A 71,381-nucleotide genomic window follows, 5' to 3' on the forward strand; every position below is an offset into this window, starting at 1 on the left:
TCCGTTTTTAGAGCGTTAAGTTTGAGATGATTCTCTGCCAGCCAAGTCTGTGTGTTCCTAAGCGTTGTGTTGAGTAGTTTGATGTCTTCAGGGGTGTGTATTTTAAGGTAGAGTTGGGTATCGTCTGCGTACATGTGAAATTGCACATTAGATGCTTGAAGTAGTGCGGTGAGTGGTTCCATGACTAGGTTGAACAATGTTTGGGATAGGGAGGATCCTTGTGGAACACCTAGTGTTACTGGAACGGGTGTGGACATAGTATTGTTAATCTTAAATTTCTGAGTCCGATTATGTAGAAAGAAGGTAAACTACTTGAGTACTGTCCCTGATAGACCCATTCAGAGACTCAGCAGATTGAGTAAGTTCTAGTGTTTGACCGTATCAAAGGCTGATGAGAGGTAGAGTAGGATGAGGAGGCAAGTACCGTTCTGATCAAGAATTTGAAGCGCGTCATCAATTATGTGTGTCATTGCTGATTCCGTACTGTGGCCTGATCGCAAGCCTGATTGGTGTGATTTGAGGAGGTCAAAGTGCTCGATGTGTTTTGTCAGTTGGATGTGTACACATTTTTCTAACAATTTGGCAAGGGTAGGGATATTGGAGATAGGGCGATAGTTGTTCAGATCTGTGGGGTCTGCTGTGGGTTTCTTTAGTATGGGCGATACTTGTCCCACTTTGAGGGAGTCCGGGATGCATCCTTGTTGAAGTGAGCTATTAATGATTTTGGTCCAGAGAGGGTGGAGCAGTGGGATGAAGTCTTTTACAGAGTTTGCGGGTAGAGGATCAGTAAGGTGATTGGAGGGCTTCAATGTGCTGAGAATCTTGCCTATATATTCTTCAGAGTAAGTTTCGAAGGAAGACCATGTAGCATTGTTTTTTAGATCGAGGGGCGTTTTGCTGTGTGGGCTAGAGTGTAGGCTTAGATCAGTGAGGAGGTCTTTCTTGATGTTGTCTGTCTTTAGACTAAAGAAAGTGGAGAATTCTTCATAGGTTGGTAGTGTGCAAGAATTGTTTTGTAGTCGTTGAGGTTCATCCTTGGATTGAGTTTTGATAAGCTCAAACAGTTTTTTTGGTCGGTTTCTCGCTTGGTCAAGCTGGTGGCTAAAGCAATCTGCTTTCGAGCATTTGATTTTTCTAAAGTAAGCGTTTCTTTTTTTCTTTAGTGTTTTGAGGTGCATAGCCGAAGGGACTGAAGAGACAATTGCGTTCCGCCAATCTCATAGCTCGTCTGTCTTCGTGAAGCAGCCCATCGTACCATGGTTTAGAGTTTTTAGAGGAAACTCTCTTTAATTGAAGGGGGTACCCTCGTTGATAATGGAGGTCATCGACTTGAGGTAGTGGTCGGTGAGAACCTGTACGTCAGAGGCGCAGGTAGGAGAAGATTGTGGCTGGGAGAAGGTAATGAGTTGAGATTGAGTTTCTTCAGGTCTCCCTTCCAGATCTTTGGTTTGGTGGGTTGGACCAGGTTAGATTTTACGCTTTCATTGATGAAGAATGTGATAATGTGGTGGTCAGACCAGTAACAGGGTTGGATTGACTCGAGCTGAATGGAGTCGTCTTTGGAAATGATTTGATCCAGGATAGAGCCTTTATCGTGAGTAGGGCTGTTGCAAATTTGGGTGAGGTCTAGAGCGCTGAGGAATTTTTTGAGACTAATGACCACAGAGTCGTTGTGATCGTTCCAGTGGAGGTTGAAATCGCCAAGGAATATTTGTGTGTGTTGCCGTCCAGAATTCGTTGTGATCACGTCCATGAGGTGTTCCGTAAAGGTGAGGTTGTCCCCTGGTGGGTGGTAGATAATATGTAGGGAGCATACAGGATTGCCAACGCTGTTGATGTCGAGGCAGAAGTGTTCACAGGAGGATAATATAGGGGCTATGGCTCTAATTACTGAGAGGTTGCTCCGGTGAATACATGCGATTCCACCCCCTGTCTTGCCACTCCTATCCAGTCTGATGATGTGGTAATTAGGGGGTACTAGAATGTCACTGAGTGGCGAGAAAGATTCTGTTAACCAGGTTTTGGTGAGTATGGTCAGGTCTAGGTCATGTGCGATAATGAGGTTGGCAATGTCTGATGCGTGTCTGTGGCCCGATCTACAGTTCAGGAGTGTGCATTTAAGCCGGGGAGTGACGAGGGAGGATGAGGGGTCTAGAGTGAGTGTGACTTTTTTAAGATTATTGGCAACGATACCTCTGTCGTTTTGTGTGGAGGATCTGTGAGGGTTGGGGTGGATAGTAGGGATGGGAAGGTGTGTGGGGGCTATGTGGGGGGTCATGAGAGTGGGATCGTAAGAGTGCAGGAGGGAGCGTATATCGTACGCCGAGAGTGGATTGATGCTTCGCAGAGGACGAGTGGCAGAATTACGGCAGGGAATTGAGGTCCAGTAAGGAGGATTATGTTTGTGTGGAAGTATAGGAAGGGTGGTGGGCTTGTTGGGTGAGAGGGTTTTGGGGGGTGTGGGGTGCCTGGGTTGATTCGAGATCAACTCTTTGAAGGTATGCAGTTCGTCTTTAATTTGGAGAAGAGTGTACATAATCTTGTCCAAAGTGGTGTTTAGGACGGTAGTTGGACCAAGGTGTGAGTTGAGGGGGTTTGGCTCTGTTCGGTGTGAGATCTGATGAAGGCGAGGGAGGAGACCTGGGGGGGGGGGGTGAGGAGTAGAGGGTTGGGCATATCGTAGGCATGTATGTATGGGTAGTTGGAGTGATTGGTGGTGGGAGAAGGGGTGTGGTGGAAGTGTCCAAGAGTGTAGTATGCTCTGGTGTATGAGTTGGTGGAAATGTATGAGAGGATGTAGCGTGTGTGATTAAGAGAGTTGTAGTTGCAGCTAACTGGGTAGTGGTTGCGTTTGGTAGGGGGGGTGGGAGGAGTAATAGGGGGTGGGATGTGTTCTAGAGGAGGGTTAGAGGGTGGTGGGACGATCATTGAGTGGTCGTGGTGGGGAGAGTTTTTATACACCACATGGCGAATACAAGGGTGTTGATTGGGATGGGAGGGTTCAGAGTTCGAGGTGACCAAGTGGAATAAGGAAGGAGTAGAGGAAGAGAGAGTTAAGGTGGGAGAGCTGTTAGAGGGGAAGAGATCTCTGATTGGAACCGGTGGGGGAACAACTTGTATAGTTGGTGAATGAGTGGGTTCAGTACTGGGTTGGGGGAGGAAGGTGTTGTTGTGAGGCAGGGCGGAGGTAGGGGGAAGGATGGTGATGGAGGAAGAGGGACTAGAGGTGGGGGGGCTATGGTCATTGCGGGGGATATAACAGATTGGGTAAGGGGTGAGTTTGTTGTTACGGTCGTGCAAGTTGGAAGTATGTGAGGGTTAGGTGAAGAGCGGAGATGTGTGTTGTAGGGTAGACTGGTTGAGGGAGGTGTAAGGCTCAGAGCTCTTTTGTGGCAGGAGGGTAAGGGGTGGGAGGGTGGAATAGGGGGTAGGAGTTGTGGTGTCTGGGGTGCTAGGTGTGAGGATCAGTTGAGTGGAAGTAGGTGGGTTAGATATATACTCTTTAATAATCAGGAAGATGTTATCAAATGGGTATAGACTGCGGTCCATGGACTGAATGAGAATAGTTCCATTGTTGTAAATGGTGATGGTTGCAGTCGCATGGAAGAGTTGTGATGGTGCAGTGTAGATCATTAGACCATGTGCGGATTTCCTAGTGGAGGAAATCGAGAATAAGACTAAGAAGGCTTTCCTCCATTGAGCTCTACGTTTAGTGTAGAAAATGATATCGGTGGTCGTGATCCCATTGTGTAGTGAGAAATATGGGTCAGCAAAGGGCGCTTCTGGTTGAGATTTGAAAAGGTTGTGCTTGAAGCGGTTGGCAGATTTTTTAGTGAGTTGGGGGGGGTAAATGATTTTGTAGGTGTGAGTGACTGTGAGTTCCATGCTGAGAGCTGTGGTGTAGGTGAGGGGAATGTGTTGTGGTGTGTGTTGTGGTGTAGGCTAGAGAGTCAAGGCTGGCTAGGGTAAGTGCTGAGTCGGGGCAAATGTAATAGGGATGTGGACGTGGTTGAGTCAGTCTATAATATGGGCATTCTTGAATTCCAACAGGGATAGGTCGAGCCAAAAGTGGGGGGATCTGGGGTCAGTGTTGAATAGGGGCTAATGTAATAGCGATATGGAAGTGGTTGAGTCCATCTAAAGTACGGGCATTCCTGAATACCAGCAGGGACAGGTTGAGCCAAAATAGGGGGGGGGGAATGCACGGAGGTTATGATCTAATATGTACAGGAGGTGAGGTCGGTAGCTGAAGAGGCTGAAGAAAGTATGATTTAGGGACTAGTTTAAGATGGCCGACTCCTTGGGAGAGATACAGAATGGCTGTGTAGTCCTCTGTGTTTGTTTCCATGAGATATGAGATAGAGTGTTGTCCTGTTTCGCTTTCTTTCCTGGGGGTGAGGAGATAAGTCCTATTTCAGTTTGGATGATAAGGTCAAGAAGAAGAGGAGTCCAGTCCTATTTCTGTTTTGGTGAGCACAGGTCAAAAACAAAGCTATTACCCTTCTTAGTACCGGTCAGTGGTAGGGGGAGGCAAATTGCAGTTGTAGTTTATGACCCCAGCCATTTTGTGCCACTGCCAACGTGGAAAATGCTTAGTTAAATGAAAGGGAGACATTCAAGAGAGGTAGTAAATAAACAAATCCAAAGGTACCTTTGTGCAGAGCGCTATGCCGTCTCTGGAGTTCGGTTGAAATAAAGACAAAGTTGCAGGTTACATCGTGTGACCCATTGGAAGTAGAGGGAGGTAGAGGGAAGTGCTGGTTCAGAACCTTGGCGCTGCGTGTATCATTCTTTGATTCACTAGCTCCGATGTGAGCGCTGAATGTGGAATCGACGCTTTTGTGCACAGCTACTCCCGAAGGGGCGGGGCCCCGCGGAGAGACCGTTCCCGTGCACACTCCCCGGTCTCGAAGTCCTCAGTCAGCCGAGGGCTCCACTCGCGAAGGCACCCCTGCTGCGGGGAGGGATCTCACCCCCCATGGTCCTTTCAGTGATCACGATCGGGGGCTGTATGGGGTACATCAGATTCTCCTCGTGCCTGGCCTGTGTTATTGCATTGTTTGCATCAGATTCTCCTCGTGCCTGGCCTGTGTTATTGCATTGTTTGTGTAATATTCTCCTAGTGCCTGGCCTGTGTTATTGCATTGTTTGCGTCAGATTCTCCTGGTGCCTGGCCTGTGCTATTAGCATTGTTTCCGTCAGATTCTCCCAACGCCTGGCCTTTGTTTTAGTTTTTTAAAATTTATTTATTGGCATTTCAGAAAATAAACAGGAACAGAAGACATTGGCATCAAATAGTGACATTGGATAATGCATACATCGTTTGAGTATCAAAGCAAACCTTCAACAGATAACACCCATTGCATAAACACAGTAAGAGTGTAGACCATCATAGCATGGCAATGAAAGACCCACAGAGGTCAGAGCATCTCGGTCGTTGGACCCTGCCCGGGGCCTGCACAGTCAATCCTCAAGTATGCAGCCTGTCCACATGGCGTATGGAGCGCTTGGTGTAGTTCCTCCTCGAAAGAAATTGTGTCCTCAGTTAAAACCTCCACCCGTGAATATGTGTCTGCGCCCTCCTCCTCTAAAGTGTCCTGTGTGGGCCTCTTGTCTAGAAACAGTGACCAAAAGTTCTTATGTCTGTTGCGTTGGGGCAACAGTTCGCTGTATTGTTCGGTTTGCGTGCTGCAATATATCATTTTGTTAGTCCATTGCAACAGTGTCAGTACAGGGCCTCGCATCCAAGAGAGCGCTACACACCTTCTGGCTAGGAGGAAGGCCATATCAACCAGCCTTCTACGATCCTTCTGGAGAGGTTTAGAGTAACCCAGAATAGCCAACAGAGGATCCGGAGACAGTTAAATCAGTGACCCTATTCACTTCCTCATATACCTTGCACCAAAAGGATGAGATCCCCGGGCAAGACCATGCCACATGTAGGAAATCCGCCACCCGCGCTCTACATCTATCACAGTGAGGGCTCTCTCGTAGACCGTATCTGTGAAATCTTTCCGGGGTATAGTAAACCCTGTTTAGGAATTTAAAATGTATCAACCTGTGACGGCCGTTGAGTGATATTCTCTTCGTGCTTGAGCAGCAGTATTGCCATTTCTCGTCTGTCAGGTATATAGCCAAGTCACTCTGCCATGCCAAGCGAGGTTTAGCATATTCCGCCGTCCTTTCTGAGAGGGCAATGCGATACAGATTGGTTACCAATTTAGCGGGGGACTTAGCGTTAATAATGTAAGCTAATGCCGTAACCACCCGGTGCTCCGTCATATCCTCCCCTAGAAGGGCCTTAAGCGCATGCCTCACCCTGTGGAACTGAAAACACGGCAACAGCGGATGGGGAACGTCCCCCGTCTCGAACTCTTCCCATGAGCGTGCGGTGCCTTACGAGAACAGATCCCCCATATTGTGTATATTCAATGAACCCATCGCATCCAGCACCCCCTTGTCCCTACATGGGGCCAGCCAAGAGCACCAGGCGAGGGGAGCCTTCGGGGCATACAACAGGCTGCAAGCCTGTACATCCATCATATGGTGCCAAGAGTGTCTGACCGTATTCAGCGAGTCTAGAATACCAGTACGGCGATCCCGAGGTCAGGACCGCAACGCAGGGGCCGCAACAATAGATTCCATGCGTATTTGCGCGATTTCCGCTGGGCCATGGATCCAGTGGTAGGCGTGCGCGCTTTGTGGAGCCCGATAATAAAGTTCCAGGTCCGGGGCATTCAGGCCGCCCTCCGCATACGGCCAAGTGAGAATTTTCCATGCCACCCTTGGCTGTGTCCCGGCCCAAGCCAGACGAATCATTAACAAGTGTAGTTGCTGGAAAAATGAATTGGACAGCACCATAGGAATATTGCTAAACAGGAACAGGAAGCGATGTAATACAATCATTTTCATGGGAGACCCGTCCCATCAGTGACAATGGCAGAGCGATCCACTTTTTAATATCATCCTCCAGTTTGGAGATGACCACGCTGTAGTTCTCCCTCAATACTACCGCCGAGTCCGTATGCAGACGAATCCCTAGGTATCGCACTGCTTCAGTAGCCCACTGAAGTGGGTATTCCGGAACCACCCTCCTCGTAGCCGGTGTTAGTGGGAACATAATAGATTTGTTCCAATTCATATGGATACCGAAAGAGATCTGAACAAGACCACCTCGCGTAGCATCGCAGAAAGGTGCGTCTCTGGGTCCCGAACATATAAGAAGGTATCGTCCGCATACGTGGACACAATCAGATTGTATGTGGGGAATCGTATGCCCCTGTGCCTGTGGTATTCCCGTAGGGCGCATGCAAGAGGCTCGGCCGTGAGTTCATAAAGTATAGGGGATATGGGGCATCCTTGTCTCGTGCCCCGGCTGATTTGTATAGGGTCTGTGGTCAACGTTCCAATCCGGATGCGGGCCTTGGGTGAAGTGTACAGTGTCGCTAAAAGCTGAAGGAACAGCGCACCCACCCATTCGACTTAAGACCTGTCTCATGAAAGGCCACACCACAGAGTCGAAGGCCTTTTCGCTATCTAAAAATACTGCTACGGGGCGCGTATGTTGGAGAGCTGCGAACTACGTCCTGAGATTATAAGTGAGGTTGCTACTGGGCATGAAGCCTGCCTGTTCAGGGGCAACCACCAAGTTAACCATGGGACTGAGACGGTTTGCTATCAACTTGGCAAATATCTTCACATCGACGTTCCGTAACGACAGTGGTCGGTACGAGGCGCAATCTCCCGGGGGTTTTCCCGGTTTAAGAATGGCAACTAGTATTGCCTCGCTCATAGTGGGCGGCATTGCTCCGGAGTCCGCTATGTCCTCAAACAGCGTGAGCAACCGAGGTATCAAAAGATCCGCAAATGCCTTATAGAAGGAGACAGTGCCTATACGACGTCCTCCCGCTCGATCAGACGCATCAAAAATTCCCAGTGTAGGTTAGACAGCCAAGGCAGTTCAATGTGGGAAAGATAATCTAGTATGCATTCCTATGGGGCAGGCCCTCGGAAGGCATACAGAGATGCGTAATACTCACGGAGCTTTTCTGCTACCTGATCCTCAGAGAGCGGGTCGTCTGTCGGTGAGGACCTCATGTCTGGTATCACTACTCTGTTCCTGCGTTGTTTGGCTAAGTGCACCGGAACCGACCCGGGGCGCTCCCCCCACCGTAGATTCTCGCAATGGCGTACTTTCCCAGGTGTTTTACTTCAGAGTCCACCTCTTCGTGATATTCGCGCAGTGTTCGGGCAAGTTCCTGCGTGAGGGCATCACTACAGTCTGTTAGGCGCCGAGCCGCCAGCTCTTTAAGCTTTTTCTCCAGGGTCTCCAGCCGACCCCGGATCGATTTGAGCACTCCCGCATGTTTGGAAATGGCGATCCCCCTGACATATGCCTTAAAGGCCTCCCAGATTGTCTGGAATGAGTCGACTGTACCCACGTTGGTGTCAAAAAACAGCTCGATGGACGCGGCCAGCTCCTCCTTAAAGGAGTCGTCCTGCAGGGAATAAGGAGGGAAGCGCCAAGCAAATGGTGTGAGGCGCTTCTAAGGTGTGGAAATTGTCAACAACAGAGGTGAATGGTCCAAATATATGCGTGGCAATATCGTGCAACCCTGCACATTGTGAGTTAAGTGAGTAGTGGCTAGCCAATAGTCAATCCTAGTGTGTATATTATGTGGTGCGGAGTAGTGAGTATAGCCTCCCTGAGTTGGGTGTCAGTATCTCCACACGTCTCTCAGGTCCAGTTGTGTCATTGATGCCGCTAGCGCCCTAGCAGAGGCCGAGGGGCGTCTATCAGATCTGTCTATATTGGGTTGTCTTGTTATATTAAAATCGCCCCCCCAAAGGACGTAGCCCCCCCGAGCGCTCCAGAACCTTATCTGTCAGATCTGAATAAAAGGCAGGGTGGTCGTAGTTAGGGCAGTAGGTATTAACTATACAGATCTCCATGCCTTTCCCACAGCATTTCGAGATAGTGTACCGTCCCTCCCTGTCCGTCTCCAGTGGTGTCAACATCAGTGGTGCTTTAGGGTTAATCCACGTCAGAACCTCCCTAACATGTGATGTGAATCCCGCCGTGTGTACATTACCCATTAAACCCCTGGATCACAATGTAGGACTGTCTGGGTGGAGGTACGTCTCCTGTAAGAGCGCAACGTCAACTCTATGTCTGGAGAGATATTGTAGGACCTTCCTGACCTTACGATAGTCATTGAGACCTCTGACATTCCAGATCATCAGCGTCAGTGTATCTGGGGGCTCCCCGATTGGTGTCATCTGTACGTAAGCGGCCGGTGTATGGGCCCCAGCGATGTGTCCTGGACGTATACAATCCCGCCATGCCTTGCCACATCTGTGCCAAAAAACACCAAAAACAGTACAGTGTCCCACCCCTGTTCAAGTGGCACTCGAAAGGGCCGCAACTCCCCCATCCATCGCCCTCCCACGCCTGCCCTACCCCAACTAGCCGGCTGAAATCCCCCACCCCTGCAAAACCACACACTCTCCCCTCCACATCACCCAATAACATCAAAGAAAAACTGTAGAAAAGTGTAATTCACGCGGGACGTAGGTAGCCAGCTGAAAAATCACAGTACAGTACTATGCCTAGTAACCACCCATCCCCCGTCTCATATCCAGTATAGTTCGCGTCTAACAGCATCTTGCATATGTGTACCCCTGAACCAAGTCTGCGCCATGCACACTCCTACGGGTCCATACATTCTGCGGTAGCTCTAACTCCTTCATCCGCAAGGCCCCTCCTCCTCCATTGACTCATAATTAATATACTTGCACATAGCCCCACCTCATTGTGCGACTGTTTATCATAACTTTGTGACACAATGTACTTCAGGACCGTAACCCATTGAGAATCAGATCAGGCTGAACTTCACCCCTCCCATCCCCTCAACCCTCCCCCCCCCCCCCCCCCCCCCCATCCCGCAACACAAATCCATTTAAGGGCAACCTCAGGAAAAGGGCACACAAGGGTCAGATCATTCCACCTACTCTTTGGCACCACCGCCCCGGGACGCCCAACAGTCAGAACACATACTCAGCCACCCGCAGCTGTGCATCTTAGTTAGTCCTGAACATCCAGGGGGCCTCCCGCTGCTTCGTCCTGTAGCTCTCTGTTCAGGGAGGACCGGCTGTCCTTGCGCCATTCTCTGAGGGCATTCTGGAGCGCCTTAGGGTCAGTGAAAATCATAGACTTCCCCTGTCTGTTGACCCGCAGCTTCGTGGGGTACAGCATTGCAGAGTCAGTTCCCAACTCACGCAGCTGTCGTTTCATCGGTACAAACTGCCTCCTTGCTTCCTGAACTTTTGCCGTAAAATCCGGGAATAATGAGATCACCGACCCCTCGTAATGTAGCGGCTGTTTCTCTCTGGCGAGCTTCAGCTCCACGTCACGGTCCCTGTAATTTAGCAACTTCGCAATTATAGGTCTATGAGGCACCCCAGGTTTCAGCCTCCAGCCCAGAGATTGCGGTCTCCAGTTGCAAGGGGGGCACCCGCTCCTCACTTTTCCTGCCGACCGCGGAATCGACCTCCGCCGCTATACAGCACACTCTGCCGCCCGCAGTCACGGTGTTGGCGCTCGCGGCCCTGGGCTCAGCCTCCGTGCCAGAGGCCGCTCTGAAGGCCTCACTGGTGCGCGCTCACCTCCCCGCCTGGTAGCGCCGCCTCCTGCACCGCTCCTCAGTCCACACACCACCCGGGCTGACTCATGATCTCAAGAGGCAGGGATATCGCTCCTCACGTTTCCCGCCAAACGCGGGATCAGCCGCCGCCGCTATACAGCAGCCAGGACAGCGGCCTAGTCAGAGCATCCGCCCCTTGCAGTTAATTCCGCCCTGCAGCTTCCGCCGCAGCCGGCGTACCAGGCCCACGCGGCTCGCTCAGCGTGAAGGGGGGGCGGGATCCGGACCCACGCCGTTCGTGGACCACAGAAGTCCTGGGGCTCGGTTTGTCTAGTCAGGGCAGCTGATAGTGGAATAGCACGCAGGATTGATGTAGGATAGTTACACAAGACGGGGAGCTCACAGCTCAAGCAGCCATCTTGGTTGTGAGCTAGCTCCGCCCCACCTGGCCTTTGTAATTGGATTGTTTACATCAGGTTCTCCTCGTGCCCGGCCTGTTATTGCATTGTTTGCGTCAGATTCTCCTCATGCCTGGCCTGTATTATTGCAATGTTTACATCAGATTCTCCTAGTGTCTTGCCCGTGTTATTGCATTGTTTGCGTCAGATTCTCCCGTGCCTGGCCTGTGTTATTGCATTGTTTACATCAGATTCTCCTCGTGCCTGGCCTGTGTTATTGCAGAGTTTACATCAGATTCTCCTCGTGCCTGGCCTGTGTTATTGCATTGTTTGCACCAGATTCTCCTAATGCCTGGCCTGTGTTATTGCATTGTTTGCGTCATGTTTTCCTAGTGCCTAGCCTGTGTTGTTGCATTGTTTGCGTCACGTTTTTCTAGTACCTCGTCTGTTATTGCATTATATGTGCTGCTTTTGGTATATTATTATTCTAATAGTTGCAGCTTTTCTAACAAACATGGTACCTTTTATCCCAATCAAGTGCATCTGACTGATAGGACACTGCACTCTCCCTGCAGTAACAATCTACTTCCTATTTATGTAGCAACAGACAGCACAGCATGTCAGCCAGAGATGTCGTAGGGTCAGAAACAGTACATAGGTAAGTAGGTATGATGCAAAACAAACTGAGTAAGATTTTAAACGAAGAAGCGGCTGTGATAGACGGCAAAACATCCATGTCAAAACAACAGCAGTAGCACAGTGGTACATGGAACGATAATATTAGATTTATTTACACTTCTGTGCAGAGCGTGTCACTTAATGTTCTTTTCGTCCACTTTCATGAGTTGGTTTTACAAGGCAACTCTGAGCTCACTGAGTGTGGAGCTTCCACGAATCCCAGAGACAGGCCGTTCCAAAGACGGTAACAGAGAAGGTTGAAAGATCTGAGTCTTGATCCTGGCAGATGGACTGGTGATCCCTGAGGGGGTGTAGTTAGTCTGTGTGTTGCCACGGCTGTCCAGGGGGTGTAAGAAATGTCAGCAATTTGTGGAGGGCCTTCTTATGGGTGATAACCACCCAGCTTCATGCAATACAGACTAGAGGATTTGTGTCTGCGCAGGATGAGTTACATTCTGATAGTAAAATGGAGGACCATGTCCAAAGGGGATTGATGTTACCAAGGTTTAACATCTTCAGTTACGACAGACAGAGAAAGTCAAGGTACCTCGATATTCTTGAAAAGCTTTCTGCACTCTGCTGGTGCAAGCAGGATGTTTATTCTCTAGTTGGCATTTGCCAGGGCATGTTCAGATACAGTGGTTGAATTATTCCTTGGAGCAGCACTTGTAGCGTTGACTCTTGGAGTCTTGTAGTATGTGCTGGATGCGGTAGAACTGTATTCATGTTCCACGGAGCTCAGAAAATCCAGACTCTCCGTCCTCTCAGAGCACGAGGTCTGTGGCTTGACCAATAGAACTGTAATAAAGAAGATGACCTAGACCAGTTCTACCTCTCCTGACCTTTGAACTGATCATTGAGGAAAGCAGATCTACGCAAGGTGCAGCTGACAGAAGCCCTACCTGGAAGGAAGATCTGAACGAGGCGCAGCTGACAGAGGTCCTGACTAAAATGAAGATCTGCACAAAACTCAGCTGACAGAAGTCCTGCCTCGAAGGAAGATCTGCACAGGGCACCTCTGACCGAATTACTGCCTGGAAGGAAAATCTGCACATGGCACAGCTGACAGAAGTCCTTCCTGGAAAGAAGATCAGCACAAGGCACAGCTGACAGAGGTCCAGTTGGGCAGGAAGATCTGCACAAGGTGCAGCTGAAAGAAACCCCTGCCTGGAAGTAAGATCTGCACAATGCACGGTGGGCAGAAGCCGCAGCCTGAAAGGAAGATCTGCACAAGGTGCAGCTAACTGAAGCCCCTGCCTGGAAGGAAGATCTGCACAAGGTGCAGCTGATGGAGGTCCTGCCTGGAAGGAAGATCTGCACAGGGCACAGCTGACAGAAGGTGTGCCTGGCGGTGACCTCAAAGCAGTGAGAGACCCAGAAACCACAACTCCACAAAGCGCCAGGGAAACTCCGCCGCACTCTGCAGACTTCCACAAGTGGCAGAGTTTGTTAAGTTGCACGGCACTCACTGATTTTTAGTGCCAGGAGTTTAACCCCCACTGTGAAATCAGCACGAACAGCACTACACGTCGTGTTAGAGGGTGATGCTGCTTTTTGCCGCTCTAATTGATATTCTAATCGAATGGTAGCTTCATCAACGAGAATGGCAGATTTTAACAATCGAGTGGTCGCGACCTGCTGTGACCTCCTGTATTGAGAAATCTCGCCAGTAGGAGGTCTAGCGCGTTATATTTTCTCGCAAGTGCTCGCCACTTTACCGTTGGCGAACCGCTGGAGAAAAAAACTCCGTTCTGCATGGAGTTCTTTGGACCAGAGTGGGCAAAACTTCACGAGCTACGCCGGCATAGCGGAATTCTTCACCCACCCCTAGTTTTGAGGCAAAAATCTGTTGGACAAACTCCTAACTAGGCCCTATGTCTGCAATAAGTGTTGTAGAAGAAGTGAGAGCCTTGGCCTTGTGAGCATGAGGCAGTTATCCGACTTCTGATGAACCCCACAGAGTGTGCAGCCAGAGGGCAGTAGGGGGGCCGAAGGCCATGAAATTAGGTACACTTGAATATGTGAAATATGGAAAGGTAGAAATGCCGCATCACCTTTGGATAACTGACACCTCCTCCCACTCTTCCAAATGCCCATCCAGTCACAAATGGCATCCTGGGCCCCAAAAGGACAACATCATGCCAGATGCCATGTAATATTGGAAAAGGGGGGAAAAAGAGTAATAGGTGCACATCTGCTGCAGGGATATGTCAGGTAAATTATTGGTTGTGGTGGATTCTCTATAAGTACTAAATGACTGATATCGTTGAATATTAAATTATATGAATCAATATTTGTTTACCTTATCTGCGCTTATAATGTAAAGGATGGGCCTTACAGTGAACCCCTTGCCCTACACAAAAGCTCTGGAAGGAGGTGCATCTTACAGAACTTTATCCACCTTAGGAAGAACTAAAGACTTGCTTTTTAAAGTTATCTTTCAGGGCCAGAACCGGGTGCTGTAAGCTGCACTAGTTTCAGGATGATAGACAGATGTTATGGCGATAGGAAACCCCCCTCAACCCACAATAATGTTCCAATCTACCAGGTTAGAATAAACCAGAAATGCTTGAACTAGGGAGCTGTTTAAAGTGTCAAAGGTGACTTATGAACAGTGAGGTAAAGACAGGAGTTGGTATTTGAGATGGTCTTAGGTGAATAGGGAAGAACGAGAAGAATTGTGTGAATAGAGTTACTTTTGTTGTATACTTCATGAAGAGTTACTGGAAATTTTGCAGCCCAGCCTGATCCATCCTTTTTTCTAAACTCTATAGTTTTTTAAATGAAATCTTCACCTTATGCCTCTATCTTAAGCTATACCTCAAGCACTTGGGTGCTCCGTGAGCTCCCTTACTCTGTAAATGTAATAAGATGTCACCTGATCAACCGAACTTTAGTTAAATATCTGTGTATGATGAAATATTCCTTGCTAAGTTTCAAAAGCGATAAAGAAGAAGGGGGAGATTTACTAAGTATTTGCGCTGTATTTGCGGCACAAAAGTGGCACAAAATGTCGCAAAATCTTTTTTCCTAATTTCCTGTCCAGCGCTGGAAATAACATTAAAGTAATGTGACACTGCGTTTAGCATTGTTTCGCATTACTTTGTGCCATGGGTGCCTACCAAGGGTGGTGCAAGGGCGTTCCTGTGCAACCACAAAACTAGGTGCAAGGAAGGAGAAATGCTTTCATTTCTCCTTCCCTTTCTGACTTTGCATGCGTGCTGCACTGTGCAACACGTATACAATATGGTAAAAACTTTCCCTCATATCTAGGCATAGTAATTTGTACAGGAAAGGTGTCCTTCCTGCACAGAACCTATGCTGGACTCACACACACACACCCTAGCGCTCTGGTGCTAAGGTGTGTGCATGGCCCTGGCCCACTGTAATCAGTGCCGGCGCAAGGGAAAGGGAAGGAGAGAGCCATATCTTTGAAAATATGGTGCTCTCCTGTTCCCTCTTTGTTGCGCAGTGCAGCCTCGCGGGGGGAGGGCTGCGCTGCATTGTGTGGAGATTTGGTAAATTGCCCTCGAAATGTCTTTTACAGCCAGTTAAACATTGTGAATTCTCATTCCATTACGTTTCAATTTAGTAATTTTCAATATCTTTACATCCAACAGAAAACAAGCCTTGAATGTATGAAATGACCATCAATAACAAAGCTAATGCTGTAAATCTTCAATAATAGCAGAAATATTGAGCTACAGTATTCAGCAAAACATCAGCGCAGTCGGCGACAGAGGAACCTGCACACAAACTGACAGATCCCGGATGAAGCATCAAGGGCAGTTCAGTGATTGCAAGAGGCTGAGCTGTGCACCTCCACGCCACAAGACGAAGAAATTACCTTAGGAAAATTAAGGCAACAACAATAACAAACCGCCTCCTGTATAAACAAGTGTCCAACACCAGCTTTGATCATCGGATCGGCATGATGTGATTACCACAATGCTCTGTTTTATAAAATGACGACAAGCCATCATTCTGTGTTCTTGGTGAATTGTAAACTCTTTCTGGCCAAACCACAGTAACCAGAGAAGAGCACAACAGAGCGGAGCCAGACAACTGACGGGTAAAGGAAAGAGGAGTTCTTCTATCTAAAATACAACAGACTGTCCCTATTTGCACCGGCCAGAAGGAAGATACATATTTACCCGCAAGCGTGCATAGCCATAATCCAATCTAAAGGCACAATCGCCTACAAAGGCACCTTCTACATATCAGGAGTGTGGCAAATATTTGGTGGCTATCGCATTTTATTGTTAAAACAGAAATCAAACGTGTGAGAAAAACACAAGTGCTTTATCAGCCATGTCGGCCCATCAGAAAATGCAGTCATGGGATGTAGAAAAATATCTACCCGACCCACAGACACTAACCAAGAAAGAAGAATCATACACATACAGCAAGAGCTTTAGTTTGTCATCACTACGCAAGCTTTATCTGCAAACCTACACAGGAGAAAAACCATTCAAGTGCAGTGAATGTGCAACGTGCTTTTGTTACTTATCAAACCTCCAAAAACATCAGCGAATACACACAGGGGAAAAACCATTCAAGTGCAGTGAATGTGCAAAGTGCTTTAGTCAGTTATCACACCTTAAAATACATCAGCGAGCACACACAGGGGAAACACCCTATCATTGTAGTGAATGTGACAGTAGTTTTAGTTACTCTTCAGCATTAAGGGTTCATCAGCGAACTCACACAGGAGAAAAACCATTCAAGTGCAGTGAATGTGCAAAGTGCTTTAGTCGGTTATCACACCTTCAAAGACATCTGCGAACACACACAGGGGAAACACCATTCAAGTGCAGTGAATGTGCAAAGTGCTTTAGTCAGTTATCAGACCTAAAAAGTCATAATCGAACACACACGGGGGAAAAACCATTCAAGTGCAGTGAATGTGCAAAGTGCTATAGTCACTCATCACACCTTCAAAGACATCTGCGAACACACACAGGGGAAACACCATTCAAGTGCAGTGAATGTGCAAAGTGCTTTAGTCAGTTATCATACCTAAAAGGTCATAATCGAACACACACGGGGGAAAAACCATTCAAGTGCAGTGAATGTGCAAAGTGCTTTAGTCGGTTATCACACCTTCAAAGACATCAGCGAATACACACAGGGGAAAAATCATTCAAGTGCAATGAATGTGGGCAGAGCTTTAGTCAGATAGCAGACCGAAAACGTCATCAGCGAACTCACACAGGAGAAAAACCATTTAAGTGTAGTGAATGTGCAAAGTGCTTTAGTCGGTTATCACACCTTCAAAGACATCTGCAAACACACACAGGGGAAACACCATTCATGTGCAGTGAATGTGCAAAGTGTTTTAGTCAGTTATCAGACCTAAAAAGTCATAATCGAACACACACAGGAGAAAAACCATTCAAGTGCAGTGAATGTGGGAAGAGCTTTAGTCAATTATCAAACCTATATAGTCATCAGCGAACACACAAAGGGGAAAACTATATGATTGCTTTGAATGTTTGAAGAGCTTTAGTCAGTTATCAACCCTAGGAAAACATCAACAAACACACACAGGGGGAAAGCCACTCAAGTGCAATGAATGTGGGAAGAGCTTTAGTCGACGATTAGAGCTACAAAATCATCAGCGAACACACAGGGGGAAAACATAGAAGGGCACTGAAAGTGAGAAGGGCTTTTGTCAATTTTCGATCCCACACAGCCCTTAGTGAATACACTCCTTCATTTAACTCACATGGAAATAATGCTAGAGATGCAGAGATTCCAGAAAGAACTTAAGAACATCAAAAATAATATTGACCCATCTGAGGACATAGACAAGAGCTGAATAGTGCAGGAATTGTGAGGGGAATGAATTACGGAAAAAGATAAAATTCAATTTATGTAGGACATTGAAATACCAGATGATAGAAGACCCGAATAGCAGTAAAGAAGAAAAACAGATAACAGTATTTGCAGAATTATAAAAGTGTTTGTTTCCAGTGATTGTTCACTTCCGTACACATAGCAAAGTGACATGATGCACCAGGATACACAGTGGGAGCAGAGCACAATGTGGATTAAAAGTAAAGAAACATTGTTAATTTTTATTTGGTGAAGAAGAGATACAAAGAAAAACATTAAATTGCACCTGACCACACAGCCTGTAAAAGCAACACTGAACAACACTGGGACTAACAGCGGTATTTTCAGCTAACTTGTCGGATTAGTGATAAAACCTATAAACCCAACACACCCAGAGTGGACATGTTGTCAGGGCTCTGGAGATGGAAGCTTCATTGGTAAAATGCATGTATTACTATTAACAAATGCCACTGCAGTATATGTAATGAATTAAAGCGAAGCACAGGTGTTCAAGAAATAATCTATTTTCAGATATAACAGAGCATATACCTTGTATTTAAGTAACGTTTGGTGCATCTTTTACACACTGTTATCGGTTGATGGATCAGCTCGCGCCTGATTACTAAGTGGGACCCGTGGCTCCTCTCCGACTTGGCTCTCCCTATTCATTTTGTGACTTGCCAAACTCTACTTAGTACCAGAATTTAGTCATTGTAAGCAGGAGACTCTGTTTGAAGAATGTGGTGAAATAGCGAAATCCCACATGAAAAGCATATATGTGCCAGGACAATCAGTTGCACTCCCATATACTCATCTTCCACACTTGATTGTCCCTTGTCCTCAAATATTCTGAATGATTTGTCGTATGAATGCCGTAAGTGGCAGAGACATTCATGAAGCTAAAGCTAACAGGAGAGTGTGGGAGATAGAGAGGGGGAGAGATAAAGAGAGCGAGAGAGTCAAAGAAAGGGGGAGAAAAAGAACGAATTGGAAAGAGGGGGAACGGAACGTTATTTGTACTCATCTAAAAATAGAAGAAGCAGCCGAATACATGCCAATGTGTAACATCACCAGATAAATGGGCTGAACACCTGTGAGTTTAATGTTAATTTTTAATACCTATAGACCCATGTCATGTCAATAAACAGGGCACAAGTAAGGAAAATAGTGAAAGAGCCCATTATTATATGCAAATCACAGTGACGTCACATGTAGTGACATCACAAGAAGTGATGTCAGGCCCTTATAATAATTTTCATGTGAAAGGTTGATGGCCTGTTTTAAAAACAAGAAACATAAAATAATGTAAAAATAAGTTTTTGGTTTTAGTTTTTATACATCATGTGTTTTGCCCACTATTAGTTTGTAACTAAACTCGGAAATGACTGAAAGTGTAAATATTTTTAAACAGATATGTGGAACTTGGAAATTACATTTTTAAAAAATTTTCAGCGAATAAATAAAATGTGCTTTTAATTTGCACTTGTTTCCTGACGTTATTCTTTGTCCAGCCCATAAAACCCAAAGTGTTTCACATTTAACAATGTATTAAGCAATAGAAGGGCTAATTTTGTCAAGTTCTCTGTTCCTCTCTTGCACCACTCACACAACCAAACACTCAGATGCCTGTGTCTGCAGTGCTGGGGCATAAAGTAACAATTATCAGTCGCAGGCAAAAGTGCTAGGTGGAACTGAGTCCTGTTTCTAGATAATAGTTGGGGGACCCCTTCAAACTGTGGCTACCCCCCGACTTGTGCCGTGCTGATAAAGCAATAGTGAATTTGAGTAATTTATGATGAATTGAAATGAGAGAAAGAGAAGAAGAGAGCGAGGTGCAGGATATATTAAAGAAAATATAAAAGAGACACACGACTTTACCCTGTTCTGTGTACTAGCACTTTACGTAAACAAGTTGTGCTGTGCGTTGTGAACAGGCTGTCACCCCCTTTGTATGTAAATGAGCTTCTGTGACCAGACAACCCAGGCTCCCATCTCTTCTAGCGTGGATGATAATGTGAGCACTGTAAGGTTATCGCAAACTAGGGCTTTATGGAGAAACAATCGGCTTCCAGGTCACACAGCTGTTGTTATGTAGTTCTTAATAATTTTTTTTTCATTTACTTTAATTTGCAGCAATCCTCCAGGTTACTTTTTCTCAGTATTGCACTTCAGGTCGCTCATTTGTCGGCATGGGTTTTGTCCTTACACTGGTCTAGGATGGCCCTTCTCAAGGTAGAAGGCGCTGTAATAGGAATAATAAATCAGACATATATGAAATTGTATGTAAACAAATGTGTGCCTTTCAGTTATCAGACACCACCAGACTCACATCTAAGCATGTAATTGAGCACCAGACTAAAGTGACTCCTCCCTGTATAAATATGTGCCATCAGTAATCGGGCTGATGGTTCCGCAGATGCGCACAGCAAATACAGTTTCTGGGATTGTGCGCCTAGGCCTAAATTTTAATTGCTGAAGTTGCACGCAGTTTCGCTGATGCGCACAGCTTATAAGGTTTGTGGATATTGCACACTGTAAGCAGATCACTGAAGTTCACCCTTAAGTAGTAACTAGGTCAAAATATAGCACGTACATCATACATAATGTCACTGCCCTTCTTGTTGACATCTCCAGGAGTTCCTTCTCTCTCGTGGCTGAAGTGAAAGAAGGTTTTCACACATTATGCTCGTGTCTGTGGCATTTCCTTAAGCGCAGAGAGGAAAGCTTCATTGTTAATGGATTGTTTGGGCTCTGAGGGACAAGAATTATTTGAACACCTTCCTGAACCCTCTGGTAGTGACTCTGCCATTCTTAATGAATACGAGATCTGCATCAAAAAGTTAGACTTGCAATACCTTCCCAAAGTGAGTACTGTCCTTGAACGATATCTTTTTGGGAGAAGGATGCAAAGGCAGGTGAGTCAGTCAAACAGTTCATGACTACCTTGCGCAAATTGGCTTCCACGTGCAATTTTGGTGCAGCTTAGAGGAGCGGTTAAGATATCAGTTCATGTTGGGATGCGTACTCGACAAAACGAGACACCCTGTTGCAAAAAGAAAAGCCATTGCTTCAAGAAGTGCTGACCATAGCTAAAAGTCACTAGTATTCAAGAGCGTGTGTTGATATTATGCGCAAAGAGAGTTCAGGTGAAAAAAAGAGTACATTGATGTCAAGGTGCTGATGGATAGATTCGTTGAACCCAAATTGAGCACCACTTCAAAGCCCTTTAACACAAAGAATTTTCAGGTGAAGTGCTTCAGGTGTGGCAACCCTGGCCATATGGCCAACTTTAAAGACCGCCCAGGCTGGAAGGCCATGTGAAAAACTTATGAGAGAAAAGGTCACGTCGCAAAAAGCTGCAGAACGGGCAACAAGCATAAAAAAGTCATGGAAGTTGAACTTTATGAAGAAGATTTGGAAGAGATCAATATTCTCCCATTCACAGGGAATGCTAGTGATGGCCCTCAGGAGGTAGTTTTGATCAATGATGCTCCAATGAGCATGCTGTTCGACTCTGGGGCCAGGATAACTCTAGTCCCAAAAACATTTTATGAGCGTAATTTACTGGGCAAAGTCACCCTGTTGAAGCCAGACATTAGACCAATAGGTTAAGGTGGGGTGACTATTGAGTTGCTGGGTTATTTCTGGGGCATAATTGACTTCAAAGGGAGAGCCATGCCTGTTAAAATCTATGTCTTGATGAAAGGGGATTTAGTCAGTTATCAGTCCTAAAACGTCATACGTGAACACACACGTGGAAAAACCTTATCATTGTAGTGAATGTGACAGTTTTTTTTCGTGACTCTTCAGCATTAAGGGTTTATCAGCAAACTCACACAGGAGAAAAACCATTCAAGTGCAATGAATGTGTAAAGAGCTTTAGTCAGTTATCAGACCTAAAAAGTCATAATCTAACACACACGGGGGAAAAACCATTCAAGTGCAATGAATGTGTAAAGAGCTTTAGTCAGTTATCAGACCTAAAAAGTCATAATCTAACACACACATGGGAAAAACCATTCAAGTGCAATGAATGTGTAAAGAGCTTTAGTCAGTTATCAGACCTAAAAAGTCATAATCTAACACACACGGGGAAAAAACTATTCAAGTGCAGTGAATGTGGGAAGAGCTTTAGCCAGCTATCAGACCTAAAAAGTAATCAGCGAACACAAACGGGGGAAAAACCTTATCATTGTAGTGAATGTGACAGTCGTTTTCGCAACTCTTCAGCATTAAGGTATCATCAGCAAACGCACACAGGGGAAAAACCATTCAAGTTCAATGATTATTGGAAGAGCATTAGTCAATTATAAATCCTACGAAAAAAGACTGTAGGAAGGTTGGTGTGTGCATGCATGAGTGGCAGCATGCGCCACTTGTCTTCTTAAGACTGGAGGAAGGATGGTGTGTGCATGCATGAGTGTCTGCATGCCTCACTTGTCTTCTTTTGTAAATTGTAAATTGTTGTGTCTTGTAAAGCGCACTGCTACCCGGAGGCCTCGTAGCGCTATAGACCGCTGGGGAACGCGTCCTGGCTTTCCCTGTGAGATAGTCCCTCCTGGGGGTCTCCAAGGTGAAACCAGGCATCCCCGGCGTTTGTGTGGGGCCGTTGTGGAGATGAGGCAAGCTAATGCCCAGAGTTGCTGAGTGTGCTCCCTGGTCGGAGTAGGCACCGATGCGAGAATTATCAGTCCGCTGATCCTGGTCCAAGACCCTGCCGCGTCGGGAATCGAACCCTGGTCCCGGGCCGTTCTCTGCACTCGGGTCTGCCGCCTCTAACCAGTGAGCCACACCTCTCCAGACTGTAGGAAGGATGGTGTGTGCATGCATGAGTGTCTGCATGCTCCACTTGTCTTCTTAAGACTGTAGGAAGGATGGTGTGTGCATGCATGAGTGGCAGCCTGCTCCACTTGTCTTCTTAAGACTTGAGGAAGGATGGTGTGTGCATGCATGAGTGGCTGCATGCTCCACTTGTCTTCTTCAGACTGTAGGAAGGATGGTGTGTGCAAGCATGAGTGTCTGCATGCTCCACTTCTCTTCTTAAGACAGGAGGAAGGATGGTGTGTGCATGCATGAGTGTCTGCATGCTCCACTTGTCTTCTTAAGCCTGTAGGAAGGATGGTGTGTACATGGATGAGTGTGCATGCTCCTCTTGTCTTCTTAAGACTGTAGGAAGGATGGTGTGTGCATGCATGAGTGGCAGCATGCTCCACTTGTCTTCTTCAGACTGTACGAAGGATGGTGTGTGCATGCATGAGTGTCTGCATGCTCCATTTAACTTCTTAAGACTGTAGGAAGGATGGTGTGTGCATGCATGAGTGGCAGCATGCTTCACTTGTCTTCTTAAGACTGTAGGGAGGATGGTGTGTGCATGCATGAGTGGCAGCATGCTCCACTTGTCTTCTTCAGACTGTAGGAAGGATGGTGTGTGCATGCATGAGTGGCAGCATGCTCCACTTGTCTTCTTAAGACATGTAGGAAGGATGGTGTGTGCATGCATGAGTGGCAGCATGCTTCACTTGTCTTCTTAAGACTGTACGAAGGATGGTGTGTGCATGCATGAGTGTCTGCATGCTCCATTTAACTTCTTAAGACTGTAGGAAGGATGGTGTGTGCATGCATGAGTGGCAGCATGCTTCACTTGTCTTCTTAAGACTGTAGGGAGGATGGTGTGTGCATGCATGAGTGGCAGCATGCTCCACTTGTCTTCTTCAGACTGTAGGAAGGATGGTGTGTGCATGCATGAGTGGCAGCATGCTCCACTTGTCTTCTTAAGACATGTAGGAAGGACGGTGTGTGCACGCATGAGTGTCTGCATGCTCCACTTGTCTTCTTCAGACTATAGGAAGGATGGTTTGTGCATGCATGAGTGTGCATGCTCCACTTGTCGTCTTAAGCCTGTAGGAAGGATGGTGTGTACATGGATGAGTGTGCATGCTCCTCTTGTCTTCTTAAGACTGTAGGAAGGATGGTGTGTACATGCATGAGTGTGCATGCTCCACTTGTCTTCTTAAGACTGTAGGAAGGATGGTGTGTGTATGCATGAGTGGCAGCATGCTCCACTTTTCTTCAGACTGGAGGAAGGATGGTGTGTGCATGCATGAGTGTCTGCATGCTCCACTTGTCTTCTTAAGACTGTAGGAAGGATGGTGTGGGCATGCATGAGTGGCAGCATGCTCCACTTGTCTTCAGACTGTAGGAAGGATGGTGTGTGCATGCATGAGTGGCAGCATGCTCCACTTGTCTTCTGAAGACTGGAGGAAGGATGGTGTGTTCATGCATGAGTGGCAGCATGCTCCACTTGTCTTCTTCAGGCTGGAGGAAGGATGGTGTGTGCATGCATGAGTGGCAGCGTGTTCCACTTGTCTTCTTAAGACTGTAGGAAGGATGGTGTGTGCATGCATGAGTGTTAGCATGCTCCACTTGTCTTCTTAAGACTGGAGGAAGGATGGTGTGTGCATGCATGAGTGTCTGCATGCTCCACTTGTCTTAAGACTGTAGGAAGGATGGTGTGTGCATGCATGAGTGGCAGCATGCTCCACTTGTCTTCTTTAGACTGTACGAAGGATGGTGTGTGCATGCATGAGTGTCTGCATGCTCCATTTAACTTCTTAAGACTGTAGGAAGGATGGTGTGTGCATGCATGAGTGGCAGCATGCTTCACTTGTCTTCTTAAGACTGTAGGGAGGATGGTGTGTGCATGCATGAGTGGCAGCATGCTCCACTTGTCTTCTTCAGACTGTAGGAAGGATGGTGTGTGCATGCATGAGTGGCAGCATGCTCCACTTGTCTTCTTAAGACATGTAGGAAGGACGGTGTGTGCACGCATGAGTGTCTGCATGCTCCACTTGTCTTCTTCAGACTATAGGAAGGATGGTTTGTGCATGCATGAGTGTGCATGCTCCACTTGTCGTCTTAAGCCTGTAGGAAGGATGGTGTGTACATGGATGAGTGTGCATGCTCCTCTTGTCTTCTTAAGACTGTAGGAAGGATGGTGTGTACATGCATGAGTGTGCATGCTCCACTTGTCTTCTTAAGACTGTAGGAAGGATGGTGTGTGTATGCATGAGTGGCAGCATGCTCCACTTTTCTTCAGACTGGAGGAAGGATGGTGTGTGCATGCATGAGTGTCTGCATGCTCCACTTGTCTTCTTAAGACTGTAGGAGGGATGGTGTGGGCATGCATGAGTGGCAGCATGCTCCACTTGTCTTCAGACTGTAGGAAGGATGGTGTGTGCATGCATGAGTGGCAGCATGCTCCACTTGTCTTCTGAAGACTGGAGGAAGGATGGTGTGTTCATGCATGAGTGGCAGCATGCTCCACTTGTCTTCTTCAGGCTGGAGGAAGGATGGTGTGTGCATGCATGAGTGGCAGCGTGTTCCACTTGTCTTCTTAAGACTGTAGGAAGGATGGTGTGTGCATGCATGAGTGTTAGCATGCTCCACTTGTCTTCTTAAGACTGGAGGAAGGATGGTGTGTGCATGCATGAGTGTCTGCATGCTCCACTTGTCTTAAGACTGTAGGAAGGATGGTGTGTGCATGCATGAGTGGCAGCATGCTCCACTTGTCTTCTTAAGACTGGAGGAAGGATGGTGTGTGCATGCATGAGTGTCTGCATGCTCCACTTGTCTTCTTCAGACTGTAGGAAGGATGGTGTGTGCATGCATGAGTGTCTGCATGCTCCACTTGTCTTAAGACTGGAGGAAGGATGGTGTGTGCAAGCATGAGTGTCTGCATGCTCCACTTCTCTTCTTAAGACTGGAGGAAGGATGGTGTGTGCATGCATGAGTGTCTGCATGCTCCACGTGTCTTCTTCAGACTGTAGGAAGGATGGTTTGTGCATGCATGAGTGGCAGCATGCTCCACTTGTCTTCTTAAGACTGTAGGAAGGATGGTGTGTGCATGCATGAGTGTGCATGCTCCACTTGTCTTCTTAAGACTGTAGGGAGGATGGTGGGTGCATGCATGAGTGGCAGCATGCTCCACTTGTCTTCTTAAGACTGTAGGAAGGATGGTGGGTGCATGCATGAGTGGCAGCATGCTCCACTGGTCTTCTTCAGACTGTAGGAAGCATGGTGTGTGCATCCATGAGTGGCAGCATGCTCCACTTGTCCTCTCTGTAGGAAGGATGGTGTGTGCATGCATGAGTGGCAGCAGGCTCCACTTGTCTTCTTCAGACTGTAGGAAGGATGGTGTGTGCATGCATGAGTGTCTGCATGCTCCACTTGTCTTCTTAAGACTGTAGGAAGGATGGTGTGTGCATGCATGAGTGTCTGCATGCTCCACTTGTCTTCTTAAGACTGTAGGAAGGATGGTGTGTGCCCATTCAGGAGTCTCTGTGCATGCATGAGTGGCAGCATGCTCCACTTGTCTTCTTAAGACTGTAGGAAGGATGGTGTGTACATGCATGAGTGTGCATGCGCCACTTGTCGTCTTAAGACTGTCGGAAGGATGGTATGTGCATGCATGAGTGGCAGCATGCTCCACTTGTCTTCTTAAGACTGTAGGAAGCATGGTGTGTGCATGCATTAGTGTGCATGCTCTACTTGTCTTCTTAAGACTAGGAAGGATGGTGTGTGCATGCATGAGTGGCAGCATGCTCCACTTGTCTTCTTAAGACGGTAGGAAGGATGGTGTGTGCATGCATGAGTGGCAGCATGCTCCACTTGTCTTCTTCCGACTGTAGGAAGCATGGTGTGTGCATGCATGAGTGGCAGCATGCTCCACTTGTCTTCTTAAGACTGTAGGAAGGATGGTGTGTGCATGCATGAGTGGCAGCATGCTTCACTTGTCTTCTTCAGACTGTAGGAAGGATGGTTTGTGCATGCATGAGTGGCAGCATGCTCCACTTGTCTTCTTAAGACTGTAGGAAGGATGGTGTGTACATGCATGAGTGTGCATGCGCCACTTGTCGTCTTAAGACTGTAGGAAGGATGGTGTGTGCATGCATGAGTGGCAGCATGCGCCACTTGTCTTCTTCCGACTGTAGGAAGCATGGTGTGTGCATGCATGAGTGGCAGCATGCTCCACTTGTCTTCTTCCGACTGTAGGAAGCATGGTGTGTGCATGCATGAGTGGCAGCATGCTCCACTTGTCTTCCTAAGACTGTAGGAAGCATGGTGTGTGCATGCATTAGTGTGCATGCTCTACTTGTCTTCGTAAGACTGTAGGAAGGATGGTGTGTGCATGCATGAGTTGCGGCATGCTCCACTTGTCTTCTTAAGACGGTAGGAAGGATGGTGTGTGCATGCATGAGTGGCAGCATGCTCCACTTGTCTTCTTCCGACTGTAGGAAGCATGGTGTGTGCATGCATGAGTGGCAGCATGCTCCACTTGTCTTCTTAAGACTGTAGGAAGGATGGTGTGTGCCCATTCAGGAGTCTCTGTGCATGAATGAGTGGCAGCATGCTCCACTTGTCTTCTTAAGACTGTAGGAAGGATGGTGTCTATATGCATGAGTGTGCATGCGCCACTTGTCGTCTTAAGACTGTAGGAAGGATGGTGTGTGTATGCATGAGTGGCAGCATGCTCCACTTGTCTTCTTCAGACTGGAGGAAGGATGGTGTGTGCATGCATGAGTGTCTGCATGCTCCACTTGTCTTCTTAAGACTGGAGGAAGGATGGTGTGTGCATGCATGAGTGTGCATGCTCCACTTGTCTTCTTCAGACTGTAGGAACGATGGTGTGTGCATGCATGAGTGGCAGCATGCTCCACTTGTCTTCTTAAGACTGTAGGAAGCATGGTGTGTGCATGCATTAGTGTGCATGCTCTACTTGTCTTCTTAAGACTGTAGGAAGGATGGTTTGTGCATGCATGAGTGGCAGCATGCTCCACTTGTCTTCTTAAGACGGTAGGAAGGATGGTGTGTGCATGCATGAGTGGCAGCATGCTCCACTTGTCTTCTTCCGACTGTAGGAAGGATGGTGTGTGCATGCATGAGTGTCTGCATGCTCCACTTGTCTTCTTAAGACTGTAGGAAGGATGGTGTGTGCATGCATAAGTGGCAGCATGCTCCACTTGTCTTCTTAAGACTGTAGGAAGGATGGTGTGCATGCATGAGTGTCTGCATGCTCCACTTGTCTTCCTAAGGCTGTAGGAAGGGTGGTGTGTGCATGCATGAGTGGCAGCATGCTCCACTTGTCTTCCTAAGACTGTAGGAAGGATGGTGTGTGTATGCATGAGTGGCAGCATGCTCCACTTGTCTTCTTAAGACTGTAGGAAGGATGGTGTGTGCATGCATGAGTGGCAGCATGCCCCACTTGGCTTCTTAAGACTAGAGGAAGGATGGTGTGTGCATGCATGAGTGTCTGCATGCTCCACTTGTCTTCTTCAGACTGTAGGAAGGATGGTGTGTGCATGCAGGAGTGGCAGCATGCTCCACTTGTCTTCTTAAGACTGTAGGAAGGACGGTGTGTTCATGCATGAGTGGCAGCATGCTCCACTTGTCTTCTTCAGGCTGGAGGAAGAATGGTGTGTGCATGCATGAGTGGCAGCATGCTCCACTTGTCTTCTTCAGGCTGGAGGAAGAATGGTGTGTGCATGCATGAGTGGCAGCATGCTCCACTTGTCTTCTTAAGAATGTAGGAAGGACGGTGTGTGCATGCATGAGTGTCTGCATGCTCCACTTGTCTTCTTAAGACTGTAGGAAGCATGGTGTGTGCATGCATTAGTGTGCATGCTCTACTTGTCTTCTTAAGACTGTAGGAAGGATGGTTTGTGCATGCATGAGTGGCAGCATGCTCCACTTGTCTTCTTAAGACGGTAGGAAGGATGGTGTGTGCATGCATGAGTGGCAGCATGCTCCACTTGTCTTCTTCCGACTGTAGGAAGGATGGTGTGTGCATGCATGAGTGGCAGCATGCGCCACTTGTCTTCTTAAGACTGGAGGAAGGATGGTGTGTGCATGCATGAGTGTCTGCATGCTCCACTTGTCTTCTTCAGACTGTAGGAAGGATGGTGTGTGTATGCATGAGTGGCAGCATGCTCCACTTGTCTTCTTCAGACTGTAGGAAGGATGGTGTGTGCATGCATGAGTGGCAGCATGCTCCACTTGTCTTCTTCAGACTGTAGGAAGGATGGTGTGTGCATGCATGAGTGGCAGCATGCCCCACTTGTCTTCTTAAGACTGGAGGAAGGATGGTGTGTGCATGCATGAGTGTCTGCATGCTCCACTTGTCTTCTTCAGACTGTAGGAACGATGGTGTGTGCATGCATGAGTGGCAGCATGCTCCACTTGTCTTCTTAAGACTGTAGGAAGGATGGTGTGTGCATGCATGAGTGGCAGCATGCTCCACTTGTCTTCTTCAGACTGTAGGAAGGATGGTGTGTGGATGCATGAGTGGCAGCATGCTCCACTTGTCTTCTTAAGACTGTAGAAAGGACGGTGTGTTTATGAATGAGTGGCAGCATGCTCCACTTGTCTGCTTCAGGCTGGAGGAAGAATGGTGTGTGCATGCTTGAGTGGCAGCATGCTCCACTTGTCTTCTTAAGACTGTAGGAAGGATGGTGTGTGCATGCATGAGTGTCTGCATGCTCCACTTCTCTTCTTAAGACTGGAGGAAGGATGGTGTGTGCATGCATGAGTGTCTGCATGCTCCACTTGTCTTCTTAAGACTGTAGGAAGGATGGTGTGTGCATGCATGAGTGGCAGCATGCTCCACATGTCTTCTTAAGACTGGAGGAAGGATGGTGTGTGCATGCATGAGTGTCTGCATGCTCCATTTGTCGTCTTAAGACTGTAGGAAGGATGGTGTGTGCATGCATGAGTGGCAGCATGCTCCACTTGTCTTCTTAAGACTGTAGGGAGGATGGCGTGTGCATGCATGAGTGGCAGCATGCTCCACTTGTCTTCTTAAGACTGTAGGGAGGATGGCGTGTGCATGCATGAGTGGCAGCATGCTCCACTTGTCTTTTTCAGACTGTAGGAAGGATGGTGTGTGCATGCATGAGTGGCAGCATGCTCCACTTGTCTTCTTAAGACTGTAGGAAGGATGGTGTGTGCATGCATGAGTGGCAGCATGCTCCACTTGTCTTCTTAAGACTGTAGGAAGGACGGTGTGTGCATGCATGAGTGTCTGCATGCTCCACTTGTCTTCTTAAGCCTGTAGGAAGGATGGTGTGTACATGCATGAGTGTGCATGCTCCACTTGTCTTCTTAAGACTGTAGGAAGGATGGTGTGTACATGCATGAGTGTGCATGCTCCACTTGTCTTCTTAAGACTGTAGGAAGGATGGTGTGTGTATGCATGAGTGGCTGCATGCTCCACTTGTCTTCTTCAGACTGTAGGAAGGATGGTGTGTGCATGCATGAGTGTCTGCATGCTCCACTTGTCTTCTTAAGACTGTAGGAAGGATGGTGTGTTCATGCATGAGTGGCAGCATGCTCCACTTGTCTTCTTCAGGCTGGAGGAAGGATGGTGTGTGCATGCATGAGTGGCAGCATGCTCCACTTGTCTTCTTAAGTCTGGAGGAAGGATGGTGTGTGCATGCATGAGTGTCTGCATGCTCCACTTGTCTTCTTAAGACTGTAGGAAGGATGGTGTGTGCATGCATGAGTGGCAGCATGCCCCACTTGGCTTCTTAAGACTAGAGGAAGGATGGTGTGTGCATGTATGAGTGTCTGCATGCTCCACTTGTCTTCTTCAGACTGTAGGAAGGATGGTGTGTGCATGCAGGAGTGGCAGCATGCTCCACTTGTCTTCTTAAGACTGTAGGAAGGACGGTGTGTTCATGCATGAGTGGCAGCATGCTCCACTTGTCTTCTTCAGGCTGGAGGAAGAATGGTGTGTGCATGCATGAGTGGCAGCATGCTCCACTTGTCTTCTTCAGGCTGGAGGAAGAATGGTGTGTGCATGCATGAGTGGCAGCATGCTCCACTTGTCTTCTTAAGAATGTAGGAAGGACGGTGTGTGCATGCATGAGTGTCTGCATGCTCCACTTGTCTTCTTAAGACTGTAGGAAGCATGGTGTGTGCATGCATTAGTGTGCATGCTCTACTTGTCTTCTTAAGACTGTAGGAAGGATGGTTTGTGCATGCATGAGTGGCAGCATGCTCCACTTGTCTTCTTAAGACGGTAGGAAGGATGGTGTGTGCATGCATGAGTGGCAGCATGCTCCACTTGTCTTCTTCCGACTGTAGGAAGGATGGTGTGTGCATGCATGAGTGGCAGCATGCGCCACTTGTCTTCTTAAGACTGGAGGAAGGATGGTGTGTGCATGCATGAGTGTCTGCATGCTCCACTTGTCTTCTTCAGACTGTAGGAAGGATGGTGTGTGTATGCATGAGTGGCAGCATGCTCCACTTGTCTTCTTCAGACTGTAGGAAGGATGGTGTGTGCATGCATGAGTGGCAGCATGCTCCACTTGTCTTCTTCAGACTGTAGGAAGGATGGTGTGTGCATGCATGAGTGGCAGCATGCCCCACTTGTCTTCTTAAGACTGGAGGAAGGATGGTGTGTGCATGCATGAGTGTCTGCATGCTCCACTTGTCTTCTTCAGACTGTAGGAACGATGGTGTGGGCATGCATGAGTGGCAGCATGCTCCACTTGTCTTCTTAAGACTGTAGGAAGGATGGTGTGTGCATGCATGAGTGGCAGCATGCTCCACTTGTCTTCTTCAGACTGTAGGAAGGATGGTTTGTGGATGCATGAGTGGCAGCATGCTCCACTTGTCTTCTTAAGACTGTAGAAAGGACGGTGTGTTTATGAATGAGTGGCAGCATGCTCCACTTGTCTGCTTCAGGCTGGAGGAAGAATGGTGTGTGCATGCTTGAGTGGCAGCATGCTCCACTTGTCTTCTTAAGACTGTAGGAAGGATGGTGTGTGCATGCATGAGTGTCTGCATGCTCCACTTCTCTTCTTAAGACTGGAGGAAGGATGGTGTGTGCATGCATGAGTGTCTGCATGCTCCACTTGTCTTCTTAAGACTGTAGGAAGGATGGTGTGTGCATGCATGAGTGGCAGCATGCTCCACATGTCTTCTTAAGACTGGAGGAAGGATGGTGTGTGCATGCATGAGTGTCTGCATGCTCCATTTGTCGTCTTAAGACTGTAGGAAGGATGGTGTGTGCATGCATGAGTGGCAGCATGCTCCACTTGTCTTCTTAAGACTGTAGGGAGGATGGCGTGTGCATGCATGAGTGGCAGCATGCTCCACTTGTCTTCTTAAGACTGTAGGGAGGATGGCGTGTGCATGCATGAGTGGCAGCATGCTCCACTTGTCTTTTTCAGACTGTAGGAAGGATGGTGTGTGCATGCATGAGTGGCAGCATGCTCCACTTGTCTTCTTAAGACTGTAGGAAGGATGGTGTGTGCATGCATGAGTGGCAGCATGCTCCACTTGTCTTCTTAAGACTGTAGGAAGGACGGTGTGTGCATGCATGAGTGTCTGCATGCTCCACTTGTCTTCTTAAGCCTGTAGGAAGGATGGTGTGTACATGCATGAGTGTGCATGCTCCACTTGTCTTCTTAAGACTGTAGGAAGGATGGTGTGTACATGCATGAGTGTGCATGCTCCACTTGTCTTCTTAAGACTGTAGGAAGGATGGTGTGTGTATGCATGAGTGGCTGCATGCTCCACTTGTCTTCTTCAGACTGTAGGAAGGATGGTGTGTGCATGCATGAGTGTCTGCATGCTCCACTTGTCTTCTTAAGACTGTAGGAAGGATGGTGTGTTCATGCATGAGTGGCAGCATGCTCCACTTGTCTTCTTCAGGCTGGAGGAAGGATGGTGTGTGCATGCATGAGTGGCAGCATGCTCCACTTGTCTTCTTAAGTCTGGAGGAAGGATGGTGTGTGCATGCATGAGTGTCTGCATGCTCCACTTGTCTTCTTCAGGCTGTAGGAAGGACGGTGTGTTCATGCATGAGTGGCAGCATGCTCCACTTGTCTTCTTCAGGCTGGAGGAAGGATGGTGTGTGCATGCATGAGTGTCTGCATGCTCCACTTGTCTTCTTAAGACTGTAGGAAGGATGGTGTGTGCCCATTCAGGAGTCTCTGTGCATGCATGAGTGGCAGCATGCTCAACTTGTCTTCTTAAGACTGTCGGCAGGATGGTGTGTGCATGCATGAGTGGCAGCATGCTCCACTTGTCTTTTTAACATTGTAGGAAGGATGGTGTGTGCATGCATGAGTGTGCAGCATGCTCCACCTCTCTTCTTAAGACTGTAGGAAGGATGGTGTGCGCATGCATGAGTGTCTGCATGCTCCACTTGTCTTCTTAAGACTGTCGGAAGGATGGTATGTGCATGCATGAGTGGCAGCATGCTCCACTTGTCTTCTTAAGACTGTCGGAAGGATGGTGTGTGCATGCATGAGTGGCAGCATGCTCCACTTGTCTTCTTAAGACTGTAGGAAGGATGGTGTGTGCATGCATGAGTGTGCATGCTCCACTTGTCTTCTTAAGACTGTAGGAAGGATGGTGTGTACATGCATGAGAGTGCAGCATGCTCCACTTCTCTTCTTAAGACTGTAGGAAGGATGGTGTGTGCATGCATGAGTGTCTGCATGCTCCACTTCTCTTCTTAAGACTAGAGGAAGGATGGTGTGTGCATGCATGATTCCAGCATGCTCCACTTCTCTTCTTAAGACTGTAGGAAGGATGGTGTGTGCATGCATGAGTGTCTGCATGCTCCACTTGTCTTCCTAAGACTGTCGGAAGGATGGTGTGTGCATGCATGAGTGGCAGCATGCTCCACTTGTCTTCTTAAGACTGTAGGAAGGATGGTGTGTGCATGCATGAGTGGCAGCATGCTCCACTTGTCTTCTTAAGACTGTAGGAAGGATGGTGTGTGCATGCATGAGTGTCTGCATGCTCCACGTGTCTTCTTCAGACTGTAGGAAGGATGGTGTGTGCATGCATGTGTGCATGCTCCACTTCTCTTCTTCAGACTGTAGGATGGATGGTGTGTGCATGCATGAGTGTCTGCATGCTCCACTTGTCTTCCTATGACTGTAGGAAGGGTGGTGTGTGCATGCATGAGTGTCTGCATGCTTCACGTCTCTTCTTAAGACTGGAGGAAGGATGGTGTGTGCATGCATGAGTGTCTGCATGCTCCACGTGTCTTCTTCAGACTGTAGGAAGGATGGTTTGTGCATGCATGAGTGGCAGCATGCTCCACTTGTCTTCTTAAGACTGTAGGAAGGATGGTGTGTGCATGCATGAGTGTGCATGCTCCACTTGTCTTCTTAAGACTGTAGGGAGGATGGTGGGTGCATGCATGAGTGGCAGCATGCTCCACTTGTCTTCTTAAGACTGTAGGAAGGATGGTGTGTACATGCATGAGTGTGCATGCTCAACTTGTCTTCTTCAGACTGTAGGAAGGATGGTGTGTGCATGCATGAGTGTCTGCATGCTCCACTTATCTTAAGACTGGAGGAAGGATGGTGTGTGCAAGCATTAGTGTCTGCATGCTCCACTTATTTTCTTAAGGCTGGAGTAATGATGGTGTGTGCATGCATGAGTGTGCATGCTCCACTTGTCTTCTTAAGACTGTAGGAAGGATGGTGTGTACATGCATGAGAGTGCAGCATGCTCCACTTCTCTTCTTAAGACTGTAGGAAGGATGGTGTGTGCATGCATGAGTGTCTGCATGCTCCACTTGTCTTCCTAAGACTGTCGGAAGGATGGTGTGTGCATGCATGAGTGGCAGCATGCTCCACTTGTCTTCTTAAGACTGTAGGAAGGATGGTGTGTGCATGCATGAGTGGCAGCATGCTCCACTTGTCTTCTTAAGACTGTAGGAAGGATGGTGTGTGCATGCATGAGTGTCTGCATGCTCCACGTGTCTTCTTCAGACTGTAGGAAGGATGGTGTGTGCATGCATGTGTGCATGCTCCACTTCTCTTCTTCAGACTGTAGGATGGATGGTGTGTGCATGTATGAGTGTCTGCATGCTCCACTTGTCTTCCTATGACTGTAGGAAGGGTGGTGTGTGCATGCATGAGTGTCTGCATGCTTCACGTCTCTTCTTAAGACTGGAGGAAGGATGGTGTGTGCATGCATGAGTGTCTGCATGCTCCACGTGTCTTCTTCAGACTGTAGGAAGGATGGTTTGTGCATGCATGAGTGGCAGCATGCTCCACTTGTCTTCTTAAGACTGTAGGAAGGATGGTGTGTGCATGCATGAGTGTGCATGCTCCACTTGTCTTCTTAAGACTGTAGGGAGGATGGTGGGTGCATGCATGAGTGGCAGCATGCTCCACTTGTCTTCTTAAGACTGTAGGAAGGATGGTGGGTGCATGCATGAGTGGCAGCATGCTCCACTTGTCTTCTTCAGACTGTAGGAAGCATGGTGTGTGCATCCATGAGTGGCAGCATGCTCCACTTGTCCTCTTAAGACTGTAGGAAGGATGGTGTGTGCATGCATGAGTGTGCATGCTCCACTTGTCTTCTTAAGACTGTAGGAAGGATGGTGTGTGCATGCATGAGTGGCAGCATGCTCCGCTTGTCTTCTTAAGACTGTAGGAAGGATGGTGTGTGCATGCATGAGTGGCAGCATGCTCCACTTGTCTTCTTAAGACTGTAGGAAGGACGGTGTGTGCATGCATGAGTGTCTGCATGCTCCACTTGTCTTCTTCATACTGTAAGAAAGATGGTTTGTGCATGCATGATTGTGCATGCTCCACTTGTCTTCTTAAGCCTGTAGGAAGGATGGTGTGTACATGCATGAGTGTGCATGCTCCACTTGTCTTCTTAAGACTGTAGGAAGGATGGTGTGTACATGCATGAGTGTGCATGCTCCACTTGTCCTCTTAAGACTGTAGGAAGGATGGTGTGTACATGCATGAGTGTGCATGCTCAACTTGTCTTCTTCAGACTGTAGGAAGGATGGTGTGTGCATGCATGAGTGTCTGCATGCTCCACTTATCTTAAGACTGGAGGAAGGATGGTGTGTGCAAGCATTAGTGTCTGCATGCTCCACTTCTTTTCTTAAGGCTGGAGTAATGATGGTGTGTGCATGCATGAGTGTGCATGCTCCACTTGTCTTCTTAAGACTGGAGGAAGGATGGTGTGTGCATGCATGAGTGGCAGCATGCTCCACTTGTCTTCTTAAGACTGTAGGAAGCATGGTGTGTGCATGCATGAGTGGCAGCATGCTCCACTTGTCTTCTTAAGACTGTAGGAAGGACGGTGTGTGCATGCATGAGTGGCAGCATGCTCCACTTGTCTTCTTAAGACTGTCGGAAGGATGGTGTGTGCATGCATGAGTGGCAGCATGCTCCACTTGTCTTCTTCAGGCTGGAGGAAGGATGGTGTGTGCATGCATGAGTGGCAGCATGCTCCACTTGTCTTCTTAAGACTGTAGGAAGGATGGTGTAAATGTAAATGTACATGTATTTATATAGCGCAAATCACCGACCCGGTATCTAAGCGCTTGCTTAGGGAACCCGTCCTGATTTTCCCCTGTGAGATAACCCCGGAAGGGTACCCACAAGGTGAATCCCACCGCGAGGGGCCATTGTGGAGATTAAGCAAGCTATTGCCCAGAGTCGCAGAGTGTGAACCCATGAATCGAGTAGGCACCGGCGCGAGAATTGTCGAGTCCCTGGAATTTTGAGCCCAAGACCCGCCGAGGCAGGGAATTGAACCCTGGTCCCGGGCTGACCTCTGCTTCCAGGTCTGCCTCCTCTAACCAGTGAGCCACACTTCTCCACTGGTGTGTGCATGCATGAGTGGCAGCATGCTCCACTTGTCTTCTTAAGACTGTAGGAAGGATGTTGTGTGCATGCATGAGTGGCAGCATGCTCCACTTATCTTCTTCAGACTGTAGGAAGGATGGTGCTGCTCCCTGCTCAGAATTTGGTATTGTAGCGCTATACTGCCAGACTGCTCTTTGCCATTGAAATCAATAGCGTCTTGCTCGCATTGCTCCTGCAATTATTTGTGCCTGATTCCTGATTATATTTATATCGTAGCGCTATACTGCTAAACTGCACATTAATTATTATTCAATTGTGCATTGCTGCCTTTGCCTGCTTAAGTTATTTGTGCCTGATTGTGCCGGTGCCACTGCCCATTTCATAGCCATTATTAAGGTTGTGCCCCAATCTCGTCCTGTTTGGGTTTTGGCTTGCTGCTATTTTGTTGTTTGTTGTTGTGCCTCCAAGCCCGGCTCTCCACCCCGCTCCCGCCTCCCAGCTGCTCCTCCCTCGCTCCGCCCCCCTCCACCATCCACTTATGGCAGAGCAACATACGCGCAGCGGGCGCGCACTATGCGCGCCAAAGGCGTGCCAAAGGTAAGCCCGTCTACGCCCGTCCGCGCCTGGACCGCGCCCAGCGCCAGAACCCCTGGCACCACATCGCCGGACGTCGCCTTTTTTACAGAAACCTGGATGAACGCCTCATCAACGCCCGACATCGCCATAGCCATCCCGGACGGCTACAAGATCATCCGAAAGGACCGCATCAACCAAACAGGAGGAGGCATCGCCATCGTCCATAAGAACACCATCCGCATCACGACCAGTTCCGATGACAACCTCACAACCGCCGAACACCTTCACTTCCAGATTCACACCGACCCTCAGACCACACTCAGAGGCACCCTCATCTATAGACACCCGGACCCCGCACACAATTCAGCGAAGACATCACTGACTTCATCAGCCCACACGCCCTCCCCTCCGAGGACTACATTCTACTGGGAGACCTTAACTTCCACCTGGAAAAGAACAACGACAACAACACCACCACTCTTCTGGACAACCTCGCCGATCTCGGACTCAAACAACTTGTTGACACCCCCACTCACTATGCCGGGCACACGCTCGACCCTATCTTCACCTCCAGCAAGCACATCTCCTTTAATCACACCACAGCTCTCCATTGGACGGACCACAGCTGCGTTCACTTCAACTACAAAAAGACTACGACCCACAACCAATTCCCCGGAGAAACTGGAACAAAATTACCACTGACCAGCTCTTCACATCGCTTCACCAAAACCCCCCAGCAAAATCATCGGACCCAAACCAAGCAGCTACCAACCTCACACAATGGATCACCCACAGCGCTGACGAATTAGCACCCTTGAAAAACCATCAAATCAAGCAAGGCAGCAAAAAAGCCCCTGGGTTCAATGATGACCTTAATAAATCCAAGAAGATCTGGTGGTAGATATGGTGTGTGCATTCATGAGTGGCAGCATGCTCCACTTGTCTTCTTCAGACTGTAGGAAGGATGGTGTGTGCATGCAGGAGTGTCTGCATGCTCCACTTCTCTTCCTAAGACTGGAGGGTGGACGGTGTGTGCATGCATGAGTGGCAGCATGCTCCACTTGTCTTCTTAAGACTGTAGGAAGGATGGTGTGTGCATGCATGAGTGGCAGCATGCTCCACTTGTCTTCTTCAGACTGTAGGAAGGATGGTGTGTGCATGCATGAGTGTCTGCATGCTCCACTTCTGTTCTTAAGACTGTAGGAAGGATGGTGTGTGCATGCATGAGTGTCTGCATGCTCCACTTGTCTTCTTAAGACTGTAGGAAGGATGGTGTGTGTATGCATGAGTGGCAGCATGCTCCACTTGTCTTCTTCAGACTGTAGGAAGGATGGTGTGTGCATGCATGAGTATCTGCATGCTCCACTTGTCTTCTTAAGACTGTAGGAAGGATGGTGTGTGCATGCATGAGTGTCTGCATGCTCCACTTCTCTTCTTCAGACTGTAGGAAGGATGGTGTGTGCATGCATGAGTGTCTGCATGCTCCACTTGGCAAGTCCTTTCTCTAGCTTGCTCGCTGAGTACTTAGGTAGCCATGCTGACGCGCAGTGGTTACGCGCAGCGGGGACGCCGGACTGACGCCGGAGTTACGCCAGAATTCAGCCCGTCTGTGCCCGTCCGGGCCCGGACGGGCTCAGGGCTGGTTCTAATGCCCGACTTTGTGGAGCCACCTCGCACTACTATAAGGTACAGAAGGGAGGAACTCTTGTCTTGGCGGTCTCCGAAATTCACCACATGCAAGTTCGCCCAGGAGGGAACTTTACCGTTCCTGCCCTGCAGGACTTGTACCGTGGGCCAGGATACGGCTCACGTTAAATCGGCGCTCTCCATAGCTCTGCTGAACTGCCGATCCCTACCTAGTCATGCCACTGAAATCAACTCCCTCATTTTGGACCACGAGCTGGATGTGTTATTCTTAACTGAGACCTGGATTTCCTCCAGCTCGGGCCCCGACATGGTTAGAGCGCTCCCTCCAGGTTTCCTTATTTCTCATCTGGACAGGCCTGTGGGGCGGGGAGGGGGAATTGCCATCCTCTATAGGGATTCGCTTGTTTGTAAGGTTCAGGATGGAGGGATGAGCGACTGTGAGAGCTGTCAGTTCTCTCTACGCTTGTCACCTACGTCGTCCATGACTGGACTTCTGGTTTATCGTCCACCTGGGACCCTGGGGAATTTTCTCAATTCCTTCCTGGAAACCACCGCACTCCTTGCCTCCTCTACCGGTAACCTTATAGTTCTAGGTGATCTTAATATCCACCCTGACGACCCCTCTAACTCTCTGGGAATAGATCTGCAAGGCGATCTCAAAGCTTTTGGGGTCAACCTGGCTAATTCGGGCGCCACACATGAGAAGGGCCATTTGTTAGACCCTATATTTTCTAACTCGGACTGCCTCAAAGCCCTTCCAGCCTTGGCTTTGCCTTGGACAGACCACTTTATGGTGCCCGCCCAGTGGCAGTTCGATGCCCCAGTCGCACCGACCCCCAGGGTATACACCGTGGAAAGAGCCTGGTCGAGACTCCCAGTGGACTCCTGGGTGGTACATCTGGAGGCGTCCCGGCCTCCCCCAGGGTCTAACCCGCTAGTTGCGGATGAGAATTTCAACAGCTGACTCACCAACTCACTGGATGCTCTCCTCCCCAAAAAGAAACAACTTTCTAGGGGTAAGAGAGTGGGATCTGCACCTGAGTTGAGGACATTGAGGAAGGGCTGTAAGAGGCTGGAGCGGACCTGGAGGAAAGACTGGAGCGAAACGAGTCGGACAGAATATCGGGCCGCTCTTAGTACCAGTACCTACAAATCTGCCATTCGGGGAGCTAAATCTAGGTTCTTTGAGGAGAGAATAGGCTCTGCGGCCAACTCCTCGAAAGAATCGTTCAGGGTCATTAAAGAACTTCTGAAAACTCCCGAACCTCAGGTCATTCACGAGGACCCACGTGAGAAATGCTCTGAACTGGCCTTCTTCTTCAAAACCAAAATTGATAACATCTTGGCATCCCTCCCTCGGCTAGCCGAGGAGATCCCCTCGGGTGGTATCTCAGGGCCTCAGCCCAGAGTGCGATCAGCGGAGCTGGCTTCCCTTGGCCCTGTCACCATGGAAGAAGTTTTCACGGTCTTGACGACCATGAAAAGTGGCTCTCCGAAAGATCCTGCACCTATGAAGTATCTGAAGCAGGTGGCCCCTACTATCGGCGGCCCAGTGACGGACCTCATAAATCTGTCCCTCACCCATGGAGTGGTGCCTCCTAGTTGGAAAGGAGCGGTTGTTAAGGCCCTATTGAAAAAGCCCAACTTGGACCCAGCCGACCTTGCCAACTTTAGGCCTATTTCCCTGCTTCCCGGCCTCAGTAAAGTGGCGGAGAAGCTGGTGAATAGGTGCCTTTCGGACTTCTTGGAGTCCAACTCTCTTCTGGGCGACTCCCAAACGGGCTTCCGGCCCGGTCAGGGGACCGATACTGCCTTGCTGGCAGTCGTGGAGAATGCCAGGAGCATTTTGGATTCAGGGGGATCGGTGGCAGTGATCCTCCTGGACCTCAGTGCGGCATTTGACACCATAGACCATCAGGTGCTTCTCCAACGGCTGTCGGGGGTGGGAGTCTCCGGGACGGCCCTCGAGTGGTTTGCCTCCTTTTTGGAAGGCCGGACGTTTGAGGTGTGGGAAGGCCACGAGAAATCAGCTTCGGTACCTCTCCAGTGTGGTGTGCCACAGGGCTCATCGTTGAGCCCTACCTTATTTAACATTTACATGGCCCCTCTGGAGAGTGTGGTACTGCCTCTGGGTATCAAGATCATCAGCTACGCTGATGATACTCAGTTGGTGGTAGGGCTTTCCCAGTCGGCTTACCATCCCGACCGGCTGCACACGTGTTTGGATAAGATCTTCACGTGGATGTGTAGCTCAGCACTCAAGCTTAACGGCTCCAAAACGGAACTGATGCTGCTGGGGAACTCCTCTCCCTCATTACCATCTAGCAGTTGGCCCAGCTGCCTGGGAGCCGCACCCACCCCCAAGCAGGAGATCAAGAGCTTGGGGGTCTGGTTGGAGCAGGACCTCTCCTTTAAGACACACGCTAAAAAGACTGCTGGCGTGTGCTTCGGTCTGCTCCGATCAGCTCGGAAGATCTTACCTCTCCTCCCAGTGGCCTCTAGGAGGTTGCTCATTCAGGGGCTTATCATCTCGCGGCTAGACTTTAGCAACGCGCTGTTTCTGGGTGCTCCAGAATCCACCCTAAACAAACTGCAGCAAGTGCAGAACGCGGACGCTAGGCTCCTGACGGATCTTCCTAGGCGTCAGTCAGCTCGCCCTGCGCTGAAGGTGCTGCACTGGCTCCCTGCCAGAGAGAGGGTGAAATTTAACCCCTTCCATGCTCATGACGAGCTCAGCTCGTCATGAGGTAGCCTGGAGCTGTGCTCATGACGAGCTGAGCTCGTCATGACACCAGCAAAATGGCAATTTCCAGCACAGGAGGGGAATTGCCTTAGCAGCCATAGTGTTAAGGTACTCTGTATGGCCCACAAGATTCTGCAGGGGAAAGGCCCACCTATCCTTCGGGATATGGTGCAACCCTATAAGGCCGCCCGCTCTCTCCGTTCTGAACATCAACACCTGTTACAGGTTATGAGGGTAAGGAAGGCACAAACTGGTGGTAGAAGATTCTCTATAAATGTGGCCACTCTCTCCCTCTCTATTTGCGCGCGGAAACGAGCTTTTTACGCTTCCGCAAACTTTTAAAAACCTACCTGTTCCCTGCCTAATTTCTGTGCTTAGTGTTGTGGCGATGTCTCTCTGGATGAGCGCGGGGATGCCCAAGGGTAACCAGGCGCTATATAAACCTCTTTAATAATAATAATAATAATAATAACTTGTCTTCTTCAGACTGTAGGAAGGATGGTGTGTGCATGCATGAGTGTCTGCGTGATCCACTTGTCTTCTTAAGGCTGTAGGAAGGATGGTGTGTGCATGCATGAGTGTCTGCATGCTCCACTTCTCTTCTTAAGACTGTAGGAAGGATGGTGTGTGTATGCATGAGTGTCTGCATGCTCCACTTGTCTTCTTAAGACTGTAGGAAGGATGGTGTGTGCATGCATGAGTGTCTGCATGCTCCACTTGTCTTCTTAAGACTGTAGGAAGGATGGTGTGTGTATGCATGAGTGGCAGCATGCTCCACTTGTCTTCCTCAGACTGCAGGAAGGATGGTGTATGCATGCATGAGTGTCTGCATGCTCCACTTGTCTTCCTCAGACTGCAGGAAGGATGGTGTATGCATGCATGAGTGTCTGCATGCTCCACTTGTCTTCTTAAGACTGTAGGAAGGATGGTGTGTGCATGCATGAGTGGCAGCATGCTCCACTTGTCTTCTTAAGACTGTAGGAAGGATGGTGTGTGTATGCATGAGTGGCAGCATGCTCCACTTTTCTTCAGACTGGAGGAAGGATGGTGTGTGCATGCATGAGTGTCTGCATGCTCCACTTGTCTTCTTAAGACTGTAGGAAGGATGGTGTGGGCATGCATGAGTGGCAGCATGCTCCACTTGTCTTCTGAAGACTGGAGGAAGGATGGTGTGTTCATGCATGAGTGGCAGCATGCTGCACTTGTCTTCTTCAGGCTGGAGGAAGGATGGTGTGTGCATGCATGAGTGGCAGCGTGTTCCACTTGTCTTCTTAAGACTGTAGGAAGGATGGTGTGTGCATGCATGAGTGTTAGCATGCTCCACTTGTCTTCTTAAGACTGGAGGAAGGATGGTGTGTGCATGCATGAGTGTCTGCATGCTCCACTTGTCTTAAGACTGTAGGAAGGATGGTGTGTGCATGCATGAGTGGCAGCATGCTCCACTTGTCTTCTTAAGACTGGAGGAAGGATGGTGTGTGCATGCATGAGTGTCTGCATGCTCCACTTGTCTTCTTCAGACTGTAGGGAGGATGGTGTGTGCATGCATGAGTGGCAGCATGCTCCACTTGTCTTCTTCAGACTGTAGGAAGGATGGTGTGTGCATGCATGAGTGGCAGCATGCTCCACTTGTCTTCTTAAGACATGTAGGAAGGACGGTGTGTGCACGCATGAGTGTCTGCATGCTCCACTTGTCTTCTTCAGACTATAGGAAGGATGGTTTGTGCATGCATGAGTGTGCATGCTCCACTTGTCGTCTTAAGCCTGTAGGAAGGATGGTGTGTACATGGATGAGTGTGCATGCTCCTCTTGTCTTCTTAAGACTGTAGGAAGGATGGTGTGTACATGCATGAGTGTGCATGCTCCACTTGTCTTCTTAAGACTGTAGGAAGGATGGTGTGTGTATGCATGAGTGGCAGCATGCTCCACTTTTCTTCAGACTGGAGGAAGGATGGTGTGTGCATGCATGAGTGTCTGCATGCTCCACTTGTCTTCTTAAGACTGTAGGAAGGATGGTGTGGGCATGCATGAGTGGCAGCATGCTCCACTTGTCTTCAGACTGTAGGAAGGATGGTGTGTGCATGCATGAGTGGCAGCATGCTCCACTTGTCTTCTGAAGACTGGAGGAAGGATGGTGTGTTCATGCATGAGTGGCAGCATGCTCCACTTGTCTTCTTCAGGCTGGAGGAAGGATGGTGTGTGCATGCATGAGTGGCAGCGTGTTCCACTTGTCTTCTTAAGACTGTAGGAAGGATGGTGTGTGCATGCATGAGTGTTAGCATGCTCCACTTGTCTTCTTAAGACTGGAGGAAGGATGGTGTGTGCATGCATGAGTGTCTGCATGCTCCACTTGTCTTAAGACTGTAGGAAGGATGGTGTGTGCATGCATGAGTGGCAGCATGCTCCACTTGTCTTCTTAAGACTGGAGGAAGGATGGTGTGTGCATGCATGAGTGTCTGCATGCTCCACTTGTCTTCTTCAGACTGTAGGAAGGATGGTGTGTGCATGCATGAGTGTCTGCATGCTCCACTTGTCTTAAGACTGGAGGAAGGATGGTGTGTGCAAGCATGAGTGTCTGCATGCTCCACTTCTCTTCTTAAGACTGGAGGAAGGATGGTGTGTGCATGCATGAGTGTCTGCATGCTCCACGTGTCTTCTTCAGACTGTAGGAAGGATGGTTTGTGCATGCATGAGTGGCAGCATGCTCCACTTGTCTTCTTAAGACTGTAGGAAGGATGGTGTGTGCATGCATGAGTGTGCATGCTCCACTTGTCTTCTTAAGACTGTAGGGAGGATGGTGGGTGCATGCATGAGTGGCAGCATGCTCCACTTGTCTTCTTAAGACTGTAGGAAGGATGGTGGGTGCATGCATGAGTGGCAGCATGCTCCACTGGTCTTCTTCAGACTGTAGGAAGCATGGTGTGTGCATCCATGAGTGGCAGCATGCTCCACTTGTCCTCTTAAGACTGTAGGAAGGATGGTGTGTGCATGCATGAGTGGCAGCAGGCTCCACTTGTCTTCTTCAGACTGTAGGAAGGATGGTGTGTGCATGCATGAGTGTCTGCATGCTCCACTTGTCTTCTTAAGACTGTAGGAAGGATGGTGTGTGCATGCATGAGTGTCTGCATGCTCCACTTGTCTTCTTAAGACTGTAGGAAGGATGGTGTGTGCCCATTCAGGAGTCTCTGTGCATGCATGAGTGGCAGCATGCTCCACTTGTCTTCTTAAGACTGTAGGAAGGATGGTGTGTACATGCATGAGTGTGCATGCGCCACTTGTCGTCTTAAGACTGTCGGAAGGATGGTATGTGCATGCATGAGTGGCAGCATGCTCCACTTGTCTTCTTAAGACTGTAGGAAGCATGGTGTGTGCATGCATTAGTGTGCATGCTCTACTTGTCTTCTTAAGACTAGGAAGGATGGTGTGTGCATGCATGAGTGGCAGCATGCTCCACTTGTCTTCTTAAGACGGTAGGAAGGATGGTGTGTGCATGCATGAGTGGCAGCATGCTCCACTTGTCTTCTTCCGACTGTAGGAAGCATGGTGTGTGCATGCATGAGTGGCAGCATGCTCCACTTGTCTTCTTAAGACTGTAGGAAGGATGGTGTGTGCATGCATGAGTGGCAGCATGCTTCACTTGTCTTCTTCAGACTGTAGGAAGGATGGTTTGTGCATGCATGAGTGGCAGCATGCTCCACTTGTCTTCTTAAGACTGTAGGAAGGATGGTGTGTACATGCATGAGTGTGCATGCGCCACTTGTCGTCTTAAGACTGTAGGAAGGATGGTGTGTGCATGCATGAGTGGCAGCATGCGCCACTTGTCTTCTTCCGACTGTAGGAAGCATGGTGTGTGCATGCATGAGTGGCAGCATGCTCCACTTGTCTTCTTCCGACTGTAGGAAGCATGGTGTGTGCATGCATGAGTGGCAGCATGCTCCACTTGTCTTCCTAAGACTGTAGGAAGCATGGTGTGTGCATGCATTAGTGTGCATGCTCTACTTGTCTTCGTAAGACTGTAGGAAGGATGGTGTGTGCATGCATGAGTTGCGGCATGCTCCACTTGTCTTCTTAAGACGGTAGGAAGGATGGTGTGTGCATGCATGAGTGGCAGCATGCTCCACTTGTCTTCTTCCGACTGTAGGAAGCATGGTGTGTGCATGCATGAGTGGCAGCATGCTCCACTTGTCTTCTTAAGACTGTAGGAAGGATGGTGTGTGCCCATTCAGGAGTCTCTGTGCATGAATGAGTGGCAGCATGCTCCACTTGTCTTCTTAAGACTGTAGGAAGGATGGTGTCTATATGCATGAGTGTGCATGCGCCACTTGTCGTCTTAAGACTGTAGGAAGGATGGTGTGTGTATGCATGAGTGGCAGCATGCTCCACTTGTCTTCTTCAGACTGGAGGAAGGATGGTGTGTGCATGCATGAGTGTCTGCATGCTCCACTTGTCTTCTTAAGACTGGAGGAAGGATGGTGTGTGCATGCATGAGTGTGCATGCTCCACTTGTCTTCTTCAGACTGTAGGAACGATGGTGTGTGCATGCATGAGTGGCAGCATGCTCCACTTGTCTTCTTAAGACTGTAGGAAGCATGGTGTGTGCATGCATTAGTGTGCATGCTCTACTTGTCTTCTTAAGACTGTAGGAAGGATGGTTTGTGCATGCATGAGTGGCAGCATGCTCCACTTGTCTTCTTAAGACGGTAGGAAGGATGGTGTGTGCATGCATGAGTGGCAGCATGCTCCACTTGTCTTCTTCCGACTGTAGGAAGGATGGTGTGTGCATGCATGAGTGTCTGCATGCTCCACTTGTCTTCTTAAGACTGTAGGAAGGATGGTGTGTGCATGCATAAGTGGCAGCATGCTCCACTTGTCTTCTTAAGACTGTAGGAAGGATGGTGTGCATGCATGAGTGTCTGCATGCTCCACTTGTCTTCCTAAGGCTGTAGGAAGGGTGGTGTGTGCATGCATGAGTGGCAGCATGCTCCACTTGTCTTCCTAAGACTGTAGGAAGGATGGTGTGTGTATGCATGAGTGGCAGCATGCTCCACTTGTCTTCTTAAGACTGTAGGAAGGATGGTGTGTGCATGCATGAGTGGCAGCATGCCCCACTTGGCTTCTTAAGACTAGAGGAAGGATGGTGTGTGCATGCATGAGTGTCTGCATGCTCCACTTGTCTTCTTCAGACTGTAGGAAGGATGGTGTGTGCATGCAGGAGTGGCAGCATGCTCCACTTGTCTTCTTAAGACTGTAGGAAGGACGGTGTGTTCATGCATGAGTGGCAGCATGCTCCACTTGTCTTCTTCAGGCTGGAGGAAGAATGGTGTGTGCATGCATGAGTGGCAGCATGCTCCACTTGTCTTCTTCAGGCTGGAGGAAGAATGGTGTGTGCATGCATGAGTGGCAGCATGCTCCACTTGTCTTCTTAAGAATGTAGGAAGGACGGTGTGTGCATGCATGAGTGTCTGCATGCTCCACTTGTCTTCTTAAGACTGTAGGAAGCATGGTGTGTGCATGCATTAGTGTGCATGCTCTACTTGTCTTCTTAAGACTGTAGGAAGGATGGTTTGTGCATGCATGAGTGGCAGCATGCTCCACTTGTCTTCTTAAGACGGTAGGAAGGATGGTGTGTGCATGCATGAGTGGCAGCATGCTCCACTTGTCTTCTTCCGACTGTAGGAAGGATGGTGTGTGCATGCATGAGTGGCAGCATGCGCCACTTGTCTTCTTAAGACTGGAGGAAGGATGGTGTGTGCATGCATGAGTGTCTGCATGCTCCACTTGTCTTCTTCAGACTGTAGGAAGGATGGTGTGTGTATGCATGAGTGGCAGCATGCTCCACTTGTCTTCTTCAGACTGTAGGAAGGATGGTGTGTGCATGCATGAGTGGCAGCATGCTCCACTTGTCTTCTTCAGACTGTAGGAAGGATGGTGTGTGCATGCATGAGTGGCAGCATGCCCCACTTGTCTTCTTAAGACTGGAGGAAGGATGGTGTGTGCATGCATGAGTGTCTGCATGCTCCACTTGTCTTCTTCAGACTGTAGGAACGATGGTGTGTGCATGCATGAGTGGCAGCATGCTCCACTTGTCTTCTTAAGACTGTAGGAAGGATGGTGTGTGCATGCATGAGTGGCAGCATGCTCCACTTGTCTTCTTCAGACTGTAGGAAGGATGGTGTGTGGATGCATGAGTGGCAGCATGCTCCACTTGTCTTCTTAAGACTGTAGAAAGGACGGTGTGTTTATGAATGAGTGGCAGCATGCTCCACTTGTCTGCTTCAGGCTGGAGGAAGAATGGTGTGTGCATGCTTGAGTGGCAGCATGCTCCACTTGTCTTCTTAAGACTGTAGGAAGGATGGTGTGTGCATGCATGAGTGTCTGCATGCTCCACTTCTCTTCTTAAGACTGGAGGAAGGATGGTGTGTGCATGCATGAGTGTCTGCATGCTCCACTTGTCTTCTTAAGACTGTAGGAAGGATGGTGTGTGCATGCATGAGTGGCAGCATGCTCCACATGTCTTCTTAAGACTGGAGGAAGGATGGTGTGTGCATGCATGAGTGTCTGCATGCTCCATTTGTCGTCTTAAGACTGTAGGAAGGATGGTGTGTGCATGCATGAGTGGCAGCATGCTCCACTTGTCTTCTTAAGACTGTAGGGAGGATGGCGTGTGCATGCATGAGTGGCAGCATGCTCCACTTGTCTTCTTAAGACTGTAGGGAGGATGGCGTGTGCATGCATGAGTGGCAGCATGCTCCACTTGTCTTTTTCAGACTGTAGGAAGGATGGTGTGTGCATGCATGAGTGGCAGCATGCTCCACTTGTCTTCTTAAGACTGTAGGAAGGATGGTGTGTGCATGCATGAGTGGCAGCATGCTCCACTTGTCTTCTTAAGACTGTAGGAAGGACGGTGTGTGCATGCATGAGTGTCTGCATGCTCCACTTGTCTTCTTAAGCCTGTAGGAAGGATGGTGTGTACATGCATGAGTGTGCATGCTCCACTTGTCTTCTTAAGACTGTAGGAAGGATGGTGTGTACATGCATGAGTGTGCATGCTCCACTTGTCTTCTTAAGACTGTAGGAAGGATGGTGTGTGTATGCATGAGTGGCTGCATGCTCCACTTGTCTTCTTCAGACTGTAGGAAGGATGGTGTGTGCATGCATGAGTGTCTGCATGCTCCACTTGTCTTCTTAAGACTGTAGGAAGGATGGTGTGTTCATGCATGAGTGGCAGCATGCTCCACTTGTCTTCTTCAGGCTGGAGGAAGGATGGTGTGTGCATGCATGAGTGGCAGCATGCTCCACTTGTCTTCTTAAGTCTGGAGGAAGGATGGTGTGTGCATGCATGAGTGTCTGCATGCTCCACTTGTCTTCTTCAGGCTGTAGGAAGGACGGTGTGTTCATGCATGAGTGGCAGCATGCTCCACTTGTCTTCTTCAGGCTGGAGGAAGGATGGTGTGTGCATGCATGAGTGTCTGCATGCTCCACTTGTCTTCTTAAGACTGTAGGAAGGATGGTGTGTGCCCATTCAGGAGTCTCTGTGCATGCATGAGTGGCAGCATGCTCAACTTGTCTTCTTAAGACTGTCGGCAGGATGGTGTGTGCATGCATGAGTGGCAGCATGCTCCACTTGTCTTTTTAAGATTGTAGGAAGGATGGTGTGTGCATGCATGAGTGTGCAGCATGCTCCACCTCTCTTCTTAAGACTGTAGGAAGGATGGTGTGCGCATGCATGAGTGTCTGCATGCTCCACTTGTCTTCTTAAGACTGTCGGAAGGATGGTATGTGCATGCATGAGTGGCAGCATGCTCCACTTGTCTTCTTAAGACTGTCGGAAGGATGGTGTGTGCATGCATGAGTGGCAGCATGCTCCACTTGTCTTCTTAAGACTGTAGGAAGGATGGTGTGTGCATGCATGAGTGTGCATGCTCCACTTGTCTTCTTAAGACTGTAGGAAGGATGGTGTGTACATGCATGAGAGTGCAGCATGCTCCACTTCTCTTCTTAAGACTGTAGGAAGGATGGTGTGTGCATGCATGAGTGTCTGCATGCTCCACTTCTCTTCTTAAGACTAGAGGAAGGATGGTGTGTGCATGCATGATTCCAGCATGCTCCACTTCTCTTCTTAAGACTGTAGGAAGGATGGTGTGTGCATGCATGAGTGTCTGCATGCTCCACTTGTCTTCCTAAGACTGTCGGAAGGATGGTGTGTGCATGCATGAGTGGCAGCATGCTCCACTTGTCTTCTTAAGACTGTAGGAAGGATGGTGTGTGCATGCATGAGTGGCAGCATGCTCCACTTGTCTTCTTAAGACTGTAGGAAGGATGGTGTGTGCATGCATGAGTGTCTGCATGCTCCACGTGTCTTCTTCAGACTGTAGGAAGGATGGTGTGTGCATGCATGTGTGCATGCTCCACTTCTCTTCTTCAGACTGTAGGATGGATGGTGTGTGCATGCATGAGTGTCTGCATGCTCCACTTGTCTTCCTATGACTGTAGGAAGGGTGGTGTGTGCATGCATGAGTGTCTGCATGCTTCACGTCTCTTCTTAAGACTGGAGGAAGGATGGTGTGTGCATGCATGAGTGTCTGCATGCTCCACGTGTCTTCTTCAGACTGTAGGAAGGATGGTTTGTGCATGCATGAGTGGCAGCATGCTCCACTTTTCTTAAGACTGTAGGAAGGATGGTGTGTGCATGCATGAGTGTGCATGCTCCACTTGTCTTCTTAAGACTGTAGGGAGGATGGTGGGTGCATGCATGAGTGGCAGCATGCTCCACTTGTCTTCTTAAGACTGTAGGAAGGATGGTGTGTACATGCATGAGTGTGCATGCTCAACTTGTCTTCTTCAGACTGTAGGAAGGATGGTGTGTGCATGCATGAGTGTCTGCATGCTCCACTTATCTTAAGACTGGAGGAAGGATGGTGTGTGCAAGCATTAGTGTCTGCATGCTCCACTTATTTTCTTAAGGCTGGAGTAATGATGGTGTGTGCATGCATGAGTGTGCATGCTCCACTTGTCTTCTTAAGACTGTAGGAAGGATGGTGTGTACATGCATGAGAGTGCAGCATGCTCCACTTCTCTTCTTAAGACTGTAGGAAGGATGGTGTGTGCATGCATGAGTGTCTGCATGCTCCACTTGTCTTCCTAAGACTGTCGGAAGGATGGTGTGTGCATGCATGAGTGGCAGCATGCTCCACTTGTCTTCTTAAGACTGTAGGAAGGATGGTGTGTGCATGCATGAGTGGCAGCATGCTCCACTTGTCTTCTTAAGACAGTAGGAAGGATGGTGTGTGCATGCATGAGTGTCTGCATGCTCCACGTGTCTTCTTCAGACTGTAGGAAGGATGGTGTGTGCATGCATGTGTGCATGCTCCACTTCTCTTCTTCAGACTGTAGGATGGATGGTGTGTGCATGTATGAGTGTCTGCATGCTCCACTTGTCTTCCTATGACTGTAGGAAGGGTGGTGTGTGCATGCATGAGTGTCTGCATGCTTCACGTCTCTTCTTAAGACTGGAGGAAGGATGGTGTGTGCATGCATGAGTGTCTGCATGCTCCACGTGTCTTCTTCAGACTGTAGGAAGGATGGTTTGTGCATGCATGAGTGGCAGCATGCTCCACTTGTCTTCTTAAGACTGTAGGAAGGATGGTGTGTGCATGCATGAGTGTGCATGCTCCACTTGTCTTCTTAAGACTGTAGGGAGGATGGTGGGTGCATGCATGAGTGGCAGCATGCTCCACTTGTCTTCTTAAGACTGTAGGAAGGATGGTGGGTGCATGCATGAGTGGCAGCATGCTCCACTTGTCTTCTTCAGACTGTAGGAAGCATGGTGTGTGCATCCATGAGTGGCAGCATGCTCCACTTGTCCTCTTAAGACTGTAGGAAGGATGGTGTGTGCATGCATGAGTGTGCATGCTCCACTTGTCTTCTTAAGACTGTAGGAAGGATGGTGTGTGCATGCATGAGTGGCAGCATGCTCCACTTGTCTTCTTAAGACTGTAGGAAGGATGGTGTGTGCATGCATGAGTGGCAGCATGCTCCACTTGTCTTCTTAAGACTGTAGGAAGGACGGTGTGTGCATGCATGAGTGTCTGCATGCTCCACTTGTCTTCTTCATACTGTAAGAAAGATGGTTTGTGCATGCATGATTGTGCATGCTCCACTTGTCTTCTTAAGCCTGTAGGAAGGATGGTGTGTACATGCATGAGTGTGCATGCTCCACTTGTCTTCTTAAGACTGTAGGAAGGATGGTGTGTACATGCATGAGTGTGCATGCTTCACTTGTCCTCTTAAGACTGTAGGAAGGATGGTGTGTACATGCATGAGTGTGCATGCTCAACTTGTCTTCTTCAGACTGTAGGAAGGATGGTGTGTGCATGCATGAGTGTCTGCATGCTCCACTTATCTTAAGACTGGAGGAAGGATGGTGTGTGCAAGCATTAGTGTCTGCATGCTCCACTTCTTTTCTTAAGGCTGGAGTAATGATGGTGTGTGCATGCATGAGTGTGCATGCTCCACTTGTCTTCTTAAGACTGGAGGAAGGATGGTGTGTGCATGCATGAGTGGCAGCATGCTCCACTTGTCTTCTTAAGACTGTAGGAAGCATGGTGTGTGCATGCATGAGTGGCAGCATGCTCCACTTGTCTTCTTAAGACTGTAGGAAGGACGGTGTGTGCATGCATGAGTGGCAGCATGCTCCACTTGTCTTCTTAAGACTGTCGGAAGGATGGTGTGTGCATGCATGAGTGGCAGCATGCTCCACTTGTCTTCTTCAGGCTGGAGGAAGGATGGTGTGTGCATGCATGAGTGGCAGCATGCTCCACTTGTCTTCTTAAGACTGTAGGAAGGATGGTGTAAATGTAAATGTACATGTATTTATATAGCGCAAATCACCGACCCGGTATCTAAGCGCTTGCTTAGGGAACCCGTCCTGATTTTCCCCTGTGAGATAACCCCGGAAGGGTACCCACAAGGTGAATCCCACCGCGAGGGGCCATTGTGGAGATTAAGCAAGCTATTGCCCAGAGTCGCAGAGTGTGAACCCATGAATCGAGTAGGCACCGGCGCGAGAATTGTCGAGTCCGTGGAATTTTGAGCCCAAGACCCGCCGAGGCAGGGAATTGAACCCTGGTCCCGGGCTGACCTCTGCTTCCAGGTCTGCCTCCTCTAACCAGTGAGCCACACTTCTCCACTGGTGTGTGCATGCATGAGTGGCAGCATGCTCCACTTGTCTTCTTAAGACTGTAGGAAGGATGTTGTGTGCATGCATGAGTGGCAGCATGCTCCACTTATCTTCTTCAGACTGTAGGAAGGATGGTGCTGCTCCCTGCTCAGAATTTGGTATCGTAGCGCTATACTGCCAGACTGCTCTTTGCCATTGAAATCAATAGCGTCTTGCTCGCATTGCTCCTGCAATTATTTGTGCCTGATTCCTGATTATATTTATATCGTAGCGCTATACTGCTAAACTGCACATTAATTATTATTCAATTGTGCATTGCTGCCTTTGCCTGCTTAAGTTATTTGTGCCTGATTGTGCCGGTGCCACTGCCCATTTCATAGCCATTATTAAGGTTGTGCCCCAATCTCGTCCTGTTTGGGTTTTGGCTTGCTGCTATTTTGTTGTTTGTTGTTGTGCCTCCAAGCCCGGCTCTCCACCCCGCTCCCGCCTCCCAGCTGCTCCTCCCTCGCTCCGCCCCCCTCCACCATCCACTTATGGCAGAGCAACATACGCGCAGCGGGCGCGCACTATGCGCGCCAAAGGCGTGCCAAAGGTAAGCCCGTCTACGCCCGTCCGCGCCTGGACCGCGCCCAGCGCCAGAACCCCTGGCACCACATCGCCGGACGTCGCCTTTTTTACAGAAACCTGGATGAACGCCTCATCAACGCCCGACATCGCCATAGCCATCCCGGACGGCTACAAGATCATCCGAAAGGACCGCATCAACCAAACAGGAGGAGGCATCGCCATCGTCCATAAGAACACCATCCGCATCACGACCAGTTCCGATGACAACCTCACAACCGCCGAACACCTTCACTTCCAGATTCACACCGACCCTCAGACCACACTCAGAGGCACCCTCATCTATAGACACCCGGACCCCGCACACAATTCAGCGAAGACATCACTGACTTCATCAGCCCACACGCCCTCCCCTCCGAGGACTACATTCTACTGGGAGACCTTAACTTCCACCTGGAAAAGAACAACGACAACAACACCACCACTCTTCTGGACAACCTCGCCGATCTCGGACTCAAACAACTTGTTGACACCCCCACTCACTATGCCGGGCACACGCTCGACCCTATCTTCACCTCCAGCAAGCACATCTCCTTTAATCACACCACAGCTCTCCATTGGACGGACCACAGCTGCGTTCACTTCAACTACAAAAAGACTACGACCCACAACCACCCACAACCAATTCCCCGGAGAAACTGGAACAAAATTACCACTGACCAGCTCTTCACATCGCTTCACCAAAACCCCCCAGCAAAATCATCGGACCCAAACCAAGCAGCTACCAACCTCACACAATGGATCACCCACAGCGCTGACGAATTAGCACCCTTGAAAAACCATCAAATCAAGCAAGGCAGCAAAAAAGCCCCTGGGTTCAATGATGACCTTAATAAATCCAAGAAGATCTGGTGGTAGATATGGTGTGTGCATTCATGAGTGGCAGCATGCTCCACTTGTCTTCTTCAGACTGTAGGAAGGATGGTGTGTGCATGCAGGAGTGTCTGCATGCTCCACTTCTCTTCCTAAGACTGGAGGGTGGACGGTGTGTGCATGCATGAGTGGCAGCATGCTCCACTTGTCTTCTTAAGACTGTAGGAAGGATGGTGTGTGCATGCATGAGTGGCAGCATGCTCCACTTGTCTTCTTCAGACTGTAGGAAGGATGGTGTGTGCATGCATGAGTGTCTGCATGCTCCACTTCTGTTCTTAAGACTGTAGGAAGGATGGTGTGTGCATGCATGAGTGTCTGCATGCTCCACTTGTCTTCTTAAGACTGTAGGAAGGATGGTGTGTGTATGCATGAGTGGCAGCATGCTCCACTTGTCTTCTTCAGACTGTAGGAAGGATGGTGTGTGCATGCATGAGTATCTGCATGCTCCACTTGTCTTCTTAAGACTGTAGGAAGGATGGTGTGTGCATGCATGAGTGTCTGCATGCTCCACTTCTCTTCTTCAGACTGTAGGAAGGATGGTGTGTGCATGCATGAGTGTCTGCATGCTCCACTTGGCAAGTCCTTTCTCTAGCTTGCTCGCTGAGTACTTAGGTAGCCATGCTGACGCGCAGTGGTTACGCGCAGCGGGGACGCCGGACTGACGCCGGAGTTACGCCAGAATTCAGCCCGTCTGTGCCCGTCCGGGCCCGGACGGGCTCAGGGCTGGTTCTAATGCCCGACTTTGTGGAGCCACCTCGCACTACTATAAGGTACAGAAGGGAGGAACTCTTGTCTTGGCGGTCTCCGAAATTCACCACATGCAAGTTCGCCCAGGAGGGAACTTTACCGTTCCTGCCCTGCAGGACTTGTACCGTGGGCCAGGATACGGCTCACGTTAAATCGGCGCTCTCCATAGCTCTGCTGAACTGCCGATCCCTACCTAGTCATGCCACTGAAATCAACTCCCTCATTTTGGACCACGAGCTGGATGTGTTATTCTTAACTGAGACCTGGATTTCCTCCAGCTCGGGCCCCGACATGGTTAGAGCGCTCCCTCCAGGTTTCCTTATTTCTCATCTGGACAGGCCTGTGGGGCGGGGAGGGGGAATTGCCATCCTCTATAGGGATTCGCTTGTTTGTAAGGTTCAGGATGGAGGGATGAGCGACTGTGAGAGCTGTCAGTTCTCTCTACGCTTGTCACCTACGTCGTCCATGACTGGACTTCTGGTTTATCGTCCACCTGGGACCCTGGGGAATTTTCTCAATTCCTTCCTGGAAACCACCGCACTCCTTGCCTCCTCTACCGGTAACCTTATAGTTCTAGGTGATCTTAATATCCACCCTGACGACCCCTCTAACTCTCTGGGAATAGATCTGCAAGGCGATCTCAAAGCTTTTGGGGTCAACCTGGCTAATTCGGGCGCCACACATGAGAAGGGCCATTTGTTAGACCCTATATTTTCTAACTCGGACTGCCTCAAAGCCCTTCCAGCCTTGGCTTTGCCTTGGACAGACCACTTTATGGTGCCCGCCCAGTGGCAGTTCGATGCCCCAGTCGCACCGACCCCCAGGGTATACACCGTGGAAAGAGCCTGGTCGAGACTCCCAGTGGACTCCTGGGTGGTACATCTGGAGGCGTCCCGGCCTCCCCCAGGGTCTAACCCGCTAGTTGCGGATGAGAATTTCAACAGCTGACTCACCAACTCACTGGATGCTCTCCTCCCCAAAAAGAAACAACTTTCTAGGGGTAAGAGAGTGGGATCTGCACCTGAGTTGAGGACATTGAGGAAGGGCTGTAAGAGGCTGGAGCGGACCTGGAGGAAAGACTGGAGCGAAACGAGTCGGACAGAATATCGGGCCGCTCTTAGTACCAGTACCTACAAATCTGCCATTCGGGGAGCTAAATCTAGGTTCTTTGAGGAGAGAATAGGCTCTGCGGCCAACTCCTCGAAAGAATCGTTCAGGGTCATTAAAGAACTTCTGAAAACTCCCGAACCTCAGGTCATTCACGAGGACCCACGTGAGAAATGCTCTGAACTGGCCTTCTTCTTCAAAACCAAAATTGATAACATCTTGGCATCCCTCCCTCGGCTAGCCGAGGAGATCCCCTCGGGTGGTATCTCAGGGCCTCAGCCCAGAGTGCGATCAGCGGAGCTGGCTTCCCTTGGCCCTGTCACCATGGAAGAAGTTTTCACGGTCTTGACGACCATGAAAAGTGGCTCTCCGAAAGATCCTGCACCTATGAAGTATCTGAAGCAGGTGGCCCCTACTATCGGCGGCCCAGTGACGGACCTCATAAATCTGTCCCTCACCCATGGAGTGGTGCCTCCTAGTTGGAAAGGAGCGGTTGTTAAGGCCCTATTGAAAAAGCCCAACTTGGACCCAGCCGACCTTGCCAACTTTAGGCCTATTTCCCTGCTTCCCGGCCTCAGTAAAGTGGCGGAGAAGCTGGTGAATAGGTGCCTTTCGGACTTCTTGGAGTCCAACTCTCTTCTGGGCGACTCCCAAACGGGCTTCCGGCCCGGTCAGGGGACCGATACTGCCTTGCTGGCAGTCGTGGAGAATGCCAGGAGCATTTTGGATTCAGGGGGATCGGTGGCAGTGATCCTCCTGGACCTCAGTGCGGCATTTGACACCATAGACCATCAGGTGCTTCTCCAACGGCTGTCGGGGGTGGGAGTCTCCGGGACGGCCCTCGAGTGGTTTGCCTCCTTTTTGGAAGGCCGGACGTTTGAGGTGTGGGAAGGCCACGAGAAATCAGCTTCGGTACCTCTCCAGTGTGGTGTGCCACAGGGCTCATCGTTGAGCCCTACCTTATTTAACATTTACATGGCCCCTCTGGAGAGTGTGGTACTGCCTCTGGGTATCAAGATCATCAGCTACGCTGATGATACTCAGTTGGTGGTAGGGCTTTCCCAGTCGGCTTACCATCCCGACCGGCTGCACACGTGTTTGGATAAGATCTTCACGTGGATGTGTAGCTCAGCACTCAAGCTTAACGGCTCCAAAACGGAACTGATGCTGCTGGGGAACTCCTCTCCCTCATTACCATCTAGCAGTTGGCCCAGCTGCCTGGGAGCCGCACCCACCCCCAAGCAGGAGATCAAGAGCTTGGGGGTCTGGTTGGAGCAGGACCTCTCCTTTAAGACACACGCTAAAAAGACTGCTGGCGTGTGCTTCGGTCTGCTCCGATCAGCTCGGAAGATCTTACCTCTCCTCCCAGTGGCCTCTAGGAGGTTGCTCATTCAGGGGCTTATCATCTCGCGGCTAGACTTTAGCAACGCGCTGTTTCTGGGTGCTCCAGAATCCACCCTAAACAAACTGCAGCAAGTGCAGAACGCGGACGCTAGGCTCCTGACGGATCTTCCTAGGCGTCAGTCAGCTCGCCCTGCGCTGAAGGTGCTGCACTGGCTCCCTGCCAGAGAGAGGGTGAAATTTAACCCCTTCCATGCTCATGACGAGCTCAGCTCGTCATGAGGTAGCCTGGAGCTGTGCTCATGACGAGCTGAGCTCGTCATGACACCAGCAAAATGGCAATTTCCAGCACAGGAGGGGAATTGCCTTAGCAGCCATAGTGTTAAGGTACTCTGTATGGCCCACAAGATTCTGCAGGGGAAAGGCCCACCTATCCTTCGGGATATGGTGCAACCCTATAAGGCCGCCCGCTCTCTCCGTTCTGAACATCAACACCTGTTACAGGTTATGAGGGTAAGGAAGGCACAAACTGGTGGTAGAAGATTCTCTATAAATGTGGCCACTCTCTCCCTCTCTATTTGCGCGCGGAAACGAGCTTTTTACGCTTCCGCAAACTTTTAAAAACCTACCTGTTCCCTGCCTAATTTCTGTGCTTAGTGTTGTGGCGATGTCTCTCTGGATGAGCGCGGGGATGCCCAAGGGTAACCAGGCGCTATATAAACCTCTTTAATAATAATAATAATAATAATAACTTGTCTTCTTCAGACTGTAGGAAGGATGGTGTGTGCATGCATGAGTGTCTGCGTGATCCACTTGTCTTCTTAAGGCTGTAGGAAGGATGGTGTGTGCATGCATGAGTGTCTGCATGCTCCACTTCTCTTCTTAAGACTGTAGGAAGGATGGTGTGTGTATGCATGAGTGTCTGCATGCTCCACTTGTCTTCTTAAGACTGTAGGAAGGATGGTGTGTGCATGCATGAGTGTCTGCATGCTCCACTTGTCTTCTTAAGACTGTAGGAAGGATGGTGTGTGTATGCATGAGTGGCAGCATGCTCCACTTGTCTTCCTCAGACTGCAGGAAGGATGGTGTATGCATGCATGAGTGTCTGCATGCTCCACTTGTCTTCCTCAGACTGCAGGAAGGATGGTGTATGCATGCATGAGTGTCTGCATGCTCCACTTGTCTTCTTAAGACTGTAGGAAGGATGGTGTGTGCATGCATGAGTGGCAGCATGCTCCACTTGTCTTCTTAAGACTGTAGGAAGGATGGTGTGTGCCCATTCAGGAGTCTCTGAGCATGACTGCTCAAGATGGTGGGTTTCCTGTAGATTGTGATTTGTCTATTACAGACCCCAAAGCCTGTCTGCCCTCTTGTTTAGGTCTTCCCACCTGAGGATTAACTTACCCTCTAGGTGGTGAGACGCATCCACATCCTGTCCATTGCAAGGGCAAGGTTCCCTCAATTTAGTCAAGGGTGTGGAATGTTATAAAATATCTATTTGTCCTTGGGATGTGATGCTTTAGAAATCTACTCATCTCATTTATAAATCCACGTGCCCCTTTTGGATTTATGCAGTAATGTGACAAGCTGTGACAGTACTCTTATGTCAGGACTCCGATAATAGGCTCTCTGATTATGTTATGTCTTAACAAGTGTGTTGGACTTGGCCCTTCTGGCAGGTTCACCCCTAGACTTTTTGCTTGTAATGGTGACCTGGTGATGGTGATTTTTGGGTTCTGCGCACTTTCACTGTGTCCCAGTGGAAAGTGCGTGCGCACTCTGAGTGCATGTGATGACATAGGCCTGCCCTCCCATAGGAATGCATGGGGAATGTATGTGTCCCTGGTAGTTCCTGATGCGTGGGGTGTACAGGTTCGAATCTGATATGTGCGAACTCGTGAGAGTGAATGCTTCGCAATGGTGTATGTGGCATGAGTGTGTCTTGTGTACAAATGCCACTTCTAGGACTTGGCATATTAATGTAAAATATGCCTGGCGTGTGATTGGCTGGAGCTGGCTGGTGAGCCTGGCTCCAGGAAGGCTGGATGGGTCTGCCCGGTGGTGAGTGGGAGATTAGCATGAGTGATGTGTGGGAGGAGTGTACCTGTGTCCTGGATGGGCTGGGTTTTCCCCACACAATGCTGGCTCCGCCCCCCTGTGGTGTGACTGATGACCCTAGCCCTGCCAGTGAAAGAAAGGGGTGGTTGGGCCATCAAGGGTACTCCCAAACCAGCTGCGACTGGTTTCTCCCCTGCCCTGCACCTCCAAACAAAGGATTTAGGTGTATAAAAATGGGGCTGTGTCCCCACAGAAATTGTTCTCTGCCAGGATCCTGAGGGGGCTGTTGCTGTTGCTGGGCCAGAGGACCGCCACTTGGAGTGTCTCCCTGCCTGGAGACCCAGTGAGCTGGCTCTGGGCCCAGCCTTGCCCCCTGCCCCTTGAAAGGACTTTTTCTGGACCTTTATCTTCTGCTAGCGCTGGGGAGCGCTTTCTGATGTTCCTAGCGCCTGGGAGCGCTTAGTTTTTCTTCTAGCGCCTAACAGCGCTTTATTCTGGCTGGAGCGCTTGGGAGCACGTAATTGCCCAGCCGGTGCGCACCCGGCCTTTGCTCTAGTGCTGAGCCCCTCGAGTGCCCACCTCGAGTTATTGTTGATTTCGTCCTTTGAGCGGCTGCCCACGCCGCATTTGCCGTGGAATCACCGCCGCAGCCCGGAGGAAGCAGCCCCGCCTTCAGCCCGGGCCGCGCTGGGATTGGCCCAGCCGGCCGAGCCTCCCGCCGCGTCATCGGGGGAGGAGGAGATCGCCGGAAGGCAGGAAGCAGCCTGCGTGCACCGACCGAGGCTCCCCGAGCGAGAGGAGAGCCCCGGACCTCCAACAAAAGACCGGCGAGTGCCGATAGACGGGAGGGGCGCCAGGACCCATTGTCGGGGTCCGCCCCCCCGTAGCACAATCTTGCACTGTTGCTTGTTTGGGAGCCACGAGGCTTTGGGGGCATTCCTTTGTTGAGCCTAGGAGGCTCCCCCGCCAGAGCGAGGCTCCCCCCACGGCCGCATCCCGTATTTCGAGCCTAGAGAGGCTCTGAAGGGCATACTTGATTTTAGAGTCCCCGTGAGGGACTCCATCGTTGTGAAGGGCACAAGGGGTGATAGAGCGGCCCCACTTGGCAGCGGGTCGCTCCCCATGGTGTCTGCCCATTTGGTTTACGAGCCCAGAGAAGGCTCAAGGTGCCCCATTTGTTTAGGAGCCCAGCGAGGCTCTAGGGGGCACATCTTTGTTCTGGGGCACAGAGCCCAGCGAGGTTCCCACGTTGGCCCCAGTATTGTCTGCACAGCTGCCCAGCACTTTGTGGGCAGCTGCCACGTTTAGGCCCCTAACTTTGGACACAGGGCGTCCTGAGCCCCAACAAGGCCAGAGGGCCTAGGGACAGTCACAGGTGGTGACTAGTGTGAGTTTTGCGCTTTTGTGGTTTCTGCACCTCTGAATGTGTGGAGAATACGTCATGTGCCTTGTTCTACACCGCTGAATGTTTTTATGCATCATGTGCCTTGCTCTTACACCGCTGAATGTATTTTGTGCATCATGTGTTATCTGCACCTCTGAATGTGTTTAGGCGTCATGTGTTTTGTCCCCAGGTCTACAGTGCACCCCTAAATGTATGGTGATATTTAGTTGGTTGTTTTCTCCTAGTACAGGTGGTGCTAGTGAGGTCCTGGTTACCAGTAGTTACTGGTTGTGTACTACAGTGATTTTACATTCTATGTGCTATGTTCTAAAAGTGTTACTTCTAAAAGTGCTGATTCCTGACAGTGGTCCAGGTGGCCCTGTCTTGTACATATCCCCCGTAAATTCTGCCCGTGCCTGTTGGCACATTGTAAAGTGTGTGTTTTATCTAATGTGTTTTGGTGTAATACAACGTCTATTTTTATATATAACCTTGTGTGGAGTTTCCTTTGTGGTGGGCCTTGGGTGTTGTTGCTGGGGTGCGTGCGCAAATACTTAACTCATATCGCCTCCAAGTTTAGCCTTGACTGCTCGCGCCACGTTACCTAGAGGGTGAGCAGGGGTTATCTTGGCGTGTAACTCCCTTGCCCTGACTTAGGAGTGGTGGTCTCTGACTGACTTTGGCGCAAGCCCTGGCCAGCCAGGGATCCCATTTCTAACATTGGACGCAGCGGTGAGGATAAGGATTTGTGTTTGCGTTGTACCACAGGGGCAACGGGCCACACTACAAAACTCTGCATTTTAGATGACCACATTTTAGGGGTTTATTGTTTTTGAAGTTCCATTATTTCCTTCTCCTAAAGGTATCATTGTTTAATTGTGCCCAGTACATTTGTTCCCCCGCCCTGCACCCAGAGTTTGGTACCTGTGTCACGTGTGGTCAGGTTGAGGAATCAGGGGTGGTAGAAACTGCCTTACCAGTCCGAGGGGAGGGTTGTGTGTGGATGAATGGTGTGTGGCACTAGACAAGTGAGTGTGAGTTCTCTGGGGTAGAGAGCTTGCTGAATCCTTTGTGAATTGTGTACTCCTGTTTAAGCTCAGACCCTTAGGTTCCCTGTGTGATCTGGTCTCTAGAACGTCCTGCCAAGATGGAGCTTGTCTTTGATCTCAGTGATCTAGTTTGGTACAATACGCAGGAGTTGGAAGGGTTCTGTAGAGAGAGAGACATAGGGGTGGATGGGTCAGATACTAAGTACGAACTTAGGAACTACCTGGTCCGATGGTGTAAGGAACAAAGGGATCTTGAGCGCAGTGAGGAAAGGGCCCGGGCCTCACACCAGGAGGGTGGTGGGTCTGTAGGGAGCCCTGAAGATTCAGAGGAGGAAGAAGATGCCAGTAGAGAGTGAAGACCCCATAGGTAGGGAGTCCCTTGCTGGGTCCAGCGTAGGGGGCAGTGCCTCATCCCTTTCCCTGTCCCCAGAGGAGCTGGAAGATAGGAGGAGAGAAAGGGAGCACCAGTTGGCTTTAGAAAAGCTCAGGTTAGAGCATGCCCAGGCTATGGCACAGCTGGGCGTAAGAAAGCAACAGTTAGAGACTGAGAGGGTCTTAGCACAGGAAAGGATAGAGGAGGCTTAGAGGGCCTCCACCAGAGGCAAAGTAGCTCTGGAGGGTAGACTATCCCCTGCGCACAGTTTTAATTGTCTGGATTCCCCAGGGAGGGTTGAGTCCAGTGGTGGCAGCTATCTAGACTTCAGTGCAGGAAGTCCCAGTCCACGTCCCCAACGTAAGGTAACTTGTTCCCAAGAGGAGGAGAACAGGTTGAAGTTCAGGAACCTTAGGAAACCACCCCACCAGGAGTGGAAGTATTTTGTGGATGACTTTTCTGATGCAATGTGGGAGTGGCTGGAGGCTAGCTCGGATGAGGAGAGGGACGGAGTACTGAATATGTTTCTCAAAGAGCAGTTGCTCAGTGTTGTTTGTCCAGAGTTGCACCAGCACCTGTTGAAGTCTGAGTACTTTAGTTCTTGGGCGCTTGCTGAGGAAGCAGAGCGCTGGGAGAGTGCCAGAGGTTCTCTAGAGTCATTAGGGAGTGACTCCAAAAGTAGTGGTTCAGGTATCCTCCAGCCCTGCGTGGTGGAGGAGGCTCAGTGTAGCCCAGCTAGGTCCCAGGATAGCGAGGAGGGTGTAGGGGCTCACTGCCTGGCTCAGTGGAGCAGGAGTGAGGGGGAGACCGAGGGTCCCCAGACGCCCGAAGCCCTGCCTCAGGACTTGGATGGTTTCTTGAGGGAACACCAGGTTGGGGACCTAGGCTGTCCTTTTAGTCCATTTGAGGAAGAACTCCTAGTGTCTAGGGAACCTGGAGCCTCTGTAACTAGAGCTCAAGAGGTTCCAGTGTCCGGCAGTGCTACTCCAGGAGGGAGTGCACAGAAGTCCGAAGTGAGGAGTGATTGGGGGATGAGTTTCCCAGTGGATGCACCAGTGGACCAGAGACTAGCCAGTTGGGCTAGATCTTCTTGGGGGGACCCGGGTGGCACCACTTCTGGTCTGGGGGATCTTCCCGCACTGTCAGGTGGACAGGGGACGGGAGATCTGCGCCAGACAGACAGTCACACAACATATGTGTCATTTGTTAGCCTCAGGGGGATGGTGTGTGAATCCCCAGAAGTCCTGGAGTGCCAGGCAATTGTTCCACCAAAGGTTTTAGACCGGAGGTTGGGAGGCCAGGTTCAGGATCAGCCTGACCTGAAGGGTAGGACGACTGTAACTAGTGTCCTGACCGGTTCTTCTTCCAGAGGAACCTCTCCAGTTGGGAGAGGGCAGACCTCTGGAAGGGGGTGCAGAGGGTGGGAGAGCCCTCCTCTGACCCCGGTACAACCTGAGTGGATAAGCCCTGGGTTGGAGTGGCGTTGTAAGGGTACCCCTCGCAGGAGGAGGAGGAACCCTAGAAGAAGAGGTAGGGGGAGGAGAGCCTTCCCCGAGACTCCTGATCCGCCTGAGGTTGTAGACCCTAGGCTGGAGAACCAGTGGCAGTCTAGTCATGTCTTGCAGACAGGAAGAGTGGAGAATGGCTACTATGTGCCAGGGGTTACTACCTCCCACTCTGTGAATGGGCAAGGACCGGTGGCACCTGGGTGGCCCAGGGCCTGGTCCTGGCCGCGGACAGCTTGGGAGTACCAGTGGGGTAGCCCAGTTGGTCCAGACAGTGTGTTGAGAAGGAATCCCATGGGTTCACCGTGGCGTAGAACAGGAGGGTGTCCCTGCAGTTGCGGGCCCGTGTCCGTGTTCTATCGCCCCAAGCAGGGAAGTCCATCACGGTGGTGATTGTTCTCCCCTGCGTTTTGGCTGGAAGGGGGTTGTGTTGGACTTGGCCCTTCTGGCAGGTTCACCCCTAGACTTTTTGCTTATAATGGTGACCTGGTGATGGTGATTTTTGGGTTCTGCGCACTTTCACTGTGTCTCAGTGGAAAGTGCGTGCGCACTCTGAGTGCATGTGATGACATAGGCCTGCCCTCCCATAGGAATGCATGGGGAATGTATGTGTCCCTGGTAGTTCCTGATGCGTGGGGTGTACAGGTTTGAATCTGATATGTTCGAACTCGTGAGAGTGAATGCTTCGCAATGGTGTATGTGGCATGAGTGTGTCTTGTGTACAAATGCCACTTCTAGGACTTGGCATATTAATGTAAAATATGCCTGGCGTGTGATTGGCTGGAGCTGGCTGGTGAGCCTGGCTCCAGGAAGGCTGGATGGGTCTGCCCGGTGGTGAGTGGGAGATTAGCATGAGTGATGTGTGGGAGGAGTGTACCTGTGTCCTGGATGGGCAGGGTTTTCCCCACACAATGCTGGCTCCGCCCCCCTGTGGTGTGACTGATGACCCTAGCCCTGCCAGTGAAAGAAAGGGGTGGTTGGGCCATCAAGGGTACTCCCAAACCAGCTGCGACTGGTTTCTCCCCCACCCTGCACCTCCAAACAAAGGATTTAGGTGTATACAAATGGGGCTGTGTCCCCACAGAAATTGTTCTCTGCCAGGATCCTGAGGGGGCTGTTGCTGGGCCAGAGGACCGCCACTTGGAGTGTCTCCCTGCCTGGAGACCCAGTGAGCTGGCTCTGGGCCCAGCCTTGCCCCCTATCCCGTGAAAGGACTTTTTCTGGACCTTTATCTACTGCTAGCGCTGGGGAGCGCTTTCTGATGTTCCTAGCGCCTGGGAGCGCTTTGTTTTTCTTCTAGCGCCTAACAGCGCTTTATTCTGGCTGGAGCGCTTGGGAGCGCGTAATTGCCCAGCCGGTGCCCACCCGGCCTTTGCTCTAGTGCTGAGCCCCTCGAGTGCCCACTTCAAGTTATTGTTGATTTCGTCCTTTGAGCGGCTGCCCACGCCGCATTTGCCGTGGAATCACCGCCGCAGCCCGGAGGAAGCAGCACCCGCCTTCAGCCCGGGCCGCGCTGGGATTGGCCCAGCCGGCCGAGCCTCCCGCTGCGTCATCGGGGGAGGAGGAGATCGCCGGAAGGCAGGAAGCAACCTGCCTGCAGCGACCGAGGCTCCCCGAGCGAGAGGAGAGCCCCGGACCTCCAACAAAAGACCGGTGAGTGCCGATAGACGGGAGGGGCGCCGGGACCCATTGTCGGGGTCCGCCCCCCGTAGCACAATCCCGCACTGTTGCTTGTTTGGGAGCCACGAGGCTCTGGGGGCATTCCTTTGTTGAGCCTAGGAGGCTCCCCCGCCACAGCGAGGCTCCCCCCACGGCCGCATCCCGTATTTCGAGCCTAGAGAGGCTCTGAAGGGCATACTTGATTTTAGAGTCCCCGTGAGGGACTCCATCGTTGTGAAGGGCACAAGGGGTGATAGAGCGGCCCCACTTGGCAGCGGGTCACTCCCCATGGTGTCGGCCCATTTGGTTTACGAGCCCAGAGAAGGCTCAAGGTGCCCCATTTGTTTAAGAGCCCAGAGAGGCTCCACAGCGCCACATTTGTGTTAAGAGCCCAGCGAGGCTCTAGGGGGCACATCTTTGTTCTGGGGCACAGAGCCCAGCGAGGTTCCCACGTTGGCCCCAGTATTGTCTGCACAGCTGCCCAGCACTTCGTGGGCAGCTGCCACGTTTAGGCCCCTAACTTTGGACACAGGGCGTCCTGAGCCCCAACAAGGCCAGAGGGCCTAGGGACAGTCACAGGTGCCTTGAGACCCTCCGGGTAAGTAGAGCGCTCTATAAATGCCTATGATTGATTGATTGATTGATTGATTGATTGACTAGTGTGAGTTTTGCGCTATTGTGGTTTCTGCACCTCTGAATGTGTTGAGAATACGTCATGTGCCTTGTTCTACACCGCTGAATGTTTTTATGCATCATGTGCCTTGCTCTTACACCGCTGAATGTATTTTGTGCATCATGTGTTATCTGCACCTCTGAATGTGTTTAGGCGTCATGTGTTTTGTCCCCAGGTCTACACCCCTAAATGTATGGTGATATTTAGTTGGTTGTTTTCTACTAGTACAGGTGGTGCTAGTGAGGTCCTGGTTACCAGTAGTTACTAGTTGTGTACTACAGTGATTTTACATTCTATGTGCTATGTTCTAAAAGTGTTACTTCTAAAAGTGCTGATTCCTGACAGTGGTCCAGGTGGCCCTGTCTTGTACATATCCCCTGTAAATTCTGCCCGTGCCTGTTGGCACATTGTAAAGTGTGTGTTTTATCTAATGTGTTTTGGTGTAATACAAAGGCTATTTTTATATATAACCTTGTGTGGAGTTTCCTTTGTGGTGGGCCTTGGGTGTTGTTGCTGGGGTGCGTGCGCAAATACTTAACTCATATCGCCTCCAAGTTTAGCCTTGACTGCTCGCGCCACGTTACCTAGAGGGTGAGCAGGGGTTATCTTGGCGTGTAACTCCCTTGCCCTGACTTAGGAGTGGTGGCCTCTGACTGACTTTGGCGCAAGCCCTGGCCAGCCAGGGATCCCATTTCTACCAAAGTGCATGAGTAAGACTTTTTACAGGGTGGGCATAAATGGAGTGTAGGTAAAATGAATTTCCAATACCACCTCCACTCCCCAAAGGAGAGGGTTGCTTCCCACCCCCTCCTCCATACCACTCAGCACTGTTGTAAGGTATATTCAAGTTCAAGTTCGGGCATTTATAAAGCGCACTACTCACCCAGAGGGTCTCAAGGCGCTTGGGGAAGGGGTTCATTATTTGTCGAATAGCCAGGTTTTAAGTTCTTTTCTGAAGGAGATGTGGTTTTGAGTAAGGCGGCGGTGAGTGGGGAGTGAGTTCCAGGTCTTGGCAGCAAGGAAGGAGAAGGATCTACCACCCATGGTGGATTTTCGGATGCGCGGGACTGCGGCGGGGGCTTGATTGGACGATCTTAGTTGGCGAGTGGGTTTGCAGAAGGACAGACAATTGTTGAGGTATTCGGGTCCTAGCTTGTAGAGGGCCTTGTGTGCGTGGGTGAGAAGGCGGAAAGTAATTCTTTTGTTGACGGGAAGCCAGTGGAGGTCTTTTAGGTGTCCGGTGATGTGATCATGGCGAGGTGTTGGACAGGCCTCGTGAAGGGCTCGCGCCCTCCCCGCATAACAGAGCCTGGACACCGGCTCTCCCGGTGCCACCAGAAGAACAACCCCGACGACCCACAGAAGCAACCCGCAACCCGTCCCCTACGGGACGCCTGCTCCCGGACATCTCTGTATCACTGGCCCGGGCCACCCCCAGCACCATTGCCCGGCCCAGCCGCCATCTTGGACACTGCACCACGAGGCCGCGTGGCCTCAGCTCGACCCCAACCCTGGGCCTGGCCAGGCCCCGACATCCCGGCACCACCATCCACCCAGGAGGTGAACGTACCACTTGGCAGGTCAATGGGAGAGAGGAGTGTCGATGGCTCTCCTCCCGCCAGGTGCCAATCGCCCCCAGCCTCCCCGGGCGCTGGCTCCACCCCCCTGCTGGGTGTCTGGACTCCCTCATCCCGGACCTCCCGACCTCCAAGAGTGAGGGTCCGGACATCAAAGGGGGCCAGACCTATAACTGGGGCAGCTCCAGAGCAGGAAGGCAGTTGTATCCTGGAGTCGAGAGACACCTAGAAGAACTCATCCTTGACGGACTGCTAGCGCTGCCGCAGCCCTGCCTTGTGAATCATCGTCCTGCCTGCTGGCGCTGCCGCGGCATTCTGCAACCTTCCTCCTCGTCGGGACCTGCTGGCGCTGCCGCGGCCCTCTGCAACCTACATCGTCCTCGGGACCTGCTGGCGCTGCCGCGGCCCTCTGCAACCTACATCGTCCTTGGGACCTGCTGGCGCTGCCGCGGCCCTCTGCAACCTACATCATCGTCGGGACCTGCTGGCACTGCCGCGGCCCTCCTCATGTGAGACTTGTCATCCGAGCCTGCTGGCGCTGCCGCGGCCCGACCTTCCAGAACTCCGAGCTCCAGGATTGTGAGCTATCCATCATTCCACCTCAATACCAGATCGGTATCAAGACTGTCCCGCTACCCCCTTTCCCTTCCAGAGACTAGAATTGAGAGGACCCTCGTGTCCTGATCTCACTGTACCGTGATACTTTGCTTCAAGAACCGCATATAAAAAGCGTTAACCTTATCCTTGTGTGGTGTCCATCTGTGGGGGGGAAGTTACTTGTCTGTACGATCGCTGGAGACGGCCCTCCCCGGAGGCCTCTCCCCTTGTCCTCGGCCGACCCTCCAGGTCCCCGTCTAACATGAGGGATGTCTAATATGAGTCTCGCTGATGCGTTTTGGATGCGTTGGAGTTTTTTCTGTAATTTTGCTGTGATTCCGGTGTATAGTGTGTTACCATAATCCAGTCGACTCGTGACCAGTGCGTGGGTGACAGTCTTTCTTGTCTCGAGGGGGATCCAGCGGAAGATCTTTTTGAGAGTGCGGAGTACGTTGAAGCAGGAGGATGAGACTGCGTTGACTTGTCTGGACATCGATAGAGAGGAGTCTAGGATGAAGCCGAGGTTACGTGCATGGTCTGTGGGTGTGGGAGCTGTGCCCAAAGCGGAAGGCCACCAAGAGTTGTCCCAGGCCGAGGGGGAAGATCCTAGGATGAGCACCTCCATTTTGTCTGAGTTGAGCTTAAGGCGGCTATCCTTCATCCATTCGGCTACTTCTTTCATGCCTTCGTGAAGATTGGTTTTGGCGGTGTTGGGGTCTTTGGTGAGGGAAAGGATTAACTGGGTGTCGTCGGTGTAGGAGATGATGTTGAGGTTGTGTTGACGCGCGATAGAGGCGAGTGGACTCATGTAAACGTTGAAGAGGGTGGGACTGAGTGAAGATCCTTGTGGTACGCCACAGATGACTTCAGTGGCCTCCGAGTTGTATGGGGAAAGACGGACTCTTTGAGTTCTCCCAGTGAGGAATGAGATGATCCAGTCCAAGGCTTTTCCTTGTATGCCGATGTTGCTGAGGCGTTGTATAAGGGTGCTGTGGCAGACTGTGTCGAAAGCGGCAGAGATGTCGAGTAGAATGAGGGCCACTGTTTCTCCGTTGTCCAGTAGTGTTCGGATGTCGTCAGTCGCAGCAATGAGGGCGGTTTCGGTGCTGTGTTTGGCTCGGAACCCGGATTGAGATGGATCGAGGGAGTTGTTGGATTCAAGGAAGGCGGCGAGCTGGCTGTTGACGGCTTTCTCAATGACTTTGGCCGGGAATGGGAGGAGGGATATGGGTCAGTAATTTTTAAGTTCAGAGGGGTCTGCTGTGGGTTTCTTCAGAAGGGCGCTGAGTTCGGCGTGTTTCCAGCTTTCTGGGAAGGTGGCAGAGTTGAACGAGCAGTTGATGACATCACGTAGATGGGGTGCGATGATGGAGTCAGCTTTGTTGAAGATGTGGTGGGGGCAGGAGTCAGTTGGCGAGCCAGAGTTTATAGAGTTCATTAGGCGGGTGGTGTCTTCAGTGGTGATTGGGTTCCAGGCACTAAGGTTGTTAGTTGGCGGAGTAGGATCTGAGGGGGGTGGGGAGGGATGTTCGTAGGGAGTATTCTTGAAGCTGTTGTGGATGTCGGCAATTTTGTTGAAGAAGAAGGCGGATAGCGCATCGCAGAGGTCTTGGGAGGGAGTGATGTCGTTAGATGCGGCGGTGGGGTTGGTGAATTCTTTGACGATGTTGAAGAGTTCCTTGCTGTTGTGAGTGTTGTTGTCGAGACGATCCTTGAATGCTGATTTCTTGGCGGATCGAATCAGTTCATGGTGCTTGCGGGTGGCTGCCTTGAGGGTGGCCATGTTGTCGGTGGTTGGGTTTTTTCTCCATGTTTTCTCCAGGATGCGGCATAGCTTCTTGGATTTTTTAAGGTCATCATTGAACCAGGGCGCCTTTTTGTTGGCTGACTTGATCTGGTGCTTTTTCAGGGGTGCTAATTCGTTAGCACTGTGGGTGATCCATTGCTTGAGATTAGTGGCCGCTTGGTTTGGGTCCAAAGAGAGGGTGGGAGGGTTTTGGTTGAGTGATGTGAGGAGTTGGTCGGGGGTGATTTTGTTCCAATTTCTCCGAGGAATAGGTTGTGGGCGGTTGTGGATCAGGGTGGTTTTGTAGCTGAAGTGAACACAGCTGTGGTCCGTCCAATGGAGATAAGTGGTGCGATCGAAGAAGATATGCTTGCTGGAGGTGAAGATGGGGTCGAGCGTGTGTCTGGCTGCATGGGTGGGGGTGTCAACAAGTTGTTTGAGTCCGAGATTGGCCAGGTTGTCCAGAAGGGTGGTGGTGTTGCGGTCGTGTTTGTTTTCAAGGTAGTAGTTAAGGTCTCCTAAAAGAATGTAGTTCTCAGAGGCGAGGGCATGTGGGCTGTCATCGCTGAATTGATTGCGGGTACCTGGAGGCCTGTAGATGAGGGTGCCTCTAAGTGTGGTCCTGGGGTCGGTGTGGATCTGGAAGTGAAGGTGTTCTGCGTTTGCAAGATTATCGTCGGAGCTGGTCGTGATTTTGATGGTGTTCCTGTGGATGATGGCGATGCCTCCTCCTGTTTGGTTGGTACGGTCTTTTCGGATAATCTTGTAAGCGTCCGGTAAGGTTTTGACGATGTCGGGAGCTGATGATGTGTTCATCCATGTTTCTGTAAGGAAGGCGACGTCCGGTGACGCAGTGTCGAGTAGGTCCCAGAGTTCCGTTGCGTGTCTGTGGACCGAGCAAGTGTTGAGCAGGATGCACTTCAGGCGGTTAGAGTCGGAGCTGTGTGTGGACAAAGTGGGTTTGGTGAGGGTCCTGAAGCAGTTGAACTTGCAGGGGAGGCAGGCGAATGGGCCGTGGATACGTCCTGGGGTGGCTTCGCAGCAATGTGGTGTACGTCCGGGATTGAGGGCGAGGAGGGTAGCAGCGTCGTATGTGATTCTGGAGGGTTGGGAGCGGCGGGGGCCAGGGGGTCTGGCGCTGGGCGCGGTCCAGGCATGGACGGGCGCAGACGGGCTTACCTTTGGCGCACCTTCGGCACGCATGGGGCGCGACCGCTGCGCGTCACTGCTGCGCGCTGGAGCATCTGTCATATGTGGATAGTGGAAGGGGAGGGGCGAGGGGGGGTCAGCTGGGAGGCGGGAGCGGGGTGGAGCTCAGGTCAGGGAGGCACAACAACTAAAATGGCCGCAAGGATTCTTGTTTCAGGATTGGGGCTGACCACTCGTGAATAGCGCTAAGCTGACGGTAATGGCGCTGGCACAATCAGTCACGATTCTACAGGCAGCACAGATAATTGTTATAGTTAAAGCGCACCTTGGCAGACAAGCGCTACGAATATTTTCAAAGCAGTGATATAATTATGAGAAACAAGGCGAGGCAGTCTAGCGCAAGCAGTGATATTATAATGAAAAACAAGGCGAGGCAGTCTAGCGCTACGATCTATGTGCAATCATTAAATAATAAATCCGGTTAATGCGAGCAAGGCAAGTTCAACACTTAGCAGTCTGGCGGTGCAGCGATGCAGGGA

At 50.1% G+C, this 71,381-nt stretch overlaps 1 protein-coding gene across 1 annotated transcript; it reads left to right on the forward strand.

Annotated features, from left to right (window-relative positions):
* Nucleotides 1–15,344: 15,344 nt before the first annotated feature.
* LOC147662740 (uncharacterized) lies at nt 15,345–18,969 on the forward strand. The gene has a single exon (XM_086950930.1). It carries the CDS (start codon nt 16,031–16,033, stop codon nt 17,216–17,218), a length of 1,188 nt encoding a protein of 395 aa, XP_086807056.1. The 5' UTR covers nt 15,345–16,030; the 3' UTR covers nt 17,219–18,969.
* The last annotated feature ends 52,412 nt before the right edge of the window (nt 18,970–71,381 follow it).

This window comes from Lissotriton vulgaris, unplaced genomic scaffold, assembly GCF_964263255.1.
Source record: "Lissotriton vulgaris unplaced genomic scaffold, aLisVul1.2 SCAFFOLD_2128, whole genome shotgun sequence".
NCBI lineage: Eukaryota > Metazoa > Chordata > Amphibia > Caudata > Salamandridae > Lissotriton > Lissotriton vulgaris.

Excerpts from the sequence above, each read along its gene's own strand:
- LOC147662740 (XM_086950930.1), top strand. The coding sequence starts at position 16,031 with ATGTCGGCCCATCAGAAAATGCAGTCATGGGATGTAGAAAAATATCTA.